Source organism: Lepisma saccharinum, chromosome 17, assembly GCF_977018435.1.
Source record: "Lepisma saccharinum chromosome 17, izLepSacc3.1, whole genome shotgun sequence".
NCBI lineage: Eukaryota > Metazoa > Arthropoda > Insecta > Zygentoma > Lepismatidae > Lepisma > Lepisma saccharinum.
Genome location: NC_139245.1, coordinates 623,366 through 695,454, shown reverse-complemented (window position 1 = coordinate 695,454; position 72,089 = coordinate 623,366). Strand labels below are relative to the sequence as shown.

Below are 72,089 nucleotides of genomic sequence, written 5' to 3'. Positions count from 1 at the left end.
GCTATTGAAATGATCGATCGTGATTCTGGCCGTCCCGAAACTCCATGTGTTGCATGGAGCAGTCCCGAAACCGCAAGCCAATTCGTGAAAGTGACTGCCTGCGGCGCGGGAGCAGGGTTGGAAATTTTGCACATCTAAGTTATCGTATTGGATACTTAAAAATTATGGCGTTTTCCAATTTGACATGTACTTTTTTTTTTAATACCAGGCTGTCCCAGAAGTCCTGCACCATACAAGGGGGAAAATGAAACACAGAATAACAGAAACAAGGACAGACTTTATTAAGCAAAGTACAGGCCTCCATGTTCAATTACCTTCACCCATCTCTGCGACAACAGTTCAATCTGATGGCGATACCAGGTGGCAGGTTTAGAATTGAAAAACTCACGACAGGCAGAATTTACCTCATCATATGAACTGAAGTGCCGACCACACAGGAAATGAGAGAGAGCGAAACAAAAAGTAATCCGATGGTGCAACTTCCAGACTATAGGCGGGATGAGGTAACAACTCAAACCCGTCAAGCTCAGCTAGTGTGTTGGTCACTCTTCGAGACCGGTGACTCGGAGCATTGTCATTTTGCAGCAGTAACGTCCTCCTCCTCGTTAATGCCGGGTAATTCCAGTTCAGAATGGCATGCACTCGGCATAATTGTTCAGAATACAGTTCACCTGTTACAGCATGACCTTCTGGAACAAACTCATAATGGACAATCCCGTCAATATTCCACCACACACTCAGCATGAGCTTTTTCCCAAATCTGTCCTGTTTCACATGGGCGATGGCCTCCTGTCTTCTTTTCACCCACTGTTTACGTGTATCGGGGTTTTCAGAAACACCCACTTCTCGTCTCCTGTCACAATTCTCCTCCAAAAACGAAGATCACGCGGGTTTTGTAGCAACGTCTGGCAAATTGCAACTCTGCGCTGGGCCTGCACCTCTGTCAGCTCGTGCGGACTTTGTCGGGGCTGTCTAATGGTGAAATCCATGTCATGCAAGCGACGGTTTTCTGTCGATTTGGATGTCCCAACCACTCTTCCTAACACACGTGTGCTGGATTGTGGTGTAGCATTCACAGCATCCTGCAGAGACTCCTTAATGTCCACCGGAGGTCGTCCCGTGCGGGGCTTGTCCGCGAGGCGTAGATCACCTGAAGCGAATTTTTTGAACCAACGGGAAGCTGTCGATCGATTCACCACTTCTTCGTTCTCCACACGACAAATTTCCTCCGCTGCCGCTTCTATCTGTTAGTAGTTTCTTCCATAAAAAATGTAGCACTGCACGAAATGCAATTTGGTCCTCACTCATCGTTCCCACTTTAACTTCACGGGAACATTCGCTACACATGCAGTGCGTGCCTTCACTTGATCCCACGAATCTGTCCTCTATGCCTGCCAACAGCCTTTCACCGGTGGCATCACCTACCCTCGCAAACTTCACCTCTTGGAGCTCAGTGTGCTGATGGTGCAGGACTTCTGGGACAGCCTGGTAGAATATGAATCCAATCAGACAATTAATAGAAACATGTGATAGTAATTCGCAAAATAACAAAAGTTCCTCTATAGTACAACCAAAATCATAAGTAGTATGCATGTACACTCACGAGAAAATTTTCGTTGGTTTACTCAACAAGGCATAACATTGCCGCACGCAGACACAATTTGATTTGATTAAATTTGTGTTTTAAGTCCACCTTGTGCACAGTAAGGCTAATTATGACTGGACCTACAGTTTAAAGTTGGATCCGAACCACTATGAGCACTCACCGGGTATCGAACCCGTGACCCCTTGATTACAACGCTACGACGTTACCACTACGCCATCGGGGAGGCCCACAGGTTCTGGAATGTCGGATGAGACTGGGGCAGCCTGTGGAATAGAGCGTGCTGTATAAGGGAAAGCCTAGCGGTAGAGTTGTGGAACAATTCAGTGTTTTGGGTCGATCGAGAGGGAACTATGAAATTGAATTGTGTAAGTAGAAATTCAGATCTTAATTTTGCATTGGGGATTTTATAGAAAATTTACATATCGGCAATGTCGCGTCGGGTCTGCAGTAACTGGATGTTCAAGGTAGTCAGGATGTCAGGTTTCTGAAGATGCCGCAGAGAAGGAATTCTATAACGAACAATGGCGGTAAAGAAGCTGAGAACTGAATCCATGTTAGAAAGATTTGTATTGGATGCCATGGCCCAGACTGGAGAGCAGTATTCAAGAATTGGAGAAATGAATGACTTGAAAAATAGGCTAAGAGAAGTTGAAGTATCAATTTAAATGGCTCTGTAGAGGAGACCTAAGAAGCGCATTGCACTTTTAGTTGTAGCTCCGATGTGTTCCTTAAACTTCAGTTTTTCATCTGTGTTAACACCTAGATCTTTTTGGGTCGCAACTGTAGTAATATAATTGTTTTCAAGAACATAGTGAGAATGTATCTTGTTCTTTTTTAAAGAGACTGTGAGGGGGGGGGGGACTATTGGGGCTGCAATGATTATATTATACCATTTTATAGCTCTCGTTCTGCTCTACAAAATAAAACTACAGGATTTTATGTAGCTGCTCAAGAAGAGTGAAAATCATTTATTTTTCTGTCCAATTTTTTTTTTTAACAAAACGTGAAATACGTTCCTTCGTCGTAAAAGGAAGGAAAAAGGTGCTGAAACTTCAAAGAAAGGCTAAAAAGGGGATAAAAGTGCTAATCTCACGAAAAGGTACAACAAAGTGTGTTCATTTTACTTGATTTCATGTCCAAATGTACATATCTCTAACGACTGGTATGAAAACAGCTATATTTTTTAAAAGTAATGGCATTAAAATCCGTTCCCTATTCATAACCATTGATACATTTCAAAAGCTCCTTCAGCCCTTCATTTCTTGTGCTTTTAAACTAACTTACCACTATTGGAAGGAATTGTTCCTCCATGTCCATGAATGTCATTGGCTTTTACAAAATTCAAATCGTAACCAGCTATTGTGTGCCGATAGATTTACAAACAAGACAAGGACATAACAGCATTGATAAACAAAAGACGAATGATTTCCTTACAAACTAGTGGTTCCCTTTCATTGAATGGCCGCACAACGACCTTACGGTGTCTGTACTCTGGGCAGATAACGCTTGAGCAAGGTCACGTGACACATTAGTTGAACAGAGGGGTTTTGCTCACGTCCCAGCAACACACTACATGGAGTGAGATAACGAACAATACGAAAGGAAAACTGAGTCTTTTCGTTGCGTCGTCTTTCAAGGACGAGATAACCTGCTTTTTGGCAAGAACGAGATCTTCTACTACGAAGAGAAAATCTTTTTTGGTTAAGCTTCTTTCAGGACCTTCAATGGACATTCTGGTAGGAGTTGAGCCCCGAAAGGCGGTTGTAATTGTAAAATGCGATGGAAACCACTAAAATGTGACCTCACGGAAAATATAACCGAGCGCAACATATTTATAATTCTGTTATAGTCATTAGTAGAACCCGTAATTTTATGTAATATGAAAGAACAAAATATGTACATAAATATATATTGTCAAAAATATATGTGCTGGCACCCGTGGCGGAGTGGTTAGCACATCGCGCTACGACGCTAGGGTCCCGGGTTCGAATCCCGGCCTGGGCATGGATGTTTGTGAGTGTCCATTCATCAATTTCATCACATCATCACTCATCCACATCTTCGCAAATTAGCCAAAAGTGGCACAAATAGCGAAGTAAAATAAAGCCAATCAAATAAACAAACACATCAAAAGTATATGTACCTAATTATGTACTATCAAAGATTATGTAATATTAATACAATCTAGTATCCTAAGTTTTTCAAATTTATAAACTCAAAAAAGCACAGGACATGTACAAATTTAAGAAACCAATTTTGTCAACTATTAATTACTTTTCACATTATAAATTATTGTCGAAGATGTAAATATGTAAGAGAGCGCTTTATAACGTTCGAAACAAATTATAAAAAGAAAGCGTCTACAGAAAGAACAATCGAATGAAAATACTACATGGCTACTTTTGTACTTTTTGTACAAGGGAACATATTGTGTAACTCGCTGCGTACTGGAAAGTAGCTTTCTTGTCCACCGATGCCAAGTTTCTAGGTTCTTTGCCTAAGCCTAAAAGTGGAACGAAAATATGTAACCAGAAGGAATGGGGGGGGGGGACTCCAGCATTTTTCGATGAATAGCAGTTCTCATAATTTTATTTAAGCCTGTCTTTAGACTTGGCAGTCAATTTTAGGTGACTGTAAGCACTCTGCATATCATTGATTAGAAAATATGACATCCCATGAGCTACAAATTTTCTTCATGTTTCAGACATCGAAAAGATAGGGAAAAGGATAAAAATTGGAAACAATTACCGAAATATGTTGTTTTATGTAAAGTAGCAAATATGTAAAATATGTAATATCCTGGCAAATATGTAAAAATATGTAACATAAAACTTATGCAAAAATCATGTCAGCTGAACCCATGAGGAGAATGTGCAAGTTATATAATTCAGTTTCTAAGAATAATCCGCACATTGACCTATTTAAATGTAATTGTAACATTAGATCTATTCGTTGAATTTCTGCATGTTTTGTTTTATTCATTGAATTTTGGTTTTCATTCAGCTGTAAGGTTATATCCAACAGTTTAGCGTCATTTATTGTTGTATTATCTCTGTGTTTCCTTTGTCTCTGTAATCTAATAATTAAATTCTTCTCACAATTGTTCTTAAAAGTAAAATGTATATTACGTCATTCATAATTTTTGTTAATTATCTTAGATATGTTCTTGTTTATGTATGAACACTGTAATTGGGCATGCGCTTGTTGTGTTTCAATTAAATAAATAAATATAATTCGTTGACATTTTTCTGTTCAAGATATGTATCTAGAAATGAATATAATTACATATAAATCTGGGCTATACTCATTAGATTATCAGCGAGGTCAACGTAAAAATAACTCGGCAGTTTCGAACTTACTGAGTAAGAGTATTTCATCGTACAGTTACAAGAGCATAAAAGGTGCCATTAGAAAAACAAGAACAAACCGATCACAATTCTGTACCCCTAACATGGTTTCAACTTACATTTTCTTCCGAGAAAGTTTTCTGTTTTTCGTTTCGGCTGTCCGTCCCATTGTGGACGGTAATATCTTTAGATTCGCGATGTTTTACATTTCTTTCTATCCTGCTTGCAGGCAAAGGAACCACAATTCCGATGCAATTTCCCATTCTGTTCTGGAACCACGAATGCCTAGCGTGACGTAGGTTCATTCCAGCGGGCAAACGTTTCCAGGGGGAGGAGGGCAGGGAGGGGATGAAAATTAAAACAAAATTCCCGTGGTACCGCTAGGAAGAGAGGTGGTTCATGTACACACAAACCCAAACCGTATGTCCAGACCACGACCTTTACGGGAGATTAATTATGTATTGATTTTTTTAAACAATGTCGATGGGAACAAGGCTATGATTAGGGGGAGGGGTGGAAATGGTAGTTAATGGTAATGGATTGCTCTCCCCTTCTTTTCAAAGTTTCCCCCCATTTCTCTATTTTAAATACATCTTTCATTTTGTGAGCCGTAGGTGGTTCGTTGTGGAGGACAGAATCATTTTAGAAGACGAATTAATTTGAGTGCATAGGTCGTCAACCAGCAGATGTGCGTGAACCAAATGATTGACTGCCAACGATTTAGTGTTGTTGTATTTTTCTTTATTCCATTGAATTTCATTGTGGTGCAGTGGTTAGCACATCACGCTAGAACGCCAGAGCACGGATTCGAATCCTGGCCTGGGCATGGAAATTTGTGAGTGTCCATTCATCAATTTCATCATATCATCACATCCCTATCTTCGCAAATTAGTCAAAAGTGGCACAAAAAGCGAAGTAAAATAAAGCAAGTCAATGAATCAATCTTTCTCTCAGTAAGCCGCGGTAGCTCAGTCGTTAGGGCGTCTGACTTCCATGTGAGAGACCCGGGTTCCATCTCCGGCGGGGAAGAACGGGGACTTTTTCAACCTGTTCAAGCGGCTCCGGCGCCAACCCAATGTCGTATAAAGTGGGTACCTGGAGGAAACTCTGGGGGGTAAAGGCGGTCAGGGGCGTGGTGCTGATCACATCACCCCCAGCTCGGCCGAGATCAAGATGACGTGGTGCAAAGCATTACTTTACTTTACTTTTTCTTTATACTTTTTATCTCTCTCTCTCTCTAGACTTCTTAAACCCGAAGGTCTATGGCTGCAGCAACAGAAGCCTTCCGTCTGTCCCTATCCTGGGCAAGATCAATACACTCTTTTCCATCCTTACCGATTTCCTTTAGGTTCATCTCAATGTTATCCCTCCATCGTCTTGGCCCTTACCATCAGGTTTCCCAACAAGAATCCTCTAAACTCGTCTTGTATTTTATTAGGGACAACAAAAGAAAAGTTAAGTTTAATCTAGCCATTTTGTTTCGTACTATTTTTCAAAAATTGAGGTGATATTGTATTTATGCAAGCAATCAAACTCAAATTATTATTTAATTCAGAGAGCGAAACTGTGAAACAACATTTAATGAAATATAAATAACGTGTTTATTAAATTGTGAAATAACATCGTAACGGTAAGGAGACATACAACGTTTAGATAATCAGAATATTTCGAACGTGGATAGTGAAAAGTTGGTTACATAGGCCCTAAGACAGTGGTTCCCAAACTGTGCCTCGCGGCGTCTAGGGCTGGCTTACAGGGGGCCGCGATTTGTTCCAATATTTACACTGAAATGATATGATTGTTCTAAATATGTGCTTATTTAGTACTTTTTACATAAAAAAATGTTTCTGAATTTTAAGTATGTGTTAATATTTTAACTTAAGGCAATCTAATCACACTAACTGTGTGTTGCAAGTATTAGATAGGCTTTGACTTGGGCGCCTTGAAACAAAAAGTGTGGGAACTCCTGCCCTAACAAACGGGTTGAAAAGGCTTATTTCCAATTCACTTCTTCTACACATACTTTTAAAAGCTGTCTTTGAAAACATTCACTTATTGACCGTCATGATTATAGTTTCATTCTACACTCTCTTACATTTATTTTTGTGTGTTTATTTAACTGACTTTTAAATAATGCACCCTGACATTTTCCATTGGCATCTTGCCGGCTCAGTGGGCATTGCGTACGTATGATTTCGTCACCGACGGTACCAAGTGCGATTGAATGAATTGATTAAAATTGATTGGTGCATCAGCAAATGTGTTCATTTTATCTATTTGCAAGTGCATAAACGTTGTCTACATAAACAGAAGAAATTTTGCCAATGTTGGAAGAATCATGACTTCTTTTATGCAGTTGGACGTCCATCTGACTAACTAACTCTCTAGCCTTCTTAAACCCGAAGGTTTATGGCTGCAACAATACAGGCCTTCCATCTGTCCCTATCTTGAGCAAGATCTATATACTCTTTTCCATCCCTACCGATTTCCTTTAGGTCCATCTCAACGTTGTCCCTCCATCTTCGTCTTGGCCTTCCTACAGTCTCTTACCATCAGGTTTCCCAACAAGAATCCTGTAAACTCCTCTTTCCTCTCCCATTCGTGCCACATGGCCTGCCACATGTCAAGAAACAGCAATATGAGTTGGACGTCCATCAAAGAAAATAAAGTTTCCATTTCGTAAATTCTAAGTTTTTTGATTTTAGGATATGTGTTATTCAATTTTAAACTGTCAATATTTTACAAATATTAAAAAGATTGATATTCAATATTTCCTGGTTGACAAATTTGCAGTGAGCAACTGCTTTACATTCAATCGTTTGCTACAAAACTATTTCTTATCAAAGATCAAATATTAGCTTGATATACAGCAATTGATCCCAAGATACTCATGAAATCGTTTGCTTGGCACTGAGTAATTGAACACCGTACCTTGCACCACCAATTTTATAGGAAAATATCGAATTTCCATTGAGATGTTTACCATTGGTCAGTTTGTTAGCTATCACCGTACAACATGCAGGATTAAACCTGGAACCTTACCTGGTGAAATCGTGAGTGGAACGTTACATTCAACGATCCCTATCAGAGGAGGCATACTCGGGAAGAAATTGGTGTGATATTGTAAAGAAAATGGAGGATTGTAGAAATATTGGTTAACAAAAATATAGTTAAAAGTTACATCCGGAAAACTTATTCATAACAACAAACGGTACCATAGATGGATGAATAATAGAAATGGCTCTTGAAATGACATAAATGTGATTATTTCTCAGACTGAGGTGATTATTTCTCAGACTAAGATGATTATTTCTCAGACTGAGGTGGTTATTTCTCAGACTAGACTCATTCTCGTTGATATTCCCAGAGTTTTATGTTCATTCAGATGCCATTTCTTATGAATACAATTCTCTTTACATACATAAATGTTTAGAGAACCAAATGTTTGTTTCTAAAGTTTAGTATTTGAAAATTAAGGCTTGATCAGATTCTATGCATCATCACTGTAAAATTGATTGATTGTTTTGTAATTTTGTGTGCTTCAGCATTTTGGTTACTTTGCACCCGTCACATTATACAGGGTCCAGCCAGAGGCGACAACTTAAGATATTTTGGGGGGGGGGGTAAGATCGGCATAAACAATACTCTATATATGTAAATATACATAAAATGTGTCCTTCTACGTGAATTGGGGGGTGGGGCAGAAAGTGCCTTGCATCCAAAAGTGGGTGTCTACTAGTCCAACCCCTTACCATAATTGAAATATAACACAACTGTAATGCCGAAGGTCTAAAATATTCTTACTTGGTTCAAAAGCTGAGTCTGTAAAGGGGCACTCAGCACACATAAGGACATAACACACACAGTCCTACGAAGATTATACTGACCGTAGGTCAAGACGCCAGATCCTCGTTAGTCTGCAAAATGCAGTCCAGGGTGTACTACGTGGAAGCGAGGTTGGCAATTGGGTGTACTACTTGGAAGGGTCACCACTTACAACCCTCATCACTGTAAATGAAAAAATATTCTTCTTCTTTTTTTTCTGACCCTATCAACTGTTACTCGATTTTAGTCATCTTTCTGAGTTTCTTGCAAAATATATTTATTTCACTATGCACTTATTTTTCACAAACAAAAAAAGAACCCCCCCCACACACACAGATGTAATTTGACGATCTAACAAACAGTGTGTGTGTGTGTGCGTATATATATACATACACATATAGTATATATATATATATATATATATATATATATATATAAAGTAAAGTAAAAAAAGTAAAGTGTTCCCCTGTGCATAGCACCACGCCATGAAGGCGTATAGGGTGTGTGGGGGTAACGCCCCACACTTTCTTGATCCGGTCGTGAGTGGGGGTGATGTGATCAGCACCACGCCCCTGACCGCCTTTAGGCCCCAGGTTTCCCCAGGTACCCATGTTATTCGACGCTGGGTGGGCGCCGGGGCCGCTTCCATCGTTAGAAAAGTTCCCGGATTTGAACCGGCCGGAGATCGAACCCGGGACCTTTAGCATGGTAGTCAGACGCGTTACCGACTGAGCCACCGCGGCCACATACACACACACACACACACACACACACACACACACACACACACACACACACACACACACACATATATATATATATATATATATATCTGTGTGTGTGTGTGTGTATATATATATATATATATATATATATATACATACACACACACACACACACACACACACACTGTTTGTTAGATCGTCAAATTACATTTTCTTGCATATCCATAAAGATAGTAGGAGGAATGGGATCCGTGAGCAGGACAATTAGAGATGTAGGGAATGGAACTCCATGGCGACGCAAAACCATTATATAATTTATCTCGTTCTCTGTCGAAATTAGGACATTGTAAAAAAAGATGTGTGGCATCTTGATTAACTTCTCCACATGTGCAGGCTTGTTTTGTTGTAATATGTAATCGTGCTAAATGATCATTAGTGCGAACATGACCTGTACGTAGACGTATTATAAAAATAATAACTGATCTTGGAAGATTATATGAGTAGTACCAAAGTTTATTTTGTGAATGTTCTGCAAACCATTTATATGTATTGCCCGCGGATTGAAATTGTTCCATACATCACTTTTTCCATTTATCTTGAAGTTTATATTTAACTCTTCAATAAACAAATAAAACAATAAAAAATTTAATATATATTTCTACAAACAATGTATGCCAGCCGGTGGGGTGTCCGACTGCCATGTGAGAGACCCAAGTTCGATTCCTAGGGTGTGTGACTTCAGAAGGGAATTTTTTCATCATTGAGCGACATAGAATACATCCAATCTGTAATAAATGGTTACCTGGGGAAAACCGTGAGGATTTTAAACATGCGGTCAGAGCGTGGTGTAGACCATGGAAGTTCCAAAAAGTGACCAAGATTGTGAATGGGTCTTTATGCCATGTTTCAGAGGTAACTTTAACTTTTTAAAATCAATGTAATTGTATTTTAGTATGTTCATCATGGCGAAATTGATTAGATATTGGCGCTATAAAAGATGTAGGGCATCGCAAATAATATATTGTATCAAATGAATCTCTTGTTCAGAATTTGAATGTTGATGATTGCTTAATAATGATTCACACGGTTGTATAGTTCTTATAGTTAAATTTGATTTTGAAATATAACAGTTGGAATAATGTATTTTCCTATTCATAAACTTGTTAAATTACTGTGTGATTGGCGTGGCGACAGTTAGTTCGAAGTTAACAGGACAAAAATATAGAAATACTCCCAAACAGTCACTTTTTGCCAAATTTTATATTGAAAATTTAATAGCATTTGTAAATGTGTAATAACATAATTCGTATTGGGTGTTATGAAATAAATCTTTGGTATCAACCCAAAAATAAAAGTTATCATTTGAAAATACACTTAATACTTATTTCTGTACAAATCCTTCACAACATTCACTACATAGGAAAGAAAGCGAACAATTACTAAGATTCTTAATTATTTGGTTTATTTTAAAAAGAAAAAAGAAATCATCTAATCCAAATTATTGCATTTGAACCAAAAAAGTGGCACATTTTCTTAATCATTAGTAAACAAAGGAACACCATTATTGAAACGGCACAATTAGTTGTTACAGATATCGTTCCTCGATCACGTGTCCTCATCACACAAAGCAATACTCGTGAAAAAATAATTCTCATATGTCGTTGGTCGTGCTTGATTTACGTTTCACATCACACAAAAATTCAAGCATTTTTCACAACAATACACAAACAAGTTCACAGTTCTTAGCAGTTTTAAACAACTGACCCTGTAGAAATATGGTTATAACATTTGGTCATAGCGACGACGTTATTAACACTAGATTCAAAGGACAAAGTACATAGTTTATACATATTGTTTATGTACATGTATGAAGCCTCAGATATTTGCCGCATCACATCACTGAACATTCTCTGTCATCTTCATTAACTTTTATATTTTAAACTCGATTTAATATTTTCGAGAAAGCAAGCAATTGTTGCATTGTTGAACGTACAATTTCAACATGTTAAATTATTGTAAATTGTTTAACGGAAAAAATGAATATTTCTTTTACTGCAATTGCTAATTCTTGTACAGTCACAGGCAATAAAACTGGGATACCGAGGACCTGAAATGCTCGCTTCCTTGCAAGGCGTTATGTGTGTTGCATAACTCTACGGCAATAAGTGGACTTAAATAACAAATTTTCAATGTATTAGATGATTTCAGGATATAAGTGTCCCATTTTTTTGCCTGTGACTGTACATAAATATGGCAATGAAAAGAAAGATCTTCATTGTTGTATCATATATGTGTTATCTACGTAACAATTACAATTTGGAGCATTTAGTGAGTGTTGTTTAAGAAGGAGAAAAGATGTAAATATTCTTATTTTTTCTGCTAAACAAACTTAGCGTAAATTCATTCCTTAGCATGCAATATTTATTGGACAGTGTCTGTATTTCAATGCTTCTGCTACATAACACCAATTCTAATACAGGGTGGCCACAATGTGGGCGTACCCCTGGGTTTTCGTCGGAAAGTATGTTTAATTGTTGTGAATTTGCAATCGTTCGATCATGATGAAACCCATGAAACTTGATTTTAAAGTGCAAGCTCGTCTTTGTCACGTTAATGAACTCTGATGCTGATAGAACGTGGCGCCGGAATATCTCCACAAAACATCTTCCAGGACATGGCACAGAATTCAGCTGTGCGACGATCATGACTGTCTCCAAACAGATGTCCTGGAAAAGTGAACTATCAGGTACGTGATTACATCGCTATAACAACCACAACAAAGGAGGGTACGCCCAATTTGTGACCTCCGTGTACAGTCAACGGCAAAGATAACGGTAGGCAAATTGTCCACCGCTATTTTCATTACCTTTTTATTCTACACTGTGCTGTTTTAAGGAATGTTTGTTCGAAACAGGCTTATTGACGTTATTATTTCAATTCATTGTCATCACATTGTGTAATTCAGACCGAATGAAATGGTGGTGGACAATTCGCCTACTGTTTCTTTCGCCGTTGGGTGTACTGTATCCCTTAGAACACCTTTCTTCTCGTCTTCAACTAAACAGTTTCTTTTGTGCAGGAGGCAAGGGTCAAACCTATGCCATCTGTGATTTACTACAAATTCAGCGAGATAAAAACTACCCATGGCGCCTCCAGGATTTGTACACTACCTATCTTAGGTTCAAGCTCCACCCTCCTGAAAAACGAAATTGCTAACTCGAAGATGAGAGATCACGTGGTCTCTCGAATTGCATTCTTGCAATAGGTAAAAGTAGAAGTACTGGATAATGGATAATGTCCAATTAATATTGCGTCTGAAAAGAACCAATATCACTAACATTCAGACAATTTTTAAAGAAATTATTGTGCCCTTTTCGAAAAATAACTTCTCTTCGCTTAGTCAATTTTAAAATTTTGTGTTCCACAGACAATTTGTGTGTAGGAATACAGCAAGTTAATAAAGGAACTTAATTTTACCAAGATACAATGGTGGAATTATGGTAGTTTATTTTACGTACAGTGGGATGCATAAGTATTGCTCGGCAAGTTGTCCACGACTATTTTCATTAATTTTTATCTTCCATCTTACGTGTTTTTAAGAACTGTATTTTTATATATGCAGATAAAGAGGTTTGTTTCGATTTTGGTTGCAATTCTTGAATCTCTTATTACGTAAATAAGGAAGAACAAACATGGTGGTGGATAATTTATTTGGTAATATTTATGCATCCCACTGTACTGTGTATGTACGAACAATGTATCTGAGCGACATTCTTTATAATAAGAAGTAAATAGGTAAGTGAAATATAATGATATTCAGTGTTCATTCACTTTAGAATAATATATAATGATTAACATTTAATCTCACTAAAGAATAAGTTTGGTAAATCATCATGTGATAAATTCAAGCTCATAACTAAGTATAAAATCAACAATGGGAATTTGTGGATGAATTTTAGTTTGATAACTGAAGTTAACTTTTGTTTGTACTAGGTTTGACTTTCGTGTTGTACAACAAAAGACTTACTTTCTCGAAAGTTTCAATCAAGATTTGAATTATAACAGAATAAATTATAAGATTTCCTTCAAGAAGTTTTCCGCAGAGTTTTTGGTTACCTTTCAGAATTCGTTGTTGTTTGCAAATATCTTGAGTTCGCTTCTTAGTTATATCAGTGATATCAATGTATTTGTTTCGCTCCTCGCACTCACTGGCCATTCCAGAATTCACTCGCTTGCACTCAGGAAACAAAAGACGCACTCATGCGGAACTCCACACCCCCTCATTACACTGTCCCTCTGCAAACGTAGTTACTGACGTCACCGATCTTTGCGCATCAGCTGATTTGACGTCACCCAGGCGGCTGGTTCATCCTGGTCGCGGTCCTTGTGTGAGGGAACGGGCTGCGATACTCTGGGCGCTGGGCTGTCGTCCGCCACAACAGCATCCTGGAAAATAAGATGATTTATTTTACATTTTATAAATAGAAACACAGGAATATATAGGTCAAATAATATGTCTTACAAAAACTTTTGAAATCCGGAAGTATTGAAATTATGAAAATTTGTTCTGTTATGTATATTTCTCAATTATAGCAGTTATGTTATAATGCATTAACTAACTAACTCTCTAGCCTTCTTAAACCCGAAGGTTCATGGCTGCAGCAACGCAAGCCTTCCATCTGTCTCTATCCTGAGCAAGATCTATATACTCTTTTCCATCCCTACAGATCTCCCTTATGTCCATCTCAACGTTGTCCCTCCATCTTCGTATTGGCCTTCCTGCAGGTCTCTTACCATCAGGTTTCCCAACAAAGAATCCTGTACACTCTTTTTTTCCTCTTCCATTCGGGCCACATGGCCTGCCCACCTAGTCTTCTTGATTTAATCATTCTAATAATAATTCTAAGGATATTATAATGCATTACTCATATTAATTATATATAATTACGTGCCTGTAGTTATATATTCATCTGAACGATAGACCAGAAGCAAGAGAGATTAGAATCGAAGCAGAATTTTTGTGAGAGACGCATAATCAGAAAAATGTCTTGAGCAGTACAAGAAATGAATGAAGCATGGAGAATTAAAAATAATATAGAATTGGAAAACAAATGCATGTAGCTGATATTGTGTGTTATTAAAGCCCAAAGTTGTTGCGAAATTTTGAAAATGCCCTCTTCACTGATAGCAAAGAAAATAATGAATTGGACCAAAGTAGTGATGAATAGACAACCTGTGTAGCCTAAATGCAAGGAATTGGAAAGTAGTAGAGTGCTAACTAACTCCCTAGCCTTCTTAAACCCGAAGGTTTATGGCTGCAGCAACACAAGCCTTCCATCTGCTCCTATCCTTGGCAAGATGTATCCAATCTTTTCCATCCTTACAGGCAAGACGGCACACAGCGTTGTTCATTGAACCTTGGAAACTGCGGCCTCTGAATGCGAGTCAGTGCGAATGGTGTTGCCACGTACATCTTTACTTCGTTGAATATAAAGCTGTATACAATCTGTTTCGCAATGCGAATTGACAATGATAATGGATTTTGAAATCAAATGGAAAGAACTTCAAAACAAGACCTGTAGAACTACTCAATACTAAGAAAAACTTGTTACGAAAAATTGATGAGAACGGTTTTTTGACAAATTTTGAAAATCAGAAAATTAAGAATTGTATTTAAAACCTTTTAACCTGCACCGTACATAAATTTCAGGATGGAACCACCCATTTTTAATTTATAGAATTCCAGAGAAAGCGATCATTTGCAAAACAAAGCACCTTTTTGTTCTCACAACGATAAAACATTGAAGGGTTAATCGAAAGAAAATTTGGTTAGCATAGATTAACGCAGAATTGAATACGCTAAATTTTGATGTAACTCGTTGTTATGTAGGTCTACTGGTTAATTTTGAATTGGAGTCCAATCTCGAGTATCTATAATTTTTAATCCGACAGCAGTTCAGTTCGTTCCTCGTCATCGGCAACGTTCATTATGACGCATACTTCTACGCACGAGTCATCGTCAGTCAACAGGTACTGTTCTTGCAATCAGCACATACAATCAGACCAAGACGGAATTTGGCAACGTTTATTTCCTTCATCACAAGCCCCTGAATTACCAGACGTGTAAGCAAGTGCCTCTATTCTTGCATTTATTGTTTCTCGTCGGAGTTCGCCTGGCTTCGATTCTTAGAAGCAGATGTGCTGGGTATACCAGGAAATCACGTACACGAGAATTTGACCGTTCTCTTTGACTGTAGAGATAGGGCACAACGAATATCGCCTACTGAAAATTTATGGAGATTGAAGGTATGTTGTGTTATTTATAAGTGCAGTGCAGTGAACTTTGATTGATTGATTGATTGATTTAGTTTATTTTACTTTGCGTTTTGTGCCTCTTGGCTAATGAGTGATGGGTGATGAAATTGATGAATGGACATTCACAAACAACCAAGCCCGTGCGGGATTCGAACCCGGGACCCTTGGCGTCGCAGCGCGATGTGCTAACCACTCGGCCACAGGGTCCGGCTAGTGAACTTTGAAAAGTACTGTTAATTTACGCGTGGTCTTGAACTTGCATGCCGAGCGACGAGACGTACCGTAACTTAATAAGAACAAATCTCAACCTTTACATTACCAGACAGTACTGTCTTGTCAATGCGTGATTACAGCAATTTTGGCAAGAAGAAGCTGCTTTGAAACCTTTAATAAAATAATCACGAATGTTTCCAAATCTTAAGTCAGTACTCTACGAAGTAAAACAGTATGGCCAATTGACCCAGCAAAATAACTAAATGAGAAAATGATGCATGGCGAGTCGACGATTGACAAGATTAAGTCCATTTGAACTCCCTTTTTGCATAACTTTAGAACAGCACAATTAGTCAACTTCCTCGAGCATCCGAATTAAGGGCAGATCAAACAGTATTTTATTGATCAAATCATTATTTTATAACTTTCATAATTTTTAAGTATTCTTTAATTACTAGAAGTTTATTAAGCGTGGAATAAAAAACATTTTATGAGTACTATGCATAAACAAACCAATCAAATATATGCATGATACAAGACTTTATTTTTCGTTTTTTGGGTACTACCTTGCTATTTTTAAATTGTGAATGGAATTGATCTGCCAAGTTTACAGGAAAATAAGTATTGAGTTATACGGAAATGAATGCTATTATTTACAAAAGGTACTTTGAACTTGTAGTACGATAGGTATAAGGCATAAGTTAATTCAACCTATGACAACGTCGGATTCTGTCTTGATTGACTCATGTGCGGCAACCCTAAGGCAAAATAATTTTGTAACTGTTTTTTTTTCTGGTCGTATGTTTTCTCGGGTTTGTTCGGAGCCGACCAAGAAATCAGTTACAGCTCGTAATGTAAAATGGTAATTGAAAAAGATTTGAAACAATATTAATTTAGTATTATCCACTGCCGAGATTCCACACTATGTTTCCAGTATTCTCTCTCTCTTTCTCATCTAGACTTCATTCCTCTATACTTTTTCACTCTCTCCCATTTTCTTCTCTCTTGCATCTCATCTTCTTATATTTCGGTCTTCTCTTTACCTGAATTCTTATCTCCTTTTCTCTCTTTCGCCTTCTTTCACCTCTTTATCTCCTCCACCAAATATCTCTTTCTTCAGCCAGTTTTTAACTCTCAAACTATCCTATCTCTCTTTCACTTTCTCCATACGCTTTCTGTCTTCTGTTTCATTGTCTACTATCTTCTTTGCAAATCTCCGCGACCCCTTCTGTTTCTCTCTATAACCCTATTCAGCTTCTATTTTCCTTCTTCCCCCCAGTTTCTATTATTTCTATTTCTACATAATTGTTCTGCTTCCCCTATATTTCTGTCTCTCTTTCTGTATTTCCCCCTCCCCCTCTCTCTACTTAATTGATCGATTTAGTTGGCGTTTTAAGTCCACTTTATGCACAGAAAGGGTAATCGGGACTGTGCCTACAGTTCAAAGTGGGATCCGAAGCACCATGTGCTTCCATCTGGTATCGAACCAGGGACCCCTTGATTACAAGGCGACGGTGTCACACAGACACACACATATACATACTACAGTAGTTGCGAGAAATAAATATAATTAGTTACTTCTCCAAATATTAATTTTGTGCATAAAAATTTCAAAATTAAATAGATTATTAATATTTAAAAGGAGAAATACTCAGAAATGTTGTGCCTTAATACGATTTGATACAAGACGGAGGTTCCGGGTTCGAATCCTGACCTGAGCATGGATGTTTCTGGGTGTCCATTCATCAATTTCATCATATCATCACTCATCCCAATCTTCGCAAATTAGCCAAAAGTGGCACAAGAAGAGAAGTAAAATAAAGCAAATCAAATAAAAAATCAAATCGATTTGATACAAGAGCACATTGGAACGTACTGCTAACGAAAAAAGAAAATAGACAAATAAGAAAAGACAGATGAGTCATAGCGCATAAATTTGAATCCGAAGACACGTGCTAGATTAAAAAGAAATAAGAAATTGGGTGATGAAAATTAATTAAATGCCTGAAATATAATGATGATTACAGCTGTATGGTGTATACAGGTGAACAGCAAAAATGTAACACAGTTTCCATTTAATAAAACTGGTGGAATCGGAGAGTTTTCTCAAGGCTCGGATAGAACATAATCTCCGTTTATTTCCACTTCTTCTCTTATCTAAGGAGCAACGTTAAGGGAAGATAATTAATGTGATAGTGATAATGATAATTATCACCTTTTTTCATCCACCCAGTTCCTTGCTCCAGGGGTTGATTTTAGAAATTTAACTTGAGTGTTCCTAACTTGGAAAAGGACCAATAGATCTTTGTTTCTTCGAAATTAAGTTTCGGAACAGCGCCATTAAATCGTCACACTCTGGTGAGTCCTTTCAAATGGCAATTAATTACCTCTCCTCATTTGTTTTTCTTCTGAAACTAATCGACGGAGATAATGCCTTCAGTTCTCTCGCTTTGGAATTGGCGTTAAATTCGCTTTGGAATCCAAGGGGATTATTTCTTACCAACACATCTACAACGACTTGTAAATACCTGTACAATATCTGAGTCCATTATCCGATTGGTCCTTCGTACTCAAATACGTATTTTGGGAGGGGGTCCAGGGGTCCGGACCCCCCCGAAATACTTACTAAGTACTAAAATTAAGTAATGAAAATATGCTTGTTGTTTAATCGAGGGATATTTATTTCTGTCAAACATATTGGAAGGCAGGGATTATATTGGGATCATTCGACTTTGAATGACTGTACTAAAGAAGATTCATGCAGGATTTATTACTACTTATAACAATGTGCATAAAATATTACCAGGAACTTTACTTTTCGTCAACTGGATATAACATCCTTTTGTGATATTCAATAAACATTCAATTCTTTATCTATTTGACATCAATTTCCGTGCCACGGCAGTTGTTTTTCTTTTTAAAAATTTTGACGACCTTGACTATACGTATGCTCTCATATCACTATTATTAAACCGTCTTTTTACCTATTCATGTAATAAAATATAATATTAATTAATTTGACTATTTTAATTAATACTATTTTAATTTAATGTAATTATAATTACTTTAATTTACGCATAATAATTATTATTATTAGTTTAAGACACTTGGTTTTGACCCCCCAAAATATATTTCTTGATACGTGCCTGCTATGTGACGTGTAACTGCATCTAAACTTAGTATTCGTCATTTGTTTTTGTTAGTGTGGACTTCAGAACCTCAATTGACAAAAATAGAGTCAATTCAGAAACTATTTGTCAGACTACTGTGTATGAAAACTCCTTGGAAGTAAAGGACTTACTTTTAAGCATAGTATCTTATTATTTTTTAATGTAAATCCATAGGCCAGAAGGCATAACGCGAAATCACAGATAATGCGTTTATCTTTTGTTTCACATTATGCCTTGTGGCCTAGGATGCAAAGGAGTTAAATTAAGATACCATGCTCAAAAGTAACTCGGGTACTTCCAAGGGCGTATTTAGAAGAGGTGTTCTGGAGGGCTGGACCCCACCGAAAGATTTACCAGTACAAAAATTAAATGATCAAAATAAATTTGCATTTGCTGTATAAACGATGGTTATTTATAATATTTCCGCCGTACTCAAGCGAAGACAAGGATTATACTGTGTCAATACCGGTTTGATTCGACAGTACCTAAAAATATTTACGCACACAACTGGTTTTACTAATATGCAGAAAATATTAATCATGATCTTTACTTTTCATCAACTGTCTATAACATCAATTTCGTTATTAAACAAACATTCGATTTATATTTTTTTAAATGTTAATTTCCTTACCAGGAGAGATGTCTTAATACAAAGTTTAACAATACTAACTACACTTAAAGCTAGATAATGAATACGTGCTCTTTCATCTCTATTTTATAGAATCTTCTTGTGCATTTATTTAATAGCAAAATTAAGTAATTTGCCTGTTTAAATAATATGTATAGACCTATTATTTATATTAATGTATTAATTGTAAACGTTTATTTAATAATATTATTTTTACCGTTGTTGCTTGCGAAAAGTTGTCACCGGGATCGGGAATAAAATTTTCCGTTCCGATCCCAACTTCGGGAAATGACTTCCCGAATTTTCTGGATCCCGAACAGCCTGGAAATTTAAGTGGCCATTTTTTAAAGTTGTAAATTCTCGATGTCTTCTACAGTGTAAGTGTCTGAAACTTTTCGGAAGTTATTAGATTATATTCCAGAAATGCATAAACAATCACTTAAGGTGAAAATGGGTGTGGAATTCTGGATTTCCGAAGTCCCGGGAAATTTTAAACATTTCCCGTGCCGAAAATTTCCCGATTTAGTAGGAAAGTTACGATTTTTCTCCGGCCCGATCGTTGGGATTAAAATGAATTTTCTGTCTTAATATATTATGTCTTATATTTTCCCCTTCCTCCCCAACTATATCATTCGATATGTGGCTACTTAGTGCTGGATAGGGTAAATAACAAACTGTACCCTTACTCACTAAACAACACTTTTTTTCTGTGGAATTAACCCTGCAGGTTCGAGATTCTCAGATAATTACTACAAGCAAATATTTTTTATTGCTTTCCGTTAGCTTTAACTTGATTAAGTTCTTGTTTAGCTGAAACTAATCGAACCCCCTTTGATTTTCCTGCAACCGTACAAGCACAAGAATTTACTTTGAAAATGTATTACCCAGCCTTTATTTGGCATTGTGCTTCGTTGTACACAGAAAATGCTCAGATTGGAACAAGTAGGCGGGATAATGAATGAAACTGCCGCACGTGGTGCTGCGATCGCGTCAACGATAATGGCGTCGGTACTGGTGAAGCCATTCCCGCGAGAGGAAATCAAGAGCCTTCCTGCTGGGAGAGTTCCGAATTGAATTCCACGAAATCCCACAAAGCTATTGTGAAGTGGCAGTCGTTTAATTTCGGTCGTACTTGCAGGATCGGAAGGGAGGTTCAAAGGAACGGCCGTGGAGTTCCTGTCACGCCATCTTTGGGCAAAGTGTCGAGCGTCGAAACCCAGATCTATTATTTGCGGTGAAATTTCAGTCAAATTTTCGGCCGCGGAAGGTGGTTTAATGGCAACACGATCGACTCGTAGCCAACAGTTTGTGATTCGTGAGATAATTCCAGCTGTTTCTATAAACCGAGATTTTATAAGAGTGGCCATTCAGGGACGGTTTCTGGAAATGTTTATGAAAAATCAAACTCGCTCCATCGCGCAAATTTACTTCTGAAGGGGCAATGTCCAGACATCATATTTAGAGTCAAGGTTGAAAAGATTTTATGCTTTCAATTCTACCTTATCAAGACATTCCCGCCCGCAAGGCAGTTGCCCCCCTCCCCCCACTTTTTCCAATGTTACCCCCGCACTATGCTAAACCTTATCCACCAATCAATATACAGTTACAAATCGCTGATGTAAGATAATGGACTAAAGTTGGCAATATTTTCAACTGCGGTTGGCAACCTTGAGCAACATTCAATTGAACACCCTAGCGTAAATAATTTTCCTGGGTAAGAAGTAATTCGAGTGATTACGTTTTCCAAATTCGCCCCTACAGCAGTGATGGGACTATGGTTTGATCTTCAAACCTCAGGATTGCCAGTGCACCATCTTACCCACTCGTACGGTAGAAAGTGAAGACTTTAGATCTGCTGAGAAACAAAAAGTGTCGTTCACGAAAAAAATCATTCGAAACAACAATACACGTCATCTAAAACCTCTCGAGTTATTTCTCCTTCGAGTTCTTCTTATTGATTAAGTTCCGTTTCCCACGATGCTTGCTTCCTTTTTTCTTCTCTCCGCCGCTTCAAGAGATCTCTTTTGTTCTCCATCCTCATCTCCTCATGGCTGCTTTCATTCCTCCATTTTTCCAAATCCCTTGCGTCTCCTTCGACTCAAAAGTAATTAAGATTCCACGCAGACCGCAAGACTCTCTTTGTGCTGCAACCTTCCTCCCCACGTCACAGGAACCAAGATCCGGATTAGGCTTAAGAATGTATTGTGGCTCGATGTACGAGGGTACTCCATTATTTAGAGGAGAAACAAGTTACAACGGTACGGTTTCAGCAATGTAGTGAAGGGCTGGAGAGGCCCAACTACACATTTTCATCGAAATAAAAAGGGTAGAAATACAGTATACATCAAGAGTATTAATTGAGCACGTTTACATCGTACATCTTGTATTTACACTGAACATTTGATCTTATCATTGTTGAACCTTTAGAAATCGAGGCGACGACGAAAGAAAGAAAGAGAGAGAGAAAGTTAGAGAAGTAAATAAAGAGAGTGTATGTGGGAGATATGAATGTGGCAAGAAAGAAAGAAATAACGAGAGAAAGGGAGAGAGTCGGAAAGATATAAACATAGTAAAAGAGAGAGCGAGAGAGTGGAAAGACTGAAAAGTGGATAAAAGGAGAAATAAACAGTGGTAGGAAGAGAGAGAGAGAGAGATTGGTTGATTGATTTAGTTTATTTTACTTTGCGTTTTGTGCCTCTTGGCTAATTTGCGAAGATGGGGATGAGTGATGAAATGATGAAATTGATGAATGGACATTCACAAACAACCAAGCCCGTGCGGGATTCGAACCCGGAACCCTTGGCGTCGCAGCGCGATGTTTGTTAGGGATTGTTCCTTCAATTGGTCAGTTTGTGGTTTTGGATATTGCCTACAGGTAGGGACCTCGATTTCTCTGTTATTTTTCTTACTTTTTGATGTAAAATTCGCGTTATTATTTATGTACACTTTTCTGTCAAATATAGCAGCTTTTAAAGTTGTATTTCTAATTGTACGTTATAGTTTCATACACTGAAGGGTGCAAAATGACCTGAAGTGCCGACGCACCCTATCATTTTAATTAATTAATTCATTCATTCATACACTGGAAACGATTTTTGAAGAAGTTATTTTCTATTACTTGTCGAGTGATATATACTGCGTGTGATGGTAGTGCTCACTCAATCTCCACGAAAATCGCGCCAAAGTAAAAAGCAAAAAGTGGCAAAAAAGCGATGCTAAATCTTCAGTTTCATTGGCATATTATCATAGATGTCAACTAAAAATTGATCTTAGAATTGATTGATTGATTGATTGATTTCGTGTTTTAAGTCCACTTTATGCACAGTAAGGCTAATCAGGACTGGACCTACAGTTTAAAGTGGGATCCGAACCTCTATGTGCCTCCACCAGGTATCGAACATGGGACCCCTTGATTACGCTACCACTGCGCCATCGGGGAGGTCCGATTGGCATTTGATGTACTTGCTAAAGGATGCAATCATGTTTCATATTTTCTTTATGGTTAGCACATCGCCTAAGTCGCCAGAGGTCTCGGGTTCGAATCCCGGCCTGGGCATGGATGTTTGCGAGTGTCCATTCGTCAATTTTGTCATATCATCACTCATTCCCATCTGCGCAAATTAGCCAAAAATGGCACAAAAAGCGAAGTAAAATAAAGCAAATGAATCAATCATATTTTCTGTATTCTCAACATCGTACCCATAGATTATTAATCCTGGCGCCGCCGCTGTTTTTCTGGAAAGGCAACCTCTACGCGAGGACCTGTTAACGCTTTGAAGAACACATTCATCAAGACATAAAATAATAAAGAAATGCCTGTTTGTGAACGAGGGATGAAATTGCTTCGTCGCCCAATTTTCCGGCCCAAAAACTATTCGAGAGGCGAGCGTCCAGGGTTAATTTCCAGGCTCGCTTAATCCGCCACAACAATCATCTTGTCGCTGGGCACTTCCAGAAGTCAGTCAACTAAAATGTCATTAACCGGATCGATCGGTTTTCGCAATCAAATGCGTCCATGTGCTGGAAGGTTTCCATCTCTCGGCACCCGCGTTGTTAAAACTTCCTGAACGGACTAATTAAGGCGTGGCACGTCAATCATAACGAGCGTGTAGTGTTATCATGCAATATTACTTTGATATTTTCCGCTATCTCTATTTACCTACTAAAGGTACGGCCATAGGCGGCTGGGCAGAAGTGCGCTGGTGCCACATGTGGGAAAAGCAAAGCGAGAGCGGGAGAAAAGTCGCTGTTTCCCGCTCACTGTGTGGCAACATCAACCGGGCTGCGTTGCCTAGTTCGAGATTCAGACCGACCTCTCTCCGGGGAACTTTCGTGTCATTCCTGACCTTTCGAGCAAATACTGTCAGTTTGCATGGATCACAAAGACCAACTCTACAACTAGATCTTTCTTTCTCTTAAACCTCCGAACACACGGGGTTGTGCTCCGACGTGGCAACAGCGCGAACTTCTGCCACCCACCTCATTTCATGGCCGTGCATTTTGTCTCCAACACGGCATTTCGAGAGAGCAGCTCGTGTATAGTATGTATTATCTACATTGAAGGCACCCGTCAGTAAATCAGATTTCTGACGATGTATTTGAAACTGCAGGAACTATGGGTTCATACGGTGAAAGTAAAAATAAAGTTATCCCCTGTCATTACGCCGTGGCAGGAAGGCACACAATCAGTGGGAAAGTCACTGCCCGTTTAGTCCGAATTTCCGTCATACTGATGTGATGCAATCAGCACCAACCTCCGGCCGTCTTACCCTTCTCTCCTTCCCAAGGTGCTCAATGATTAACTAACTCACTCTCTAGCCTTCTTAAACACGAAGGTTTATGGTTTAGCAACACAAGCCTTCCATCTGTCCCCATCCTGGGCAAGATCAATCCAATCTTTTCCATCCTTAACGATTTCCTTTAGGTCCATCTCAACGTTATCTTCATATTCGCCTTCCTACAGGTCTCTTACCATCAGCTTTCCCAATAAGAATCCTGTAAACTCTTCTCTCCTCTCCCATTCGTGCCACATGGCCTGCCCACCTAAGTCTTCTTGATTTAATTATTCTAATAATATCTGGACATGAATGCAAAATTTGCAGTTCTAAATTATGTAATTATGCGAAAATTATCACCATAATAGTTGTCTCGTTGTATTACTGCTAATTTTCAACATTTGTAAAGAAATGTAATGTACTTTTTAATTCTTTGTAACGAAGAGACATTTTATGGCCAACCCGAAACTGGAAATAAGCAATATTCTCCCTAGTATGGCCTTAAAGATTATGCAGCTTAATTCCTGAACGAGAGGAAAAGTTCGTGGACACTGATTAGATTTCTTTATTTATTTAAAGAAAACTGGAAGGAATTAAACTAATGTTAATAAAACATAGAAGAAATGAAACGTAATATTCTCGAGAATCCCCACCCTCTGTGCCACCGTGGACATAATTAGCCAGGAAGTTGATTATAAAAACAGCGTCAGAAAAATCTCCAAAAGAGTTTCCATTAGTAGAGCCTAGCCAGAGCTCAAATGAACATGGATTTACCTACTTACGTTACGTCACGTGTTAATGCATGGGAGAGGTAACATAACCCTGTATGCGATCTCCAGAGTATTCTCCCTTCCAAGATTCAGCTTTAACTCCTTCCCTGCGGCAACGTTGAAGAGAAGTACGACCAAAAAAAAAAATCTATATATAGATGCAACCTCAAGTTCGTCTCATCGTAAATAATGCAAAAACTAACTATAAAAAATCTTGCCGCAAAATGAAGATAAGGAAAATAATATATATGAATGGCTTATTGCAGAAAGGGACCTGAGTCACATTTTTGAGGTATTGGAGTTAATTTTTTCATCTCCACTGTATGTAGCAGCATACTACAGGGGGGTGCATTGAGGGTTGCAAAATTAACTATTCATTATGTTGAATATTTGAGCCAACAACGGCACATTTCTTTCTTACACTATTAATATTATACGATTTTTCATTGTTTTTCTCAGAATTGTGCAAAAGTGACTCAGGTCCCTTTCTGCAATAAGCCATTCATATATATATATATATTCTGGATCTCGGTCATTTTGGAGGTGATGTGATCAGCACTAAGCTCCGGCCGCCTTTACCCTCCAGGTTTGCCCCAAAGTACACATTGATTTGAGGCTGGGTGAGCCCAAGAGCCGCTTTATGCAGGGACTAGGCCGGCAAATTCAGACCTCAGAACACCCACCCCACGAATCGAACCCGGGTCTCCCGCATGGCAATCAGACACCCTACCAACTAGACCACCGGGGCTCTAATTCCATATTGCAAAATATATTTTTCAGGAACTAACAAAGCATCAACAATGGATTTTTTGAACGCCAGTAGCCCACATAGGCTAATAATGGCATAAAAAAGTGGTGTATATAAATATGACTTACCGTAATACAAGATCCGTTAATTTTGAAGTACAATCGATATATAGGCGCTCCGCAAAAAAGGTCCAACTTTACCTAGGTATATAGTAACTCCGCTGCAGTTAATGGGTTAGAAATGTGGGTTTTACTTTATTCGCTTATTCCACTCTTTCAGGAATTCAAAATACTATTTACGTTAGTGATGTTCTGATCTTTGTACCTTTAAGATTTTCTTCTGGTGTTGTCTAATTTCATTCAGAATCTTCTTCATAGCTTGTGGTGATCACGTATTGTTGTTTATTTTAACCTGTCTCACCACTCCACCCTCTCGCGTGTGTGTATGTAGGTTAGTAACACAATCAACTCCTTCCCTTGCAGACGACAATTATGTCAGAGAGCATAGTGCTGCTCATTGCTGCCCTCTACCGGCAGTTTAATAAAACAGTGCCTCAGTACGGATACGTATCCGAGCACAGAAGTGCCTGCAGTGTGACCTTGAGTTCTCGCGAACCCATGCTTCCGTGGCTTTTGGGGTGCAACTACAACTATTTTCGACTTGCACGGGAGCATGGATTTTTCGCCGAGTTAAACCACGTACCTGTGAGCAACGACGTGCATGCATCTTAATCGGAGCTTTGTTGAATGTAATTTTAATTTGAAATGCATTGCACCTCCGTTTTAGACTTAAACCTACGTGCTTACAGACTGCAATCCAACTTGAGGCACTTCATTCAATCTCTTGAGAACTTGACTGCTGCAACTAAGTGCGTGTATGAAATTAGGTAGGTATGAATTTCACTATTATGCTAATCAGTGTATTTTGTATTACATATTTTGTGACTCGGAAGAATTGCATGACTGAATGCTTAAAAGGGACTTTTAATAACCATTGCCCCTTTGTTTAAATAACAAATATTTGATTAATTTGTTAGAGACTATTTGCATTGTAATTACTGAGGAATAATATTTTATTAAGAATTATATGTATTTGGATATCTGTATATACAAGGAAAGGTAATCCAATGTTAAATGGGATTGTTCCGCTTGAAGTTTGTAATAAATACCTCAATTTAAAATGAACTTGATGCGTCGTGCATATCATTCTGAATACATTAAAGTTCTGATAGACCCCGATGTTGCGACTGTGGGAGTCGCGGCGCAGAAGAGTGTAGGAACAAGAAAAAGGAACATGGTCCGGCAACTAAATCTGACGTTTTCTAATTACAAATAAAGACAAAACTCTTTCATCCAACGAAGCCAATTTAATACATGTTGTACTACATCTCAAAGCATTTTAGGAAAATAGGAAGCGATTTTACAATACCGGACCATTCTCCAATTTCGTTCATATTTCGCATACTCACTAATTTAAGGCTCCTAATCACGAATCTGAAGTTAAAATTTGGCGCTCTCGTGTTGAATTTGCAAAAAAGGGGGTCCATGATGCACGATTGCTCATTATTTATCGTAAGGTTTTGTCTTTTGAATACTTTAAGAACGAAATATATATTCCTGATATTACTACGACCCCAAATTTTAACTATGTTTGCCTAACCTAACCTTACCGTGCATGGTTCGTGGAGCTACCCGTGCATCGTTCTAGGGGTTGAAGGCTAATTCCTACCAGGCACCTTCAAAAAATGTCAGTTTCGTAGCACTTGAGCGACAAATTTTAACTACACAATCGTCATTAAGTGTCCTAAATTATTGAGTATGCGAAATATGAACGAATACCCCCGTATTATTAATATGTACCCAACTGAAAGTGACTAAAAATAGCTTCTTTTAAAGCAAAACTTACGAAATGACTTCATTTCCTACCTTCAAACACGCCATCTTCCTCACACCGACAACTCGCAGATTACTAACGAATTTCGAACGTCACTTGTGCATATGAGCAAACATGGTTTCCAATGTATCGAAAAATCATCGTGGTAAATCACAACGCTATTTTACAACTTCTGCACGTTAATTTACAATTTCTACACGTGACCACCAAATCTTAACTGCAGATACGTCATTAGGACTACATAATTAGTGAGTATTAGAATTATTAACGAAATTATGCCTTTTTTGGTATTGTACAATCACAAGCTTCTACACGTTATTTTGAAAGTTCCACACGAGAGCGCCAAATTTTAACTTCAGATTCGTGATTAGGAGCCCTAAATTACTGAGTGTGCGAGATATGGACGAAATTGTAGAAGGGTCCGGTATTGTAAAATCATACCGAAAAGGGTATGAGATGCAGTCTCATGCAGTTTCTTCACAAGGATAGTTCTATTTTTTGAAAAGCACACCTGTGAGGCACGGCAACTGAATCTGACTGTTTTTAAATCAACACTTAATGTTGCTCGAGGTAGCGACATTCATCGTAATGTGAATGCTCCCAGCATACCATTTTACTGTGGGTAAGAAACTTCAAGGAGACAGCATCAGTCTGAGTATACAACACTAGTTTTGACTGTTTGTTTGTCCTTTACATGACAACGACAACATTGCGATATACATTTACGTACAAAAGAAAAATAGGATTTCATAAACGATTCTATTCTTCTATGAGCTTCCAACACTAATAAAATCCCTTACTCTCGTCAGGAGACTCTAAGTACATTAAAACTATTACTAAAACTAAAAATATTGAGTTTTCCTTATGTACGAGAGGGATACAAAAATACAAGCCGCCCGCTCGCCATTGCGTCTGGAAATTTTAACCTGGCACCTGAATTTTTAAAACGTGTTTTTTTAATATCTTGAATTCGCTTACGGAAATTTCAATTACCTTTTATTTTTTACTAATTAGTACGGCATGAGTTTTCTTTAACGATTGTGTATTTTTGTGTCACGTCTATCATTAAAGAATAATAAATATGCAATTGTACGTTTCTGCACTGTTGCTAAATGAATTTTAAAATTTGCAGCGTTACGGTAGAGTCAGACATATATTACGAGTATACTGTATTGCATGGTTATTCGTGCTGTTACCAGCTGAGCCATAGCTAGGAAGGTCACTCTTAATATCTTTTAATCCGAGTTCCATTCCCGGGGTGGGTGATGCAAGGTGTGAATTTTTCCCGACCTTGTCCCCGCATAAAGCGGCTCCGGAACTCAACCAGCCTCAAATCAATGGGTACCTGGGGGTAAAGGCGACCGGAGCGTGGTGCTGATCACATCACCTCTAGAATGGCTGAATTAGAATAAGAGAGGCCCTACACCCACATACCCTAAATGTGCCTCCGTGGCACGTTGATATATGCACGGAAAACTTTACCTTACCTTACCAATCGTGTATTAATTAATAAATTATTATTTTTAAAATCACATCTTGTTGCTTATCTTAGTTGGATTCAGGGCTTTCTTAGATGAATGAAATACAATGAAATAAAATAACATAAAATGCTGGCTCCTGAGAAGAAAATATTATGTCTATCTTGTGGTCACTTCGTTCGTATGTTGGAATAATGTTCAATTGTTTAGGGAAAATTTCCACACGTCTTACATTCTAATTTTCAATATTTTATAACGAGAGAAGATTCTCGGTGAAATGTCTCGTAATGGTTTAGATTTAAGAGACACGTGTCTCGTTCTTCGTCTGTTTCTGTACTCTCTCCAGTAAAGTCCGGTATCCACTTGTTGCAAACCAGCGTATCGTATCCCCGTCCCGTATCGATACGATACGGACCCCGATTTGTCGCGTATCATCACGGCGTTCCGTATCATCCACCCTGTAGCATGATTGATACGGGAGTGCGATACGGTCGTCCGTTCTTTTTATCCACAGTCTGGTCTCAAATGACGAGTACACCGCAATAAGTGGCAGCAGACGCATATATTTTCAGTAATTACGTTTTATCGAAAAAGAAGAAAACTCAAATCACCACGTTGGTGGATGACATACATGTATGGAAGCAGCTTATTGGCAGACTTGCTGTTCCAGCAGCTCAGCGGATTATACAGAAACTTTACTTTACATCAACAAATACAATAGTATTTTCCTTATCCCACTCCATAATAAGGAATTGACATTGGGACGTACTGTCATTCACAGAGCTCACTACACACTGAAGGATGATGCAACGAGGCAACGGAACGCGCGCACGCCCGTCCACATTGCCTTTCCACCGCGTATGGTATCCTTCCTTTGATGTGACGGGGAAAAACTGCCAAATGAGAGACCTGGTCCGTTGCGTATCTTTTCTCACATTTTGAAACTGAGCGTTGCAAGTTTTTTCGAATAAATTGATACGGAATGGGAATACCTTACGCTGGTTTGCAACAAGTGGATACCGGGTTTAAGGAAGGCGAAGGTGCTTTGCAGAGACTGTGAAAACAATTGGTACCTTACTAGAGATAGCCAAATCCCGATAAACTTTATCCAGATATCTGATAATTTTCTATCCAGATTTAAAATATCCGAATTATCCAAATATCTGAATTGTCGGGATATCAGATATTAGGTTTATCCGGATATTCGAATTATCCGAAATGTTCAGCTATCCGAATGTGTGCATTATCCGGACAGCGTTATTGTTTTTCCGTTTTACGGCTTATGCACATATTCTTTAATTCGTCATTTTCCTATTTAAATATACGGGTTTTCTACAAATCCTTAATCAAATCTATTCTATCCGATATCTGGATATCCGCAATATCCGGATATTAAGATTATCCGGATGATCAGTTGCGTCCGAAACGGATATCGGATAATTTGAAATCCGGGTATCCGTTATCCGGATTTTGTGGCGATTCGATTGATTGATTAAATTGATTTATTTTACTTCTCTTCTTGTGCCACTTTTGGCTAACTTGCGAAGATGGATATGAGTGATGATATGATTAAATTGATGAATGGACGCTCACAAACATCCATGCCCAGCTTGGGATTCGAACCCAGGACCCCTCCGCTAACCACTCCGCCACATGGACCGGATTTGTGGCGATACGAGGTACCTCGTACTATGAGAGGAAAATCCGGGCATCTCCGGTAAGATGGAACGACAGGGCGAAACGCTTGAATGCAGATTACACGCGGCTGTTCTTATCATCCCCTAGGTTATTAAACACGTCTCGGTCGAGGGTAGAGAATTTCCGCGCAGCCCATCCTTAATTTCCTCAAGGGCGTTTGCAAATTTATCTTGCTGTAATCTTGTACCGAACTTGTTCCCCGTGATAGGGTGGAAATCGATATTGTCACATCTGTTGCAAACTTCGACTCTTCTTGTTTCTCGAGTGGCAGAAGTTTCCGCCATCTTGTCTCTCATCTTCTTCTATTTCTCATGAATTTTTCTCCCCTTTTTGCCTTTCCAAAGTTTTGCCCTCGTTTAGGTATTATCATGGCTCATGTTACGAGGAAACTTGATACGAGGCAGTTCACTCACATATTAAGCCTGAGGTGGCATCTTGTAGATCTCACTGGCAACTCTATTTTATTAACTTTAAAATTATTAGAAACATTTTTTTCTTCTTACCTGTAAGATAATAGTGGTTTAATACCGAACTGTACATTCCTTCAATTTCATAAAAATAGAACTTTTGGAATTTTGATTAATATTATTCAAATATGTGTACATTATGTCCTCCTCCGTGGCCGTGCGGTTTAAGGCGCTGTGCTTTGGACTCCGACTGCGGGACGGCATGAGTTCAGTCTCTGGGTTCTCGAGGTGTGTATAGGACCGGTGGCAACCCACCATCGTGAGGCAATTGGGGAGCTACAAGTGACTAGCGTGCTCCGGTCACGGATATCTCCCACAACGGCTGGGGTTTCGACGTGCTGACCCCACGTCACCCCATTACCGGTTGAAGATCTCCACACCTCTAGGTAGGATTGTGGGAGGGAGACTGGCAGTCGGGCAAGGCCCTTCAAGGGCTGTCGCGCCAAGGAGTATTATTATTATGTTTGCGTGTACGTTTACACGAGGAGAAGGGAACATAGATAATGACACAGGTTCTATTGCTGGTAGAGGAAAATGTGGTTCGGATCCCATTTTAAACTGTAGGTTCAGTTCCGATTATCCTTATTGTGCATAAAGTGGACTTAAAATACAAAACCTTTTAGCATTCTAGCATACTTTCCTAAATAGGCAAACCGAGGAAACAACTTTTTTTTTTTAAAAAAAAATATCATCTTGTCGACCTTTTACCCACAAATGTACTTGTGAGCCGACCCTGTGGCGGGGTGGTAAGCACATCGCGCTACGACGCCAGGGGTCCTGGTTCGAATCCCAGCCTAGGCATGGATATGTGTGAGTTTACATTCATAAGTCTCATCACTCATCCCCATCTTCGCTTTTTGTGCCACTTTTGGCTAATTTGCGAAGGTGAGGATGAGTTGTGATATGATGGAATTGATGAATGAACACTCACAAACATCCATGCCCAGGCCGAGATTCGTACCCAGGACCCCTGGTGTCGTAGCGCGATGTGCTAACCACTTCATAACGGAGAGCGGTTGTAATTTTTATGGATAATTCGCTGTGTTTCCGTATTATTCTTGTCAAACTTTTGGCCCCCATTAGATCGAGTATTCTGAGATACTGATAGTTGTCATGACGTACAGACAGACGGGCTCAACCTTCCCATAAAACTACTTTTTTCAGCTTAACTACATTCAATGTTGATTTCCTCATGATATAGAGTGAAATACTATATAATTTCAGTGCTAACCCTTACATTAGAAATTTTAGCATTTTGAAGGACGATAATTATGACACAACCTTCAAGATTTCCAGAGATGGAATATTTTAGTTCAGAAATTACTTATTATTTTAAAACTTTACAGGAAAACTGAAGGGATAGCTGCCTCTCCCTCCCCCTTACACCTATGGCATCTGTAACTGTACTTACAAGTTATATCCCAATGTTAATAAATTTAACGGTCATTTGTCACACATTCACAGAATCACTGGATAACATGTGACTTATTTAATGGTAGGATTTGATACACACACTTTGTCTGCACACGGAAATTATTAGAATTCCGAACTATTCGGAAAACAATTGATTTTTTCCCTTTTTTAAGTTCACTTTATATACAAATAGGCTAATCGGGACAAAACCTACAGTTTAAAGTAGTGTACTTACCATTATGTGCCTCCACAGGCTATCGAACCTGAGAACCCTTGATTACAAGGCGAAGAGTTACCACTACCCCATATAGGAGGACAGAAGAGAATTGTCATTCAAAAAGACAGCAGCAACTAACTAACTCTTTAGCCTTCTTAAACCCGAATGTTTATGGCTGCTGCAACACAAGCCTTCCATCTGTCCCCATCCTGGGCAAGATCTTTTCCATCCTTACCGATTTCATATAGGTCCATCTCAAAGTTATACCTCCACTTTCGTCTTGGCCTTCCCACAGGTCTCTTACCATCAGGTTTTCCAACAAGAATCCTGTAAACTCTTCTTTCCTCTTTCAGTAATAACTGGTTAAGATAACTGTGCTGTGCAGAATCATTTAAAAGCTGGAAAACTTGTCCCCCCTCTCTACTTCAACATTCATGGACCTAGAAAAAATACATCGTGATACATCATGGAAATTAACTGAATATTTTTGGAGGGGATGTGTAAAACCCTGATGTTACCACCCTCTCAGCGAGAGTTCTGGTGATACTTTTGGAAACAGAACTAACTCTTCTTTTAGTTTATCCTTGGCCAGTCCCCGGAATAGAATTACCTGAAGTGGAAGCGAGTTGTGTTTTGGAAGCGTTTCCATTAAGTGTCCGCCACCCCCACACACACCCTTCCGTGAAGGGGTGAAGCATTAACGCACCGACGCGAGTGGAGGGAAGGAGGCCGGGGGCAAAAACTGATCGATTGCATTTGACCATCGCAGTCGAACGCTTCCCTCACCTGAGCGCTCTCCCATTCTTCTCGGAGGAACTACACGATACGGGAGAGTAACTATTTGTCATGCGCAGTGTTGCAAACTGACAACCGAAAATGACACTTTCTTCAAATGCAATCAACAGTTCTATACTCTGCCCCGCATGTCTCCGGAGCAAAGCTGCGCGTAGCGGCAGAGAAGTGGGGGGAAACAAGTGGGCAGAGCCAACCAGTACACGCTGCTGCGAAGGCTGGTAACTGCAATAGCTTTCTCCCTTCCACGCAATCCCGTTCCCTCCCTCGTGTTCATTGGTGGAGCTTTCTCGCGTCACTAATTGCGCGGAGACATGTTTTCATTCGCTTGCTCAGGTACAGACTCAGCTTTATATGGGTAAGGATTTGATTTCCTATATTTTACTTCGCCTTTTGTGCCACTTTTGGTTAATTTATGAATGGACACTCACAAGCATCCATGTCCAGGCCAGGATTCGAACCCGGGACCCCTGGCGTCAATATAGGTAAGGAAATTTTAGTCCTCATAGAGACATGCTGATTTTAGCTATGTGACGTGTGTCAAATAGCCTGACTACTGACACACCCAGAATTCTCACTTCAACCAATGAATTGCGAGATTGACGATATGTACTCAACGGTCATGTATTTCTAAACAATATTTAACGTCTTTCTTATTATTGCGTTAAAATATTAATAAATTTAATGGAACGATGTTAAAACAAGAAAACATAAAACACTCGTTGTCACATTAATTTCTTGCAAAAGAAGGAAGAACTTTTTTCTGTAATTCTCATGCCGGTATAAAAAAAATTCCAACGTTGACTAGCTTTTGTCCAAGTGCTCCCGTGTTTCTTCCCTGGCCTGCTTGCTTCAAATAAAATTCAGCAACGTTACATATTGCGTTTCTCCTGTGTACGCTTTCCGTCTTCATGCTGATAAAAACACTTGTCAGAATAAAGAAGATGAATTGTTGAAGAATGACGAATATTTTGGAAACTCAGGGGCAGGATTACGTGGCAAGCAACTGACTGCGTTACCCATGCTACCTTTACTTGCTTATACAGGGTGATTCAGAATTCCTATTACACACTTCTAGGGGTTGTAGAGGGGACTTAGTACAGTAGATCAAGTTTTGATAAAGAAACCATGTCCGGAAACGTACCGTTTTGGTACTGACAAGATCACATAATTTCACATCTCCCTCTTCACGGTAGGCAACCCACATTGACGGAGGGTATAACGTCTTCAGTCACCTGATGTCACGTGTGCAGTAGGGATGGCCAGATCCGGATCCTACCGGATCCGAAATCCGGATCCGGTTGGTTCCGGATCCTAAGGATCCGGATCCTAAAATTTTTCGAATCCGGATCCGCGGATCCGGAATTTTCAGATCCGGAACTTTTGGATCCGGATCCGTTTTGCCATCCAACATGCGCTTCATTGGAAAGTAAGAATGTGTTTATAACATATTGTTACCTGCTAATATACATATATATATATAATATACATATATACACATATATGTATAGTGTGTGTGTGCGCGTGCGCGATTTGTAATTAATTAATACACTTACAAGGGAGGTCTAAGTCTCCCCCTCCGATTTCCATGAAACTTGGCAGGTGTATAGAGGCCCCCCTCAAATGTCAAGATGAGGAGAAATTGAAGTGGGGATCTGACCCCGAAACCACGTAAATATGGCATAGGAAGAAACAGGGGGCATAGGGCCTCTCTATACACCTGTCGAATTTCATAGGAATCTGAGGGGGACACAGGGGTCAGATGATCCCCACGTCAATTTGTCCTCATCTTGACATTTGAGGCGGGTTCTGCCCCCTAAAACAGTTTTTAGCTGAAACAAAAAAACACGTATTTCTTCCTTTGGGCCCCTCTATACACCTGCCAACTTTCATGGAAATCGGAGGGGGACACATAGGTCAAATGCCCACTTAAATTTGTCCTCATATTGACATTTGAGGAAGGTTGCCCCCTAAAACAGTTTTTTAGCCGAAACAAAAAAAAAACACGTATTTCTTCCTTTGGGCCCGTTTATACACACAACTGCCAAGTATCATGGAAATCGGAGGGGGACACTTAGATAACCTCTCTTGTTAGTCTTACACTGCATATATTATAATGTTTTATTTTAATTTGTAAAACTGTAACTGTAGAACAATTGTATAATTTTTGTGTAGCATTTCTATTTTGTTATATGTGTTAAAGGTTTCATCCTGGAATGGAATGTCTCACATTTATGTGTGTTTTCATTTCCAATACATTCGAATGAATACATATTCGTTTCAATGGCATTTCCAAAATCACCTCTGACATTTTATGTTAAACAAGTAAGATTATTTTTGTGCACGAGTGTGTTAGCCGATGCATAGCAAACTATTTTAGGAACAACAGTTGAAAAAAATTCTTGTAGGACTAACTAATGAAAAATTTCTTTGTAATCGAAGATCATAATACCTTTTAAGGTGTGGTAATATTATAATGGGATTGAGATACGAAACTCTCTGATCCGGATCCGGAATTTTCGGATCCGGATCCGGATCCAGATCCGTAACTTTTGGATCCGGATCCGGATCCGTTTGGCCATCCCTAGTGTGCAGCATCTAATGTCCTCTGTTTACAATCCGGTATCCTTCGACCTTCACGTTAGTTTCTACTCAATCGTTGCAGAGGATACGTTTGCCGTCTACCACTAAAAGAAGCTACGTCACAATATTTGATGTTTCAAAACACTGAACACAGTAGATGTTTCAAAACACCTATTGACCTACTGAAAATAGTAGACAAAAGTTTCAGAGGAGTAAGTAGAAAACAGACATGAAAGAGGCGGGTGGGGATTATATTTCTAATGCGCATTGAACGTATTAGTCTTAACTTATAATCATGCCGTAGGAAGGAACGAACTCGTGGTGTAGTGGTTATCGCACTGGGTTGTCACTCTAATGGTCGTAGGTTCAAATCCCCACGGTGACAAAAACTTTTCGTAAGCGTTATTCGTTCCCATTGTTACTATTTGAATTAGTCTTCTCTGAAATTAACAACGAAATATTATACAATTAACTCTCTCTTTCAAAATGGTAAGATGAGGACAGGTTTCTTATTATAAGGATTGGTAATTTTAGTGGTCTCAACGCGCATAAAATCCAAAATACTAGATCGACGTTATTTTCCTCCTGAATTCTAAGTCCACTTTATGCACAGATAGGCTAATCGGGCCTGGACTAACAGTTTAAAGTGAGATACGAACCACTATGTGTCTCCACTTGTTATCCTGCACTGAACTTAAACAAACAGCTCCCCACCCCCATTTCTAAAACAAATTTATATTAAATATGGTATTTATAAGTTAATCATTATTGATTTGATTGTTTTTATTACTGAACGTCAAATATAACATTTCCTACAATCACCTCTTCGTCCCATCTCTCCCAATATATTTCTGTCCCTCTCTTTTCCCCCTCCCCCCTTCCCCCACACACGTATGAAAAAATATATTTTCTTAGGTTTGTATGTGTATAAATATAACATTAAATACCCCCCAAAATACTATTTACTTTCTACTTTCCGTCACCCCTCTCCCACTCCCACAATATTGGCGTTCGCCAGACCATAGTGGTAATGTATCGACGTCTTGTAATCAGTGTATCCTTTTCCGAGTTCCAGTCAGGTCGCATAATGTTTCAGTTTCCAATTTAAATGTATCACGAGTCGTGATTAGCCTATGTGTGCAAAAAGTGATGTTAAAACGAACTCTTGACCTCAATAATACAATTTGTGTATTTTCTTTCAGCTGTGGTTCCCTCTTTTCGCGAAAAATAACGAATTAACCTAATCATTAACTCAACAAACAAAAATGCATCTCTAAATTAATTAATGAAAACTGTTATTACACCCAAACCACTATTTTTTCGTAAATGTAAATGAAATGTCATCTCACGTAGTGAAAACAATGTGAAAATTATTCTAATGAGTGATATATGATTGTCAAACACATACATGAATACATATATTAAGTTCGTGAACTATAATTGCGACAATTTAATGCTAATTTGAAACGATTAAAGGCAATTAAAGCGACAAAGTAAACTTTTGCGCAATCTTTCTGCTGATTCGCGTTATTGAAACAATATTTAACCAATGGGGACGATATCTCATGATTGAACATGCTGCATTGGTTGAACTTCCTGTGGACAAGACCGTGAGTCACGGCTCCTGCTCCTCCGAATCGAACTTCACTCTGATTGGAGAATCGTATATTTCACAACACTTCCTCGTTCGTTTCAGAGCTACCAAAATAATTTCGTAAGACTTTGGACTTAGAAAAATTCCATGCGACAGATTTTTCTAACATGACTGTACAATTACATAAACTACAATTTCTAGATATGTGTGTGTGTTTACCTTGCAGCAATAAACCAACTAATTCACGGAGTTAAATGTGAATTTATGAAAGGGAAATTTGTTGTCAAGGAATCTAATAGAAGATTCAATCGAGATTTTAATTCCAGATTTTAGTGATTAATACAATTAGAAAGTTGTATTTGAAAGGGTGATGAGAGAAAATTTCCCCGTTTGGGGTTTCTGCATCGACCCCTGCGTGCAACTTTTTAGCTATTTGAGGGGTAACTAGTGTGCTTCAAAGTAGTTTGTGGAATCCTCCAAATGGAAACTTTTCGACTACCATATTGGGCAGTGCTATTAATGAAAAACAGAAAATCAAATTCTACATTAGCAACGTAGACGTGCCATACAATCTAAGTGTGAGCATAGCACGAAAATCAAGAACATTGTTCATGGTTTGACCAAATGATGTGCACCTACCGCTCTACCAAGAAGGAGATCCCTCCCGCCGCTGTCGTCGAATTTTCAACTCTACAGGGTGATTCAGAATTCTTATTTCACAATTCTAGGGGTTGTAGAGGGAACTTGTAGACCAATAATTACGTTATCTCATATTTGAAAATGCTGCATTGGTTGAACTTCCTGTGGACAAGACCGTGAGTCACGGCTCCTCCTCCTCCGAATCGAACTTCACTCTGATTGGAGAATCGTATATTTCACAACACTTCCTCGTTTCAGAGCTGCCAACATAATTTCGTAAGACGTTATAACCGATGCACCAACTATCATTAACGTCTAACGTCTAGAAACACTAAACGCCCTTCATTTATAAATTCTATTATAACGTTGGACTTAAAACACCAACTCAATCAATCAATCAATTATGTGATTGTAGCGATGTAACTTTGGAAGTATTTCTGTGAATAAAGAAATGTTGAAGCTCCATCCTTACTTCCAAAACTTGGGATGATGCGTTCCATATATGTTCCTATGTGTTCAGCATGCTAAAAATATATTGTTAGGCCTATATACCAGTTTCTGTATACGTATGATGACTCCCAAACTATATACCGTAACAATCCATAAATAATGAAAACATCAGTATGAAAAAACTCCAACACTCCCAGACACCAGCCGTTGTATTCCAGACAGGAAATATCTAAGGAATGCCTTGTCAGACGGTGTAAACATGTAAACAGATGTAATCGAGGAAGAAGCTACAGGTTACCGACTCGGCATTGCTTAGGCAAATTCGATTGCAATAAATAAGTGGAACAACGGGGAGTGAGGGGTCAGTGATATTTGGGCAGTACGAGCCAGCAAGAAGATTGCCCGGCGCCTCCACCACGTTTTGTTCCTGTAGGGAACTAGGATCGAACCTGGGTAGCATATCTCATTCATCACTTATCTTCAACAATGGCGCACTCGATACCAGACAATCCGATTTTCTAAATTATCACATCAAAGCAGTTAATACTTTTTACCAAGTTTGACATATTCTTCTTATTTCAAAATATATTAAGATTTCATTTTAAGTAGCCTCCATTTTGTTTGATTTTGAGCATTTAATGGAAATATGAGAGTGGTAAAGAATATTAATTACAATAAGAAATAATGATGATAGAACATGAATTTTCAAAAGGTTTTTGGAAACCTGTATGGAAATATGCTGGTTTACCTATTCTCCCATTTACGAAAACTCATGGTCTCACCACTGGCTTAAAATATGTGTGTCCAGAGTTAATTGTTATTTTAGTGTGTTTTTATAATAGAATGTTCATTGGTTTCCTAAATATAGCCTTTTGAAATCAAATGATTCTTCTTGATACACCCTGTATTTCAAATGTATTTATTTACAGAAATGATCATAGCTAAAATATAGTATAAAATCATCCAAAGCAAAAGTTTCATTCGTACAGTGTATGTGAGAAAAATAGCCAGAACAACTACGTTGTACTGTAGGCGTAACAATTAGTTGGAGTAAAGCAATTGAACAAAAGTAGCCAGTATTTTCTCTTGCATATATAAAACCTAGGTTGCGCCCAAATATACCAAGTTGCATAACATTTAAGGATAGAACTTCTTTGGAATAAACAGCGCTGGGAAGAATAGTGCAAGCTGTTGAGTAACACCGTCAATTTTTGTGACGCGGAGTATACAGGTGAGAGACAGAAGCTTCGATTCCAGAAAATTTCCAACGCCCTTTTAAACCAACCGGTTTCCGGGGCTTGAGAATTTAATTATCCTCTGATAAACACAGATGTTTGTCTTTGCGATCCCATTTCGGAAGAAGAGTGGGGGGGAGAGGGGGGCAGGAACAGTACACGTGCTACATTTCCTCCCAGATAACATCGCAGCGCCGGGCTGAGTGAGTGAACCAGTCTGCCTGACGTGTTCCTGCGGCACGGCGTGACCCAGCTGAGTAGAGAAATCAATGCTGGCCCCGCTCGCGCTCTCTCTCTCTTATATATCTGTTTCTCCCGCTCGCTCAGAGAGAAGCAGATGTTGGGGACACGAAAGGCACAGTTGTTTGGGCCAACAGCCAAGAGGAAGGTACATTGCACAATAGAGACATTCCAAAAAATAATACTTGGGGCAACGTAACCGAAAAGTTCAAAGCAAACACGCAGAAACCGGGATGAAATATGCAGAAATCGGCTACTCGTATCAGATATTGCAACATAAACAACGGGGAAGTTCCCTTGTATCTCGTGGCAGTTTCTGAAGGCTGTTTTCCTTCTGTGGAGAGCGGTGGGAATTTTGCCTTAGTTTCGCTTCCAGAGGCCTGTTTATACTCTGCGGACGGTTGTCGTCACTTTCCGTTAACCAAACATATTCTGCCCGTTCCTAGTTTCATCAGGCACCAGAAGCGCATTACAAACCACAGAACTTTGCTTGTAAAAGTAACAGGCCTCCCCGATGACGCAGTGGTAGCGTCGTTGCCTTGTACTCGAGGGGTCCCGGGTTCGATACCCGGTGGAGGCACATAGTGGTTCGGATCCCAGCTTAAACTGTATGTCCATCGCGCTGCGACGCCAAGGGTCCCGGGTTCGAATCCCGGTCGGGCTTGGTTGTTTGTGAATGTCCATTCATCAATTTCATCATTTCATCACTCATCCCCATCTTCGCAAATTAGCCAAGAGGCATAAAACGCAAAGTAAAATAAACTAAATCAATCAATCAATCAATTAAACTGTATGTCAAGTCCCAATTAGCCTTACTGTGCACAAAGTGGACTTACAACACCAAATCAATCAATTCTAAGAGTAACAGTGACCTCTTTAGCAACTGCTACTGCAGCGCCACGATATTCGAACTAAACAACTTCCTCGTGGTTTAACATTCGACACTAGCGGCACTATACTTGGAGAACTGAGCTACATATATGGTGGCGGATTAGTAGATTAGGGACAGTGGCGTACTCCACTAAAAGCTCTCGCTGTTTCGATGGTATGGAGACAGACCAGACTTGAAGAGCATCTTGTCCACTCGTGTGTTAGAAATTGTAATTTTCTTGGTCTTTTCTAGGGATGGACGATATTAGAAATTGATATCGCGATATATCGTCAAAGACGAAACGATAAGATAAATATTCCTTATCGCGATATCGGCGATATATAGTTTCCAAAATATATATAGCCAAAATAACGTGACGATATATCGCCGACACGATATATATCGCCAAAATATGGTGACGATATATCGTCGACACGATATATATCGTGACGATATATCGCAGACACGATATATATCGTGACGATGTATCGCAGACACGATATATCAGGTCAAAATATCGTGATATTGTATCTAGTTGATATAGCCTGGTCGATATTTTTTTGACATCGCGATATATCGCTCAACACTAGTCTTCTCTCGTTTCGTTTCGACGAAATTAAGCCTCGAAAAAATTCAATCTTGCCTTGAATGTATTCAACCACGCTATACAGGTTCACAGTAGTTGTGGATCATGGGAACATACATAGCAGTGGAAGCGCCTGGATTCCAAAACTGGGGGGGGGGACGGGGGGGGGTTGAAAAGTTTACTTTCCCTTGGGACAAGGTTTAGCATATTGCGGAAGCGAAAGTGGCAAAAAAGTGCGTAGGCAACTGCCTCCCCCAGCCCCCGACCAATAGCCGCCACTGCTATATGACATATGTACAATTAATGTTCTCTGTTGGTTGATTTGGCGGCCCCCGTGACGGAGTGGTTAGCACATTGCAGTACGACGCCAGGGGTTCCGGATTCGAATCCTATCCTGGACATGGATGTTTGTGTGTGTCGACTCATCAATTTCATCATATCACCACTCATCCGCATCTTCCCAAATTAGCCGAAAGGTGCACAAAAGCGAACTAAAATAAAGCAAAAATCAATCCATCAATTTTCTGTTGATTGACGTCATCTTGTCAAACAGGCCGTATTTTTCGTCTCCTGGACCGTACACTTATATTTTAGAAGTTACTTTGCGCGCGCGCATACGTATATAATGGCGCATTAACACCAAAACATAGAAATCCGTGGTGTAAACTACACCGTCGATCTTGAAAATTGCGGAGCATGAACCATACATGGTTTGTCGCCCGTATGAAAAATGAAATCGCCGTATACAACTGCTAGAGTGAGGACTGTAAAGTTGGCAACGCTGCTGGTAATATTGGGTTGATCCATAGCATTTATACATATCATGTTCTGTGCATTGGAAACTAAATATATTTCGTCACAAAGCTTTCAGAAAAGATAATCAAAAAAGCAGCAGTCGCTGCTGTGATTTCCAATCGAAACCGAATCACTAGGGCTACGATTTTATGACTTAGCATATGTTTTTCGTAAGTGTGATATGTTCCCTAAATACAGGGTGTTTCGCAAGTTCGTTTACAACGCTTGGGAGGTGAAAATAAGGTGGAAAGTTCATGTAACGAAATTCCGGAAACGGCTTTGTTGCCGAGTTATTGACGTTTGAAAACATGGGAAAATGATTTTCCGAAGTGAATAATGGCAACACGGGTGGAGAGAAGTCGTCCGTGTTGGGCGGTCCACTAAGAAATTGGGTACGCTCTTGTCAAAAAATCACGCGGCAATGTTGTGCAATGTCGGCGCAAGGGACGCGAACGAAGATGTTGACGGGAGTGGGGTGGGTGTGAGTTCTGCGTGAGCTGGTATCGACGAAAATTGGCATGTGTTGAATGGCACCAAAAAACAAAGAAAATTTCCTGAGCGAAGGGCACCATGACGTAAAAACGAAAAAAATGAACTGTCATAGGTTGCATACTCCGAAGGGCAGATGGGTGTCCGTGTGATCGGACGTTAAGTACCACATTTCCCTCAAGGGGCGCCAACAGTGTAGGTTTCCTCATGAAGGAGCGCACGTGTCTGTGCCATTCGTGCTTCAGGTGCTGTGCCAGCAGCAGGTTGTTCAACATTCACGGTTGAATGGAAAGACGTGAGGTTCTTGGACAGTAGTGTTGGACAAACATATGACCTAGCAGTGTTACGTGTTAATTCTTAGCCACAGCCCATCGTGTTCTGTTAAGTGTACTAGTGTTAACGGCCATAAACACTTGTAGCCCGGTGTAAGGGATGGCTGCATACACGTCCCAAGAGCTGGCGGACATGCATCTGATTTATGGGGAGGCTGGAGGTAATAGCCGTGCTGCAAGGCGTCTGTATGGGGCACGTTTTCCAAATAGGGTGTTACCATCGCACACCTTATTTCAAACTGTAGACACTCGACTTTGGGAAACAGGATCAGTGTTGCCACCTCGTCGAGATGTTGGACAACCGCGAAGTGTGCGAACACGACGGTTTGTGGAAGATGTGCTAACTGCAGTGATGGATCATCCAGGCACCAGTACGCGCGCACTAGCCCACGAATGAAACACCTCCCATGTGAATGTGTGGCGAGTCCTGGCAGAAGACGGGATGCACCCATACAAATTGAAGAAAGTGCAAGAACTTTTACCTTGAAACTTTGGCCCACGTGAGGATTTTTGCCAATGGTTTGTTCATCAAATTGAAACTATCCCCAATTTTCAGAATACGGTACTATGGACTGATGGGGCGGTCTTCACGAAAACTGGTGTGTTCAATAGTGAAGACAGTCATGTGTGGGAACATCAAAATCCACATGCACTGCTAGTGGCACATCATCAGCACAGATTTGCAGTGAGTGTGTGGTGCGGGATACTGCATGACCATTTGATTGGACCGTACATTCTCCCTGTTCGCCTATGTGGACCCACTTATCAAGCATTTCTCAGTAAGGTTTTGCCTGAACTACTAGAGGACGTGTCCTTGGCACTGATACAAAGACTGTGGTTTTAACATGACGGTGCACCCCCACATTTCGATCGGAACGTGCGCCATTTCCTCAATACCGTATTCCTCAACCAGTGCATTGGCAAGGGAGGGCCTGTGCCATGGCCACCTCGATCGCCTGATATTACGCCCCTGGATTTCTTCCTCTGGGGAGAGATGAAACGCCTCATTTACGAAACACCTGTCGTGTCAGCCAAGGACCTCGTTGCCCGTATCAATGTAGCTGTAGCATCGATAGCAGAAAATCCGGGGTTGTTGGGACGCACTAGACAATCCTTGATTCGCCGTTGTCGCCTCTGCTTGGAAGTACATGGTGGACACTTTGAAAACCGTCTGTGATGAGGTTCCCTTCACATCTCCATTAAGCATACTGTGTGCCCTTCGGGGTATGCAACCTATGAAAGTTCATTTTTTTCGTTTTTACGTCATGGTGCCCTTCGCTCAGGAAATTTTCTTTGTTTTTTGGTGCCATTCAACACATGCCAATTTTCGTGATACCAGCTCACGCAGAATGCACACCCACCCCACTCCCGTCAACATCTTCGTTCGCGTCCTTTGGGGAATCCCTTCCGCCGACATTGCACAACATTGCCGCGTAATTTTTTGACAAGAGCGTACCCAATTTCTTAGTGGACCGCCCAACACCGACGACTTCACTCCACCCGTTTTGCCATTATTCACTTCGGAAAATCATTTTCCCACGTTTTCAAACGTCAATAACTCGGCAACAAAGCCGTCTCCGGAATGAAACGTTACGTAAACTTTCCACCTTATTTTCACTCGTACAATCACCTCCCAAGCGTTGTAAACGAACTTACGAAACACCCTGTATATAGAAATATATAGTGTGAAGAAATTATTTGAATTAAGGTGCTTTCTAAGGGCATATTTAGGCATATTTTCCATTTCTACGTGATAAAGCATATTTTGATGGATTGTCGGTCATATTCAGCATATTTTCGCTTTTTCAAGAAATATACCGTCATTTTCCAAGTGGATTCGTTCTTACTCCCATGTTCACTCGAGGGTTTTTTTTACTGTAGCAAAATCTTTTTCATTTTTAATTGAAAATTTTCAGATAGTATTCATTGTGCATTTCAACTCATCAGGGCCCATACAGTGAACTAAAAATAGTATGTATATGAAAATATTTCAGCATAATTAGATATTGATGTTTGAAACAGTCTAGTTACAAGGGCATATTTTTCAAATTATTGTGCATATTTTGTAAAATTTCAGGTCATAAGAGCATATTTTATTTTTGCATATTTTGGTGTTTTTTAGGTCATGAAAATCCTACCCCTACTAATCACGTATATCTTTGGACATCTTCCTTCCCAACAATGGCGTGCTTTCTGCTACTCATCGCTGGCCGTGGCGGGTTCAATGCTCAATGCCTTTTTCTCTGAGAACTGGCGAGGCACGCGAGGCGATTATTAACGTTTCTTAATGGATCAATAAGTAGAAAATTTTCACGTTTTGTACAGCGAAGCAAAACTGGAACATTCTTTATTCTTGGGAGCTCGTTATGTTTTTTTTTCTGCGAGTTTTCTTGAGGGTGGAAAATTGATGCGATTTTAATCGTGAAAACAGCTTTGAAATCAGTGTTTACAAGCGTACACGAAAATATAATTAAAGGCTGCTGTAGTGGTAGTGAAGTATGCCCTTCTGTGATTGGTGGCAGTTGTTCCCCTTTGGGCCACATTTACTAGAAGAAAAAACGTCGTCTGTTGAAAAAGATTGCGCAGTTCAGAACAGACTACAAAAAAAAAAGACAATCTTCTTTTTAAAGTTATGTGCCCCTAACGAAATACTTCTGTACGGCACTGTACAGAACCACTATAATCTATAGTATGGAGCACGTAACCACATAACCTCATCTAACAACTTTTAGTGAAATAATTATCGAAATAAAAGTAATTATTTGTAACAATATTTGAGTAGCTTTAAGAAGCACAAACAAATGTAGTGTAAAATAGTTAATATATGTACAGCGTGTCCACAAAAACATTCCGTGATTATAAACGACAACAAAATTTTAATTATGTATATTACGAAATTTACACCGATACCATTGGAAAGAACTGCTCAAAGAATTTTAGCGAATGGGTAATTGTTGGCGTTAACTACAACAATAGATGGCATAACAATAAATTAATGAAAGAGAGGAAAAAATAGCCAAAAGTAGCAGAATAACACATTTTAGGATGTACTGTAAGAGAAAAATTAATGAAAATAGTCATGGACAATTTGAACGGTAATACTCATGGATCCCGCTGTACAATGCTGTATGAATGAGTGTTGCAAAGAAGCTTAAAATAATAATAAAAAGAAACGTAATGGTGGACAAGAGAGAACACACCAAAAGATATCTCGGTTGTTAATGTGTTATTGTAAATGGCATTGTTGTTAGAAGGAAATTGTGTTACTGTTGATGTTTACTGGATGCACAGTGGAATCCGTGAGTATTACCGTGCACATTGTCCATTTCATTAATTTTCTCTTACATCCTATAATGTGTTTTTCTGCTACTTTTTGCTATTTTTCCTTCCTTTTCTCCTTTAATGTTATGCCATCGATTGTTGCAGTTAACGCCAACAATTACACATCCGCTAAAATGATTTGAGTTGTTATTTCGAATGGTATCGGTATAAATTTCGTAATATATAAAATTAAAATTTTGAGGTCCTTTATAATCACGGAATGTTTTTGTTGACATGGTGTAGTTTCTGTTGAGTATGAATTGGTTACGCCTCGGCATAAGTGAGGAGTGGTGTACATGGTGTCGAGTATATGACGCATTTGTCATGAAGTAGTTATCACTTTCAGTTACCAAGGAGATGTTTGTTTAGGCATTTTATAAAAATATATAGCCTATATATATGTGTGTGTGTATTGTGTATTATGAACACAAGTTACGGATTTATAAAATGCCGAGACTAGATTAACTTAAAATTAACAAATATACAAAGCAGAAAGTCACATATGATAATACATACCGCAACCGGGTTAATGTAACATAAATCCCCCAGCGTCTTAGCTGGACAGTATTCGGACCGGTGGCCGTCGTAATATGATGTCAATATACAACAAATCAATTGAGTAAACCATTTTGGACAAGCGCAGGAGAAATACAAAGGCAAATATGTAATAGAAAGAACTGATCAGGTCTAGCTACTTATCCTAATTCTACTATAACTCCTGTAATGTAATACAATTACAATATAATACAATTTAGAACGAATGTTAGTGCAAGAGAGTTTAGTGCTAAACGATAGATTGGCTGTAGTGTGAATACCTAAGGTAGTGTACATTAAGTATTATATTAAGTGAAATCAAAGGTCTGTCGTAGGTTCGATTCCTGCCTCCTGCAAAGTAATTTCACCTGAAGACTAGAGAAGACGTTCTCTCTCAAAACATAGAGTTAGCATAAGTAGGTAAAGCAATGGATAATGTCCAATTAATTATTGCTTGACAAAAGCAAATTATGTGGTTAAAATGAATTCAAACTAACAACGTAATGTGCTAGTTTCCGAAGTGCGAGTTAATTGTTTCCAAACCCATGAATATTCGACGCGAACTCTTGCTAAACCAATCATATTTTGTGTGCTGCATTACATGATCATATGCAACTATTTGTAGCCCTGTGTCCCTCTCTCTTTCTCTCATATATACAGGGTGTATCATAAGTAATAGCGCAAACTGACACAGTTGAAAGTACACGATGATAGAAGCAAAAAAGTCTAAGTAAACATGGGTAAAATGTTGGTAAAATGCTAATAATGTGCGCGAATGTTGGTTGCATTTTGTAAACACCGAGTAATTTACTCCTTGCTCGTTCCCAGGTTTCATCTTTGTTTACAAAACAGAACATTTCCGAGAGGTGGCGTTGTAATCAAACAGGATTGATACAATCAGTACACAGACTAATCGTACTGTGCGAGTCACGTCAATTGTGCTGTACTGGGTAGTGAAAATGGAACCTTACAGCAACAAAGAGTACATTTTACCAAGTAGGACGACGTTTAGAAACAATTAAGTCAGTGGCGGCTTGGAACCACACATTCGCAATTATCTCGAAAAACGGCTCGTTTGCAGACCCATGTTTACTGAGACTTTTTTGCTTCTATTATCGTGTACTTTCAACTGTGTCAGTTTCCGATATTACTTATGATACACCCTGTATATTTATAGTGTATATGAATGACTAATCACATGAGTTGAATAGAAAGGCTTGATTTTTCAGACAATGACGCTATCATCATGTTTTGCCTTCCATGACGCAGGGCATTTTAAAAAAAGTGCCACAAGAAAGAAAACACTATACCCTGTCCCAACTATCTCTGGAGCAGGTGAACGAAAACAAGTCTCTGCGCAAGTATTGACGCGAGACGACTCGACCAATGAACAGGAACGGGATTGCGTGGAGGGGGAAAGTTACTTCCGTTACCAGCAGCGTGTACTGCTTCGCTCTGCCCACTCGTCCTCCCCTTCTCTGTCGCTATGCGCGTCCTTGCTCCGACAGCAGAATAAGAAGCTTCTTAGAGACACAGAGAGGATCACCGACGCATCTTAAGGTGCACGCACTGAGCTTTTTAAAATCCATTTCCCTGAAGGTTTGTCTACTTCCAAGGTTTCGCGCAAAGAAACAAGAAGACCGAGAGAAAAATAAATACGACGCGGGATTGCCGTCGAAAAGAAGTCAGACACATTAAGAAGTAAAGAGGCTTTAGAAGACGTCGGATGGCTGCACCCTCTGGTGCTGCTGCAGAATCATCCTCTGGTGGAGGAGGGGAGGGGAGGGGAGGGACTTTACATTTCCGCCAAAATAGAGCATTAACTTCCATGCTCCAACCAATAAATTCAACATGAGGCTCTCAGCTACTTTTTTTTCGGAGCCATTTGTATCAGCACAGTCTTGGCACAGACTCAAAAATGCATGAGCTTTATCGACACATTTCGCTTAGGGAGAGATCGCCTGCTGATCGCTGCTCGCTGGCTTCGGTGATGCATCCACTACCACCCTTGACTTTAGGTAATCGGATATCGCATGGTGAGTTTTGCTTCAAAGTAACGCGGGCTTTATGTTCAATCGGGTTTGCATTATCAAACTGTAGCATGTGAACTATATCTTTCTGGTAACACTCTGGTGATGTTCGGAAAGAGTGGCTTCACCAGCCGATCTCTGTACCAGAAAAAAGAGAGGATGTTTTTGCACTCAGGTAACAGGAAAAACTTGGTTTTGAGATATTTTATTTTTCTTCGCATTTTCGCTAATCTCTTTCGATCCCCGGCCGGTTCAAATCCGAGAACTTTTCTAACGATGGAAACCGCCCCGGCGCCCACCCAGCGTCGAATAACACGGGTACCTGGGGGAAACCCTGGGGGGTAAAGGCGGTCAGGGGCGTGATGCTGATCACATCACCCCACTCACGACCGGATCAAGAAAGTGTGGGGCGTTACCCCCACACCCCCTATACGCCTTCATGGCGTGGTGCTATGCACACTTTTTTTTTTTCGCTAATCTCGAAGATGAGGATGAGTGATGATATGATGAAATTGATGAAGAGACACTCGCAAATAACACCCATACCCAGGCTGGGATTCGAACCAGGGACCCCTAGCTTCCTAGCACGACCAATCATTACTTGTCCTATCTGCATCCATCTTCTAACATTCATAGATGTGTCGCATAACAAATAATGTTGTCTCATAGTGTCCTTCTTAGCATGCAATATTAATTGGACATTACGCAAGCTTTGAACTATGATTATTATAACACAACTTCTCGAGAGAGCGCCCTTTCTCTTGTCTTCAGGTGAAATTTATTTTGCCGCTGGTGGGAATCGAGCAGGAAGCCTTTTGCTACATGAGTTCAGTAGTGAATAGGTCTGTGGGCAGTCATTACTGTCTGGTACGAGAGGATTGGGTCCCCTGATATTGCACCCTTTTTAGACAGAGGCCAAAATTATCTCCTTTTGTAAATCTATCTTCTATATATAGAAAAATGTATGTATGTGTGTTTGTTTGTTCCGGCATAACTCTCGAACACCTGGAGCGATTTCAACCAAACTTGGTACACATATCACTTGCAATCTCGAAAGAAATACTGTGGGGGTAAGACACCCCTGGCGCACCTAGGGGTGGGGGTGGGAAGGGGTGACATATAAAAATAATCGAAAACGACCTATATTGGTGTGGAATCCATAGTTTTTGTGGTCGGTAAGATGAATAGTGACACTCCCAATGAACTCCAAGTTCATCACCTATCGGGATGGAGGGTAAGAGGGGGTGACATATAAAACGTCAAAAATGACCTAAATTGCTGTCGAATCCATAGTTTTCGGAGTCTCTAAGCTAATTGGTGAAATTCACGATGACCTGACTTGGTACACATTTGACTTACAATCTGAAAAGAAATAGTGTGGGGTTAAGACACCCCTGGCACCTCTGGGGGGAAAGGGGATGTCATGTAAAAGTAATTGAAAACTTCCGATATTAGTGTGGAATCCATAGTTTTCGGGGTCGCTAAGATGAATAGTTACACTCCCAATGCCTTTCAACTCCAAGTTCATTTTACACTATAGTTAGAATTCATTATTTTCCTGTCTAATAGAACATTGGGATAAGTAAATACCCCGGCAACTCCGGACAATCAGCTAGTTTGTAAATAAAATAAACAACACAATCACTTTAAGTATTCAGACGTCGCATCATGATTTGAACAGAGAATCACAATGTGACCAGGTGGACCGATACAGGATAAATAAATAAATTGAAGTTTAGGAACAGAATGCTTCCTTCGGAGGAATATATGTTATCAAATGTCGCAGTTTCCAAAACACGTATATTCCTATAAACTACCTGTAACTTCCCAGCAGTTCTTTTTCCGTTCATGCGTTTGGGGGACGCTGCAACTTCATCCGGAAAGCCTCTGATCCATCACACCGAAGGAAATTAAATTAAAAACAGGAAAGCATTAATCAGTGGAAATTCACGATGACATTGGGGGAAACAACACGCGCGGATTTAGCACCAATGCGTTCCTGAAATGAATAACCGGGCGTGCTGCTTTAGTAACTTTCGCCGCGTTCTTGAAATGACATTGACGAAGCAACCCACACGCTCGCTGACGTTACGAGCTTTGACTGGCCCTTCCGACAACGTCCGAGCCCTTAAATAATGAAGCCCTGGAGGAACGAATGACACTGCCGTTGCATACCCCCTCCCTTCCCGGGTTCATTGTTTGCCCTCCGCCATGAACGCGAGGCTCCAGTTTCACAGGGACTGTTACCCTACCCCCATCTCCCCATCTCGCATGTATTAACGTACCTGCGACTTGTTAAGCGAAAATACTTTGCGGTTGTGATGGATTGATGTCCCTGTAGTATGGAGGCAGTGCCCATCCACAGATGAGTTTTTTTGAAAATGACGCGGGTCGCGAGATTTCGCTAGGAAGAAGATTACTTCTCCTCTACCGAGGGTCATATATTTTTTTCTAAGTATTCAGCTAGTTTAAGCCAATGCCAGGAGAGGAGCTATTCTGAAATGAACATGGCCAGATGATTGGTTGATAGAAATCTCCCTTCAAATGTTAGGTCTCTACATAACCGTAAATAAACTAACAATTTTAATCAGCGCAAATGCGATAAATCGTTACAGATTCGATAATCTCGTAACGATTTTGTTACTACAACATTTCCGTAACTATAACATGCTAGAAAAATCCCCATATTTGCAGACGATACAACAGCTCTCCTTGATACGCAACATAACGTTGGAGGAAGGTATCTACACTGGTTTTCGATGGATGCTTGATATACGAGGGGCGTATCATAATGATTTAGAATTTCGAATGCCAGGCATCCCATGGTTGACCATTGGGCGTCTCATGGCAGTCATGGTAACAAATACGTTGGTCTATCACCTGATATCAGCACTGGACAGAAGCGGGTATTCCACGTGAGCTCGGCGCATTTTCTGCACGCATGTAGAACGATACTTTTAATGTTTTTTCTTTCGCATTTCCCTACTAACCCCTGGTACACATAATCTGCCTTGCTCATGCATTGTTCAATTCCATAAAGAGACCCCTTTTAATTGTATATTTCGAATTTTTCGGCCGGTTATGCATTCTTGCGAAAAACAAGTTGCCATGACTTGTGCCCCAGCCCTCGTAACAATAGCAAATACAAAAATATGCAGGAAATATAATGAGGTGTATCAACGGGATTATCCTAAGCGTGCTTTCAGATGGCAGATAGTAGTTGGTTTCCAGGATTGCGGTTTCCAGGTTGAATTGAGTGGAATGGAAGTTGACACTTGAGTCCCTTCCGTAAATGTTAGTCTTTTAGCATCAAGTTGTAAAAATAGCGTTCCCTGCTTTAAGTGCCAACAGATTTAGGCAAATGTTTCATAACACAAAAGAAACAGCACTTTACCACGTATCTCTTCACTTATACTGTTTGGATGAACAATACTAAATAATCGCTCAAAGGGTTCATAGCGGTAATGTACGATCTTATTTTTCTGTAGTAACATCCTTGCAAAAGAGATTTTTCGGAGAACGAAATGTCTGTTCGCCAATCTCGAGCAAAGTCGGTTGTCATTAGCATAGAGGTAGGGAACCTTTTCACATTATACAGCTTGCAATTAAAAGAATTTAGAATGTCGTAAATGAAAAACAGGTCCAATAATTCCGAAGCTTACTTCCCGTGCAGTACCAAGAAATGTACTTCTTGTGATTTTCCCGTTATTTCATGCCGTAAACGACAAAAAATGAGTTCGCTGTAAATAGATACGTGTTGGCGTCAACATGCCACGGCGGACTAATTTGCAGGTCTTTATGGCTGTTGTAACGGGTGGAATTATGGCGTTGGGAATCGACTGTTAGGTTTCCTTCGTGGTGGTGTGTATTCAGATTTCCATCACTTAATTTTTGTAGCTTAGTAGTAAAAGGAAGTCAGGGACCCATGTGAGACAGTTTTCCAATCCCCGAGCAGAGTGCTAAAACCGTAGGATATAAATTTCAAATGATTGTCAGCATGCACAATGAAATAGCTGCGACGAGTGACATTTGTAAAAATTCTCGTGGAAACGAGAAACCTAATTATTAATTCGCGACGAGAAACCCAACCCCCAAACAAATTACAGGCATATTCCGAAAATCTGAATCATCAATTTGTCAATGGATAGATTTGGCTGAACACCCATTCTCACAATTCAGCAGTAAAATACGTGGTCGTTCAATATATAAGTTTCCGTATGCTGTAAAAAATGTTATTTTTAAGATACATTAGAAAACTATACATTCATGTGTAGGAGGATCCTTCCTCACTTCTCCACATAATCCCCATAGAGATTCAGGCATATGTCCCACCGTTGCACCAATTTGTCCATACCCTTTGGAAGAAAATCAGGGCTCTGGCTATTGAGCACTATTCTCACATTACTCTTCACTTCTTCACCTGTTTCGAAATGGTAACCTTGCAATTAAGACTTTAACACCGGAAAAAGATGGAAATCACTCTAAATCGGGGCTGTATGGAAGGTGGGGCAGCCGTTCCCACCCCAATTCTTCAAATTTGTGTCGTGTTTGCACTGCTGAGTGGGGGCGAGCGTTATCATCAAGAAGAATGACACCAGCTGACAGGAGACCTGGTCGCTTATGTCGATTTGCGTTTTTCAGTTTATACAATGTTTGACAATAACGTTCCAAAAAGTCCATAAACAGAACGCCCTTAGCATCCATGCTTCTGAACTCCTTATGACGCGAGCCCGCGTTTTCCGAACAAGCATTTACTTTTCGCCCTTGAGCGCATGCGCCTTCACGTCTGATAACGAATCGATTGTTGTTCCTTGTAGACGAAGGATGGCGCTTGTCAACCATGTGCTTCTTTTTAATGGCATTGCTTTATACAATATTTTATAGCACAGGGAAACTTATATATTGAACGTCCCTAGTACTATGCACGTTCCTAAGCAGTGTTTGTTAGAAGCCAATTGTGCAATCAGGAAAGAAACCACCAACAATCTCCCAATTCTTAGAATCAGAAACGCATTTCTTTCCTACCTCTACAATATCCTGAAAATTTTCTGTGAAAACGAATACACCGATAATTCGTGTTATCACTTTAACATTCGTGATATTTTAATAAGTAAATGGAATGTACAATATTTCTGCACGTGAGTATTGATATTTTATGATCTTTATGTTCACAATCTTCAGTTGTGTTAAATTTTATATATAAGAATCCAGGTACGACTGTAGGCTAGCATGTCTGCCTGGTTGAATGTACAGTCACGGACACTAACGGGTTGTAATGATTGCATTGAAAGTCTATGTATTCATTACAACCTGGCAGTGTCCGTGAGTGTACGTGCCACAAATATTTTAAAGGTATCTTCTGTAATTATAAAAAGACGTGAGCAAATTTTGGTTCAAACATTTTTATAAACTCAAACAGAGAATGTATTTAAATTTTATCTAGAATCTATTGCAGTTATACCTTCTCTTAAAAAATATACATGAGCCCGAGTTTGTCGTGTTTAATTGAAGTAGTTATACCAAATTGACTGAAGTGAAAGCGCATTATTTAAGCTAAGTTGGCTATTGGACTATCCTCCATAAATATATTAAACGAATAGTGTTTTTTACAATTTCACTGTAATGGATTTCATGTACAGTGGAATCCATGAGTATTACCGTGCAAATTGTCCATCACCATGTTCGTGTACTTTATTTGACCCAATAAGAGCAAGAATGAAAGGAAAACTCAAAACAAGCTGTTGACAACTTCTGCACCAGCATACATAAAAATCCATCGCTTAAAACACACAGGATGGACAAATTTCACGATAATACTCATGGATCTCAATGTACTCTTGCATAAAATATAAGAATTTTATATCATATTTATAATAAATAGTGTTAATTAACATGATTTATAATACAAACATAAACGTGTCTGGAAGTCTTCCTTTTTGTGATTTTTGGAATAGAGCAAATATCTCTCTCTCTCTCTCTCTCACACACACACACACACACAGATACATAGATACATACATACATATATGTACCGGGTGGTCCATTTATAATGATAGTATGGAATATCGCATGCAGAAGTCAAGCAATCGAAAACTTGCACAAAACAAAAGTTTGATACTATTCAGGGGGTAAGTCAATGCCGCAAAAATTTCGTCGCCGCCACCCACCCCTTAGGTGGGGTGGGGGGTAAATGTGAAATTTCAAATGGAACACCCCCATTCGTTTTACATATTTGGATTCCGTGTTGAAAAAGAAGTATTTTTTGTTCGAAAAATTTTGTAAAAAAATTGCAACCGAAGATTTATAAACATTTGGTAGTTTGTTTCATTTTGTTCCCTTTATGTAATAACAGTTTTGGTTTCCGTTGAGAACATTGCAAAAACGAATTTTATTCAAAAAATGTGTGCAAAGAATTCGGCAAAAGAAAATTGTTTGCAATTTATGTTTTTGTGTAACAATAAATAATATTAATTTGTTCCAACTCTTTGGTTTCAAGGAACAATTTCATATGAACAACAAAATTAAGTATGTTACTACAAATTAGCTATCATTTGAGTTACACAAATAAATGTTCAACTTATCGAATTCAATGCGGAATGTTCTGAAGCTCAACACCAAAGACCTTGGAGTGTAAATGTTTGGTGCGGAATAATTGGAAGCCGATTGATTGGACCATATTTCATTGTAGGCACATTAAATAGACAAAAGTACACAGAGTTTTTGGTAAATATTCTGCCAGGGCTGATAGAAGAATTGCCACTGCACCAGCGCTACAACATGTGGTATCAACATGATGGTTGTCCAGCTGACTACTCCATTCTAGGGATGGCCAGATCCGGATCCTGGCGGATCCGAAATCCGGATCCGGTTGGTTCCGTATCCTAAGGATCCGGATCCTAAAATTTTTCGAATCCGGATCCAGAACTTTCGGATCCGGATCCGGTATTTTGGATCCGTATCCGGAATTTTCGGATCCGGATCCGTTTTGCCATCCCACATGCGCTTCTTTGGAAAGTAAGAATGTGCTTATAACATATTGTTACCTGCTAATATACATACATACACACACATATATATATATAATACCCCTCAAATGTCAAGATGAGGAGAAATTGAAGTGTGGATCTGACCCCGAAACCACGTAAATATGGCATAGGAGAAACAGGGAGCATAGGGCCTCTCTATACACCTGCCAAGTTTCATGAAAATCGGAGGGGGACACAGGGGTCAGATCCTTACTTCAATTTGTCCTCATCTTGACATTTGAGGGGATTTTGCCCCCTAAAACAGTTTTCAGCTGAAACAAAAAAAACACGTATTTCTTCCTTTGGGTCCCTCTATACACCTGCCACGTTTCATGGAAATCGGAGGGGAACCCAGGGGTCAGATCCCTTCTTTAATTTGTCTTCATCTTGATATTTGAGAGGAGGTTGCCCCCTAGAACAGATTTTTAGCCGAAACAAAAAAACACGTATTCTTCATTTGGGCCCGTTTATACACACACCTTCCAAGTTTCATGGAAATCGGAGGGGAACCCAGGGGTCAGATCCCCACTTCAATTTGTACTCATCTTGACAATTAAGTGGGTTTCGCCCTGTAAAACCGTTTTTTAGCTGAAACAAAAAAACACGTATTTCTTCCTTTGGACCCCACTATACACCTGACAAGTTTCATGGAAATCGGAGGGGGACACATAAGTCAAATGCCCACTTAAATTTGTCCACATATTGACATTTGAGGGGGGTTGTCCCCTAATACAGTTTTTTAGCCGAAACAAAAAAAAAACACGCATTTCTTCATTTGGGCCCGTTTATACACACACCTGCCAAGTATCATGGAAATCGGAGGGGGACACAGGGTCAGATCCTCACTTCAATTTGTCCTCATCTTGACATTTGAGGGGGTTTTGCCCTCTAAAACCGTTTTTTAGCTGAAAAAAAAGACGAATTTCTTCCTTTGGGCCCCACTATACACCTGCCAAGTATCATGAAAATCGGAGGGGGACACAGGGGTCAGATCCTCACTTCAATTTGTCCTCATCTTGACATTTGAGGGGGTTTTGCCCCCTAAAACCGTTTTTTAGCTGAAACAAAAAAAAACACGTAATTCTTCCTTTGGGCCCCACTATACTGCCAGGTTTCATGGAAATCGAAGGGGGATACTTAGATAACCTCCCTTGTTAGTCTTACACTTTGTAATTATATAACACTGCATATATTATAATGTTTTATTTTAATTTGTAAAACTGTGACTGTAGAACAATTGTAATTTTTGTATAACATTTCTATCTTGTTATATGTGTTAAAGGTTTCATCCTGGAATGGAATGTCTCACATTTATGTGTGTTTTCATTTCCAATACATTTGAATTCGAATACATTCGAATACATATTCGTTTCAATGGCATTTACAAAATCACCTCTGACATTTTATGTTAAACAAGTAAGATTATTTTTGTGCACGAGTGTGTTAGCCGATGCGTAGCAAAGTATTTTATGAACAACACTTGAAAAAAAATTCTTGTAGGACTAACGAAAAATTTCTTTGTAATCGAAGATCATAATATCTTTTAAGGTGTGTTAATATTATAATGGGATTGAGATACGAAACTCTCGGGCCCGGATCCAGATCAGGAACTCTCGGATCCAGATCCGGAACTCTTGGATCTCGATCCAGATCCGTAACTTTTGGATCCGGATTTTTCGGATCCGGATCCGTTTGGCCAACCCTACTCCATTCAGGCTCGAGCCATGTTGGACACGAAGTTTCCTGGTCGATGGATAGGACGTGGAGGACACTTTTGTTGGCCAGCTCGTTCACCCGAGCTCACGTCGCCTGATTTTTGCCTTTGGGGACTACTTAAAGAAAAGTACTACCACGAAGTTCCAACAACGCCAGAAAACATGCGGCAACGAATTGTTGATGCTTGTGCCTCTATCACTCCTGACATTTTGGGACGAACAGTGTGGAGCTTTAGACACCGTGTTTTGAAATGCATTGAAGAGAATGGTCATCATTTTGAACATTTGCTCCTTTAAACATTTAGTTGTGTACCTCAAATGATAGCTAATTTGTAGTAACATACTTAATTTTATTGTTCATATGAAATTGTTCCTTGAAACCAAAGAGTTGGAACAAATTAATATTATTTATTGTTACACAAAAACATAAATTGCAAACAATTTTCTTTTGCCGCATTCTTTGCACACATTTTTTATAAAATTCGTTTTCGCAATGATCTCAACGGAAACCAAAACTGTTATTGCATAAAGGGAACAAAATGAAACTGAAACTACCAAATGTTTATAAATCTTCGAAGGTTGCAATTTTTTTACAAAATTTTTCGAACAAAAAATACTTCTTTTTCAACACGGAATCCAAATATGTAAAACGAATGGGGGTGTTCCATTTAAAATTTCACATTTACTCCCCACACCCCCTAAGGGGTGGGTGGCGGCGACGAAATTTTTGCGGCATTGACTTACCCCCTCAATAGTATCAAACTTTTGTTCTGTGCAATTTTTCGATTGGATGCCTTCTGCATGCGATATTCCATTCTATCATTATAAATGGACCACCCGGTATATACAGTATATAATGAAAGGAGAATAAATGACATAGGCAAAGGACACGAGGTGGCAGTGCATGCAAACAAACCCACTCGATGCCCAACAGACGTCGATCAGGCGTTGTTGCATCTCACGGAGCTTGAAGACGCATCCTGGAAAAGCTGCAAGCCTTGGGAGGCTCCAGACAGGAATATTGATCATCATAATTGGCATTTCATAAAGACGAATCTCAACAATGGACACGATGGATCATAAATTTTGCATTGCCAATTTCGTATAAGTTGCGTGAGCTTCGTTTCAAAATCAATTACCATCGCTTCCAATCACTCGGATAACATCCCTATACATACATATTTTACGTAATTGCTTCGGAATTATTCGTTATTGTGGGTTTTCTTTAAATGATGCATTTTCGTATTTTCTTGCATGTTACCAAAATTGCCTCCGACCACGGAATGTAAAATGTACACACTCTTTTTATTTCGTACAGATTATTTTATGAGTAAGGAAGTAATCATTGTTTAGCAAATCCTAATGTAATCATTTTGTATATTACAACGAATAAGACAAGAAAATCCTGCTTACATTGTATCTCGTACAATCTGAGGATGCAATGCTATTAGTATTTAAGTAATACATATTCACAATTTAAGAACAGCTTATATCGGCGTCGGAAACCTAGCAAGTTGGGAGTTTGACTCACGATCCCGCCATCCAAAGTTCTGGTTCGTACTTCGGTATGAGAATGGATTTTCCTTTGAGTTTGTCTATATTTGAGGTTCAACTAATCATTATTCAGACACATCCTTGCTATTATACTAAACTCAGGTCTTTACATATTTAATTCTATTAAGTCTTCTATTTTCAAGTTTAATCATTTCATATCTTGAAAAAGTTAGTCGAATTATAGAAATAATTTGGAAGCAAAATACACTTCTCAATTATGTACTTGGCTTTTGTCAAAATACTTCTTATGGAGGGAGAAATATCTCGGTTTTGTCCTGAGAAGTCACCATGAGTTTTGTGTTGGATCCATATTTATAGTATAGATATAGATATTTATAATGATTGAAAGAAACCGTACCAGGTTTTTATTTACTTTGATTTCAAGAATGTTCAGTTGCATTTAGTCAAATTCTCCATCCATAACGTTTTGCAAAACAAAAGACTTTAATCAACAAAAGAAAGAGTTATTGCACTCAGAGTTCATCTAGAAATCTTGAGACGTGAACATAAAAAATATAATAACTATAATAAATTCTGCCTTGGTCACCATTTGTTAGTGTTTTATTAGAAAGAAGTCTTAATAGTGTTAACGTAGGAGAAAGAGATCGGAAAAAGTGAAAAAAGAAATGACAAGAAAGAAGAAGATGGGAGAAGATAAACGAAAGCCAGAGGAAAATGAAATGGGAAGCGAGAAAGAAAGAAAGAAAGGACGAGGGAGGGAGAGAGAGAGAGAGAGAGATGATAAGAAAAAGAAAAAAATAGAAAGAAGGATGTGTAATGAAGGAGAAAGAAACATTAAGATAAAAAAAATGCTTAAACCCAGAAGGAAGATGCAGAAAAGAAAAATGTAGAAAGCAACAAAGAAGAGAAAGAGAAAAGGAGCTACAGGAATAAATTGTTCGTAACAAGAGAGAACACTTGGCACTTGGTGAAGGTGTTTTAAAGCGTGTTTTATCACGAGGCTTTACACATGCATATGGATGGGACACATTTCTCAAGCCACCAAAATAGCTGCAAATACTGACAGCGCAATATTCCACCCTGAACGAGCGCGCAATCATTTCATTTCCAGATGTTGAAAGTAATTAGAAATATGATGGGAATGAACAGCGGGTTTTAGTTTTCAGTTAGCGGAAAATATTTTGGACAATATCACGAGAAAAGTGGAGGAATGAGATGCAGAGAAGAGAATAGAGTTATTTAAATTTCGTTTTCAAATACATCAATGGTACTGAAATAAAGCAAACGTATTCAAAATGTGGTAGAATATGCAGTGTGAACAGTGTTGTCAAGTCTAAGGGGAGGAAAACGTAAAAAAAACTCCCAAGAAGCACAAGTCCTGACAGTTTCATTGAAGCTGTGTCGACCAGTAAACTGGCACATATCCAGAATTCTCTTCCCTTTCTAGCAAAAAGAGAACAAAGATGTAAGAACCACTGAAAGATATTCCCGTCAGCTACATCTTCCTGATGGAGTTCATGTAAGTAACTTCTCTGGTATGCTCTATGTAGCAGAAAGAAGCAGAGCAGATTGTTACAGAAATTCCCATCTTCTGATCAATGGATTTCCCTCAACGAACATGACAACGGGAAGTGACTGGCAGAGTGTTGTTGTCTCGAAAACTCCAGGAAAACTTAATATAATTCGAATGATGAAAGGGCCTCCCCGATGGCGTAGTGGTAGCGTCGTCGCCTTGTAATCAAGGAGTCCCGGGTTCGATGTCCGATGGAGGCACATAGTGGTTCGGATCCCACTTTAAACTGTAGGTCCATTCCCAATTAGCCTTACTGTGCATAAAGTGGTCTTAAAACAACAATTCAATCAATCTAATGATGAAAATGTAGTATGAAAATTGGATGAGGGGTGACAGCAGAATAAGTAATAATAATAATAATATTTTTTTAAAATCCGTTCATGGGTATGAAAAACGTCATACGATTCTAAAATCACAAAATAAGAAAAATTACAATAAAAAATGAAAGAATGCAAATAATCTTTTGGATTATACAGTTGTATGTCTGTTACATTATTAACATTCAGCAGATCACAATGCTAAATTTGTAAAAAGAAATACCATACAAAAAATACAATATTAACTCAATAATCCAGTTTACTACTTGAATTTGTTAAGGTCATATAGTGCTATGTCTGTTAAGTACTGTTATATTGCTTTCAGTCTCTTGTATGTATCAGTAATTTGTTTGATGTGCGTAGGGAGTTTGTTATACGAGTAATGTTTTATTTCTGCAACATGAGGTGCTTTGTTTAAAAGAGTAAGTCTATGTGCTTGCATATGGCAGTTCTCTTTTTGACGTGTGTTGTACTGATGGACCATCAAATTTTAGTCATAGTGTGTTAGTACATATGCAAGTACTTTATAAATATAGGGATTATATAGTCATAATTTAATTTTCTCGGAATGATTCTCTACATGAGCTTCTAACCGTGTTTTTTTAACATATACCGTATTGCTCTTTTCTACAGAAGAAGCAATCTTTGCGTGTACTCCTGTGCAGCTCCTCCCCATGCTATTATGCAATATTTTAGGTATGGATATAAAAGTCCATAGTACAGATTTCTTTTTATTTCCGTCACATCATATTGTGCTAGGAGTTTTAAAAGATATACATTTTTCCCTACTTATTTGCATACATGGTCAATTTGGTATGTCCATCTTAATTTATCATCAATAACTAGAGCTAAAAATTTTACTGGATTTTCATAATTGATTTCATTGTCATCTATTCGTACATTTGTATTATCAAAATTATGTTTGTTTCCAGGGTTGAAAACCATGTACATTGCTTTTTGATAGTTTTATTCAAGCTAAGTGAATTTAAGAAATGAGTTAATCTATTTGCTGATGATTAGGTTTGTTTTTCAAATTGTTTTTGTGTTTTGGGACTGCAAGTTATGGTTGTGTCATCTGCATATGTTAAACTTTCTGTGTTGTCTGGGAAGGGTATATCGTTGATGCATAACAGTGGGCCTAGTACAGAGCCTTGAGGGATTCCTGGTGTTTGTATATTCAGTGTCGGATACAATTTTATGAACCACAGAGTTTCCAGTGTGTAGTGTTTGAGTATTCATGAGAAAATATTTTATCAATTTATGTGTGTTTCCTCTAATGCCAAGATTGTACAGTTTTTGCATTAGAATAGAGTGGTTTTAGCAGTCTGGAGAGATCCAGAAAAATAGCACAAGTTATCTCATTATCTTCTTGATAATTTGTACTTGACTTTTGTACTTGATACAGAGTCTGAAGAAGACCTTGCTAGAAGGTTGAAACGTTACGTTTAGTTTATGTTTTTAATAAAATAAATTACTGCCTTGGTCAGCATATTTAGTTTTTCATAATCATGGAAACAAGGCTTAATGGTGTTATATCTTCTAAAGTATCCATTATTATCTCAATAAATTGTGATGTAGCTGTACTTGTCGATTTACCTTTTTGAAACCCATGTTGTAGAGAACTTATGTTATATTTGGCACAGACATCATATATTTTATTACATATGATTTTCTCGAGCAATTTAGAGAAAGATGATATGAGCGTTCTTGGTCACTAGTTTTTATTTTAGTCTCCAGTCCTGTTTTGAGCATTGGTTTGATTATACTTTTCTTCAATACTTTTGGAAAAATTTCACTTTTTATTGAGGAGTTTATTGCGTATTGTAACGGTAATATAATGTACTGTGAACATTTCTTAATTAGATAATTAGACCAACCATCTGGACCGGCTGATTTCTTATTTAATTTTTTTATAGTAGTTTTTAGTTCATTTGTGTTTTTTTTCATCTAAAAAATGGAGTTCAATACAGTATTTGATTTAGTTTCAGTTGCATGGGCACTTTTTAGGTCATGAGAACAGCTTACTCGTACATATACGTTTGTGAAATACATATTAAAAATATCAGCAATTTGCTTGGAGTTTGTTATTTCTACTTCATTATTAATTAATGTCGTATTTTCATTGAACTTATTGAAATGTTTCCCCCTCTGCTCATTTGTTATTCCAAATTGCCTTTGACTTATTGCTATTATTCCTATTATTATCTGTGAGGTGTTTGGTTTTTCACATTTTATTAGTTTTTTGTATTCATTTTTCTTTATTCTGTAGAACTCTGTGTGCAGTATGGAAAAGTACAAGAAGACCAAAAAATGTGATACATGTTCAAGGAAAGGAAGTAAGTCAAATCCAGTTTCTATTTAAAAAATGGCCTCAAGTCTGAACTTGAGAATAACACCAAGGTATTTTCATTTCTATTTATTTTTTTATGATTTGCAATAAGAGGTAAAATATGAACTATGATAAGAATTCTTACTCTCCCCCTCCCAGTGCTCGAAGTAGAAGTTCCAATTTGGAAGGGGGATTTACCCAGTTGTGTGGAAAATGGTGATGCTTACAAGGATCAACATGGAGAATATTTAGTTGTTGCGGAGGAAGCCTATGCAAATTACCTTAGTGTAAGAATTTTCATAACTAGGAGATGGCATCTCCCATGTTCCTCTCCTTTGAGCACTGCTATCACTCTAAGATAAAACTCTGTAGGCTCCCACATGGATGTCATATATTTTATAAAGTAACAGACTAATTCATTATCCCACTCTTTAAGAACTTTAGTAAATTACACAATAGTTGAAATGATTTTATTATGATTTTGTTCAGTTTTTTTCTATCTATAAATGTAAATCAGTTAGTTTTCATACTTATATTTGTCTTGCATTCTTGTTTTACTTTCAAGATGCATGTAATGTTATTGATGCAGATCTGATAACCTCTTAAAAGGGAGAGATAAATATTGCTTAATGTAGCTGTAAAAATTCTCATCCTCGAAATGTTTGGTGCCCAGGAACGCCCACAAATCAGTGAGAAAATTATATAGTATTTTAAAATTGATTGACATCGTTATCTTGCATCGTTTTACCACCATTTTGAGATACTCGTGACGATGAGGATGATGGTGATAGGACAATAACAAATACACATGGACAGAGCACAACATAAGCCCCATATAGGATAATACTGACTGTGTCCAGCCGCCAGAGCATCGTTAGTCTGCAACAATGTAGTCCAGGGTGTACTACGCAGGAGATTGACACTGAGTGTTTTCTGAAAAGGCCACTCCTTGCAAACCACATATGACAGGAATTACATCACAATGCTTAGATCGAGTTTCGAACTAGACTTTCCAGGCATTTTACGAAAGTCTTTCGCACTCAATAATCACACCACTGCAGGCATAAACAAGGGTACCCTCCCTGATCATAGAACTGAGTACTGCCTATGTTATTAAATTGAAATATGGGGTTTCGTAATAAGTGTAAGGGAGGTTGCCTATGATTCAGGCGTTTGCAACGCCGTGCACTTCCCGTAATACTAATTTGCTATGGCAGAAACATTTCACCGTAAAGGTTTGAACATGGTTGACATTTCTATAAAATTTATATTTGCAGCAAGAGGTTGTGGAAACATTATTTTGACCAAGTTTCTATCTTTTTTTTACGAAACTCTTACGGAATTGCTAACACAAATTTCTTTCGGGTTTAAAATCGACAATGTTCAATTTGATTTTCGTTTGGTGATTGATTGAATTCATTTAGAATAATTCACAACTTCTACACTAAGTCTATATGGAACTGTGTGCACGAGAAGAGCACTAGGAAATAAATCAATAGTCATTCAGAAATTCTAATGTCGTGTGTCTAATGTTATTTTGATACGAAAGCGCTCAGCAAGTACTCTCTTCGGTTCTATACTGTATTAATTTATTATATCACGAGGAAAAATCGATATGTTTGCTACCAAAACATATTGATTTTAACCCTTTTATCAATCGTTCATTTAGATTGTGGAAAGGTTTTTCTTTAACTTAGTTTACGTGTGTTCTCCTCCCCTTTTCCTTGATCGCAAACAGGTAGATTGGCGAAATTACCCGCACAAGAATTTATATCAATTTATAATATTAATCTCACAGGGACACTGGTTCACCCAGTTCATTCTACAGTAACTCACAACGCGAATTGCACATATACATTTTTGAAAACTGTGCACAGAGAGTATTTTCAATTAATTGTCTGTTTTTAAAGAGTACTATTGACACTATCATTTCCATTCGGTAGACCTACATTACCATTAAAGCCAAACGAGTTCTCAGTGACGTCATTGTCCTACAGAAATTGATTAAACATGACTCAGTGTTTCGAGCTATTAGGAACTATAACCTTTAATGTAGGCCGCCAAGACAACCAAAACTATTCTACACTGAGAAATCAAGAGTCAACGTGCATAGGGTTTCACCTGCAGTGCGAATGCAGGACACGGTGAACGAACTATAAAAAACTGTAGAATTTGACATTCATTTAGTACACTGAAGGAAAATACAACAAATGCATAAATTAGTGTAAAATTCATATTTTCTTATCTTTCGTCTATGCACAGTATATTATGTTCAACATAATCCTGTGACGAACTAATTAATAAACTCTGAGCTAAATTTAAGAAAAGGGTATGTGTCGTATACCGACTAAAGATGTACGCCAGACCTGATGTGTGTTATGGGTTGCGCCAGATATTATTACTCTGTTATCTACGGTTGCTCTATTGTCTCGCTTTCATCATGTACCTAGGTATGTTGGAAATCTGTATCATCCTTCGTGAGAGAAAAGGACTGTCTGGATTATTATGAAGTTGCTTATACACATTCATGAGTTTGTGAATAACACACTTTTTTGTGACTTAAATCTCCTTGTAGTTTTACCTCCACACTCCGGCATACTGAAGAACCCGCACTCAACAGTACGACAATATATTTCGTTTTATTGTAGAGCTCGAAATGGAAAGTACATACAGGTATTGTGTGACAATTGTTTATTTAACAGTGTATTTCGAATGTTTAGTGGGAATTCATTCTTCAATCACCTCAATTTGTACTTCCATTTTACTTGATACATACTTTTCTGCTTTGACGATAATCTGACCGACTGTGAATTGATTTCGGAGGGACAAATAAGAAATAAACATGCCTTACCAGGGATTCGATTTAGAGGCTTTCTTTCATAGCACGTTACTCTGACCGTGCACCTTATCTTAATCATTCTCTATATCAAACTGATGTTTAAACACAATTTTGCACATTCCATATGAAAGTAGAGAAACAAGGCTAATTTATTTTTATTGAAAGCATCACTACGGAAAACTATGTAGAATTTGTAATTATTAATACAAACATTAGTTCCATGGCTTTTAAATAACATATTGTTTTAAACCTATTATTTTTTTGTAGAAATTGGATGTTATGCGTGGTGTTTCAATTTAATTTAATTTTATTGCCGCATGAAAACTAAATTAATTCTAATTTCGTTCTACTTTTCTCATTCATTGATCTATATATTAAGCTCTGAAGTACTCTACTTCATTTCTGAAACAAACCTTAGCTTGAAGAATCTATTTATGATAATTTTCATAGACTTTGCATTGTTCCATAATCCCACAAAGTAAATAATGTGCATGGTGTCAAATCGTCATAGGCAAAAATGTTTATAGAAACGTATGCAGAAATATTTTTAGAAACTAAAGGCATTTAAATGTCGAGTAAAGTTTGCTTTGTGAAAATAAAATGAAATTGTTTCAGTAAACGCATACACTTCACAGAGTTTTCTGAAAGACTGTGAAAGGTCCTGAAGTCAAGTGTCGGAAGTGTCACACCCGTCACAAGTACAAAAGTTTATTTTTTGTAGCTGAAAATTTAGAAGGGAGAAGGAATATTCTGAAATTAGATAACTTTCATCAAGGAAAATGAAATTACATGAATTGATAGAGTTACATATTTGAAGTGCTAAGAAACTATTTAAATAATGAATGTAAATTTGCCTGAATGTCACACCCGCCACAATGGAATTTCCCTTTTCTAAAAACATGTATCACGGGCACGAGGGAGATTTGTCGAACTGTTACACATTTATAATTTAGTGCCGATGGATCCTGAATCACTAAGAATGGTGCTACATACTACTTGTAGAGAAAATAAGGTAAGAAACGTACCACTTCTTGATGCCTGTCTTCCTGGTGCCAGGAACATGCGAGTCCATAATGTGCTTGCATCTCTAAGTAATATACAAGGAGGAGAGTGACACTAACAACACCAGCCAGCACTGGCAACACTGTATGCAGTGGTTTTGACCCGTGCTGGGTCAGTTTCCGAACTGACACGAGTCTTGATAGGTCATCCGGGGCCACCGACAGCTTGTCCGCCTTGTGGAGAATGTTGTTGAGACGTCTTTCTGCCTCCGCCACGTTAGAGTTCGGTATCATGCTTGACAGGGGAGGGACACAATGAGAGGAGTCGTCAGTCTCGCCGATGGAGCCGAACCGCTCCACACTGATCAGCCGAGCAGACTGTGTCCACGTTGAGAGCTCGGCGCACATAAAAACACACACGGCGCACACGTGCTGCCATCTGGCTGGCCGGAGCGGTCGTTCTGCGCATGCGCCGAGCGCCGCGAGCCTCTCCATCGGCGCACTCGATTTCCCCGTCACCTCAGTTGGGAATGCCGCACCGGGCAGGACACTGCGGGGAGCTTGGAATTGAATTCTCCCCCCTTCGAGGCACGCAATCATTGCCGCTGGTGAGAGGCGACAGGCTGTCTGCGAATAAGAATGCGGACGTCAAACCTAACAAGCTGTCACGTCAGATACTTGGCGTGGGTGTAATCGAAGCTTGCGTTTCTCTCTCTCACCTGCTGTGTATAAAACATTGCATGCTCGTTTTGTCGAAGTTTTCGTCGCTTGTGTGTACCGTTAAGTTAGACGCGACGCTGGAGAATGCATGCTGAAGTGTTTGGAACACTGACCCGGGACTCGAAGTCACGGTTCCTAATTTCTCCTATCGAGGCGCTACTCAACAGTGGCTGTTGCACTCGCAATACATGATGATTTTTTTAAAGTTCGTCAATTGGTTGATTTATTTAATTACACACATTTATTTAACGTCTGTTATTTGACTATTAGGTTTACCGCGACGAAAAGATAACAAGAAGACAGAAGGGAAGAGAAAATAAAAATGACCTCAGTTTTGGTCCGGAGTGTCTAGGAAAAACTGGACTTCAGTTTCTTGTAGGGATTCGAATTTACTTATGAGAAATAATTTTAACTTGTTATCGTTTTACTTTCATTAGCATCTTAAAATAAGCCTCCGGTAGATCTTCCGTTCTTCGTTCATCGTATGAATTGGTTGCAAGTTATAATAAAGCACACAATGTTACAAGGTGAAGATTATAGTCATGTATATAACTCGAAAGCTGATGGTAGATTATATCCAGATAAAATCATAATTCATTGATCTAAACTGGTTTCCTCAAACAAACTAAAATTTTCAACCGCACCTATACCTATTTATGATTAAGCATAGAAAGGGAGCACAATTCTCTTAGTTTGAGGAAACCACACATTACACCAAATATAATTTGTATATTTTTAAAGAATTAAAAAATTCTCGATATTAAGATTTAAATCAATAAAAGTCTATCCAATCTTACGATTCCATTCTGAAAGAAAGATACAAGATCAAGTAGCTTTTTCGTAGTATATAAATGTCGTAAATTTTCGAAAATTCGTTTGTTGTTCTGCGAATTTAAAAGGACGTTTAATTTAGAACACCGAAAATTTCATCGCATGTTTCGAAATATTTTTTTAAAAAAATGTGACTCCGTGCAAAAAATGCAAAGCGAACATACTTTCCATCTTCAAATACTATAATTCTCGTAGCTATGCATCATTGAAGTATAGTTCCTAAACATAAAGAGCTTTTATTAGAGTGGTTTCAGGACGTGTCTGGCGTAGTAACCTAAAATAACCTTTACTTTAACTACAGAAATCTTCCGCGTCATCCTAAACTCATCCGTTCTCATAAAGATAATTAAGAAAACATCGCTGACTTGGAGAATGGAAATGTTAACCCTCGTCTATCGCATGTGGAGGTAAAAGAACATCCAATCTCTTGGTAATCGTTCTTCGTCTCTAGTTCTTCCTGTAACCACTCATGTATAATTTATCCACACCTTTAACAAGACCTATCACGAAAGACTTAAGGCCTTGTGAACCGGGTGAGAGAACCAATTGCTTTTCTATATGCTGTTTAAAGGAGCAGCGTCGACCTCCGTGGTCGAGTGGTTAGCACAGCGCACTATCAGATCTTTGTACACAATCTGTACTATTCAAAATATTGAACACAAAACTGTAATGACTAACTGACCCTCTAGCCTTATTAAACTCGAAAGTTCATGGCTGCAGCAACACAGGCCTTCCATCTGCCTTATCCAGCAAGATTTATCCACTCTTTTCCATCGCCTCCAATTAGGTCCATCTCAATGTTATCTCTCCATCTTCGTATTGGCCTTCCTACAGGTCTCTTACCATCAGGTTTTCCAACAAGAATCCTGTAAACTCTTCTTAATTCTCCCATTCGTGCCACATGGCCTGCCCACCTAAGTCTTCTTGATTTTATTATTCTAATAATATCTGGACATGAATACAAATTATGCAGTTCTAAATTGTGTATCCTTCTTTACTCACCTGTCTCCTCATCCATTTTAGGTCCAAATATTTTCCTAAGGAACTTATTTTCAAATACTCTCAATGTAAGGAACCAAGTTTCACATTCATATAATACTACAGGTAAAATTACTGTTTTGTATATTTTAACTTTTAGTTTCTTAGATATTAAACAAGAAGACAAAAGTTTATGAAGAGAAAAGTAACATGCATTTCCTGAATTAAGCCTGATTTTTATTTTCTCTTTAATATAATTTTCATTTGTTAGTATTACTCCTAAGTACTTGAGTTTGGAAACTGGTTCATACGAGTTGTTATCAATAATTAGATATAAGGCCGAAACCAAGTATTAGGTAATAATCAAAACTGTGATGTAATGCATTAGAATACCAAACTTTTTATTTAATTTTGGACAATTGGATAGAAGACACTGTCAAGGCGATTTTCAATTAATAGTTACATTTGTACAGAATATTTGTCTTAACTGTGGTAGCTACAAAGGAGGCTTAATTCAGGAGATGCATGTTACTTCTCTCTTCATAAACTTTTGTCTTCTCGTTTAATATCTAAGAAACTAAAAGTTAAAATATACAAAACAGTAATTTTGCCTGTAGTATTATATGGATGCAAAACTTGGTCCCTTACATTGAAAAGAAACATAAATTGAGAGTATTTGAAAATAAGATCCTTATGAAAATGTTTGGACCTAAAAGGGATGAGGAGACAGGTGAGTGGAGAAGGTTACATAATTTAGAACTACATAATTTGTATTCATGTCCAGATATTATTAGAATAATTAAATCAAGAAGACTTAGGTGGGCAGGCCATGTGGCACGAATGGGAGAGGAAAGAAGAGTTTACAGGATTCTTGTTGGAAAACCTGATGGTAAGAGACATGTAGGAAGGCCAAGACGAAGATGGAGGGATAACGTTGAGATGGACGGTAAGGATGGAAAAGATTGGAATGATCTTGTACAGGATATGGACAGACGGAAGGCTTGTGTTGCCGCAGCCATAAACCTTCGGGTTTAAGAAGGATAGAGAGTTAGTTTAGTATGTAGACTTAGGTTGCTTTTCTATCTATTTAGCTTAATTACGACAATGAGGAAAATGGCAATAAAGGAACTCACACAAATGACTGAATGCCTTCACTAGAGCCCTGTACCTTCAGAGGCAAGACAATTAGTTCATCACTCAACCAACTCGGTCTCTTAGGTGCAAGGTGGGTTGATATAAATCACTTTAAATACATAATGTATAGAACAATATAGTACATAAGGATTTTGTAGATATCACAATCACTTTTCGTGAAAGTACATTAATCTCGTACTCATTTAATGATGTGAAGCTCATACGAAATTTAATGTAAACACACATTTCTCTTGATTTAATATTCAATAATTGATGTGGGTAAAAATAGTAAACATTTTGTCTAAAAAGATATAAAAGATACTAATCATGTAA

At 38.7% G+C, this 72,089-nt stretch overlaps 1 protein-coding gene across 1 annotated transcript; it reads right to left on the bottom strand.

Moving 5' to 3' along the window:
- Positions 1 to 12,406: 12,406 nt before the first annotated feature.
- Positions 12,407 to 68,462, bottom strand: LOC146001134 (uncharacterized). The gene is made up of 2 exons (XM_083138424.1): positions 68,118 to 68,462; positions 12,407 to 13,949 (listed from the first exon to the last, which is right to left on the bottom strand). The coding sequence occupies exons 1-2, from the start codon at positions 68,385 to 68,387 to the stop codon at positions 13,821 to 13,823; spliced, it is 399 nt and encodes a 132-aa protein (XP_082994550.1). The 5' UTR covers positions 68,388 to 68,462; the 3' UTR covers positions 12,407 to 13,820.
- Between the last annotated feature and the right edge of the window lie 3,627 nt (positions 68,463 to 72,089).

Coding starts and splice junctions, on each gene's coding strand:
- LOC146001134 (XM_083138424.1), bottom strand. CDS start 68,387: ATGATACCGAACTCTAACGTGGCGGAGGCAGAAAGACGTCTCAACAAC. Junction 13,950..68,117: donor AAGACAGGCATCAAGAAGTG/GTACGTTTCTTA, acceptor CTTATTTTCCAG/GATGCTGTTGTGGCGGACGA.